Source organism: Anopheles merus, chromosome 3R (assembly GCF_017562075.2).
Source record: "Anopheles merus strain MAF chromosome 3R, AmerM5.1, whole genome shotgun sequence".
NCBI lineage: Eukaryota > Metazoa > Arthropoda > Insecta > Diptera > Culicidae > Anopheles > Anopheles merus.
The window spans coordinates 29363598-29435686 of record NC_054084.1 but is presented as its reverse complement, the minus strand read 5'-3'; the positions used below and the strand labels follow the sequence as shown (position 1 = coordinate 29435686).

General features: G+C 40.2%; 1 protein-coding gene across 5 annotated transcripts; it reads left to right on the top strand.

The window, feature by feature from the left end:
* Positions 1-25350: 25350 nt before the first annotated feature.
* On the top strand, positions 25351-65362 carry LOC121596171 (zwei Ig domain protein zig-8-like). Of its 5 annotated transcripts, none has more exons than XM_041920872.1 (9): positions 25351-25637; positions 27042-27387; positions 53412-53480; positions 61493-61830; positions 62077-62193; positions 62592-62685; positions 62869-62996; positions 64753-65032; positions 65118-65362. In XM_041920872.1, exons 3-9 carry the CDS (start codon positions 53414-53416, stop codon positions 65246-65248), a joined length of 1155 nt encoding a protein of 384 aa, XP_041776806.1. In that variant the 5' UTR covers positions 25351-25637; positions 27042-27387; positions 53412-53413; the 3' UTR covers positions 65249-65362. The 5 variants fall into 5 exon arrangements, with proteins under 5 accessions (XP_041776806.1, XP_041776805.1, XP_041776807.1 ...); XM_041920871.1 differs by having other exon boundaries at positions 25351-25645; XM_041920873.1 differs by having other exon boundaries at positions 25355-25421.
* The last annotated feature ends 6727 nt before the right edge of the window (positions 65363-72089 follow it).

Here is a 72089-nt window from a genome sequence, read left to right as displayed (position 1 = left end):
TGTATATGGCTGCTAAATCTACCTGTAGCAGCGCGGTCTTGTGGAATGTCTGAGGAGGATGGAAATGAGTGGGAGGTATGATGAGGAAAACAACAAAAAAGTAGAATAACCCATCGCTCACAGCATGGCAGGGTTCTTTCCGCAAAGGGATTTCATGCAGAGTGGACGAGAAAATGCTTTTAAACAGTCCGACCTCCTGGGGAGGGTGATAGCTAGGTGTGTGTTTGTAACCTGATTATTCAGTTACAGCAATGTGCCAATTTTGTGTTCTGTTTATTATGAGGCCAGTCACCTGTAGCTCACTACCCTGCTGCACGTTGGACATGGGGTTGTGAAAATGAGATGACTCTATGACTTTAACAGTGTGGAAGTGTGGGAGAATTTAACAATGAATGTAACCATAAAAGTCAGGCTTAATTCTGATTGATAATGGGTCAAGTGTGTTACCAGAAAAGTTTTAGCTCAATCATTATAATCTTTATAATAAAAAGCACTTGCATTATTTTTTGCAACGCACGTCCAACGTAATTTTACGATTGACTCTTCTTGAACATGCTGATTTTAATTGGACAGAAATAGTATCCTTTTGATGTAGATTTTAAATAAATGAAACATATAAGTGGTCACATCAATGAAAGATATTAGCTTGCTAAGCAGTTTACTTACGCAGAGGCTTATAGATTTTCTCAGTACACTATCTAGTAGCTCTCTGCCTTACTACCAATCACTGTAGATCCACCGTGACAATTTCGCTCATTCATTGAACTACCGCGACCCATCGAAAGATTAATTTTAATATCGTCTACGACTTAATAATTCAAGCTTGCCATGATAGTGCCGGTAAGAAGATAGCGTGGAGAACTTGTCATGTGTATGTTAGTCGTTCTCATTGTATTTCTTGGTGACTAAACTCGCCCTACCCTATACCGGTCTATCATCAGTTGGAGATTAGCACACAATCTCAAGACATTTCAAAGAGATTATGTTGACGTGATATTACCAAATTTAATTAGCTACACTGCAGTCTAAGCCGTTCTCAGAGAAGCTAGCGTATCGTTGCTTTGACGGATCGTGCTCCGCATAACATTGCCGGGAACGTCGATGGCCTAGGCGCATACTATCGAACTGGATTAGTGTGCCAGTGAGGGAATTATTATGTGGCAAAGCAGTCCTCTGTTGGTTTCGAAGGTGGGTCAGAAAATCGGCTCGAAAGTTTGTTTGGTGTGAGGTAGAGTTGATGGGTTACAATATTGTATTGTTGGCTTGGTGTTTGAAATTTATCGGAGAATATGATGCATACGAACAATTAGTGTATCTAGCAAACTAATGAACATATTTCAACAGAGCTGTATTATCCTAAATCCCACCATAATCAATGAAGTTGTCAGTACATTAGGCGTCCAAGTATGGGTGTGACTTTGGCATTCTATGATTATATTTCAACACAACTCCGTCGTTATTTTGTCGTTATTTTGTCGCTATTTAGTCGTTTGTGCACACCTCTTCCGCTACTAAAAATCTACTACTACGCTACTACTCCGCTGAAATGTGTGGTTGAAAAATTGTTAGCCAACCTTTCACAGTTTCAATAGCGTTTGACCATCACGGTCATGTCGATGTGAAATTCAACGAAAATGAACTCCAGCTATGGGGAACTGTCAGTAGGTGGCAGCGAGCGTGAATGTTTGGCTCTCAGTTAACTTTTCGGAAGTGTCGATGCAGATGTTTGTGTGCCTAAAGCATAGAAATTGACCGTTACCCACTAATGAGTTTCCGGTGTGAATGTAAAATTCAATGACCACGGGTCACGCACAAGTGAAAAGGGCGTGTGTGTGGAGATTTCGTTTATGTATGCAACGGAGGTAGAGCGAGTGAGATTGAAATTCAACGGGAAAATTCTGTTCTGACACTGGCACTGAGTGAAACGAGAACATGTTGGACAGCCGCAGTTGCCATCGATTGCGTTGATGAAACATGAAAAATATAATAAACCCATCACAGGATTGCTTTGAGGGGATATCAGGGAAAACTGTGAGGTAAGGTTATTTCGCTCTTTGGTACACTGCAAAAACACTCAGCTAGTATCGGGCTAGTTGTTGGGCTGTTCAACCTTTTTCACTTCGCTTTCGCGTTTCTGCTGTACATGATGCATGATATTCTATTTCCTGCTCGAACGTTGAGCGAATGTTGTCAGCGGCGTGACAGATTCCGAGGTGTGGGATCCCTGCTGCATGTTGCGTGTGATATTAGCTAGTTGCACCATCAGCACCATGTGTGTCTACGGGGCGTGAGTGTACTGCCATCCTGCCATCGGACATGCTGATGCAATAAATCATTCAAATGTGGCGCATCGACAGACCCTGCAGGAGGCATCTGGTGACAGTTGGATAACGTTTCGAATAAGCGCAAGGGTTGTAGTGTCGGTTTTGATAAATTTTGCTTTCGTTTTTTGCGAATGGTTGTGATTATCCGTGAGTGGATTGGTTGTGTAGAGCGTGTGTTACGAAATTGAATGTTTGCGCGTTTTAAGCTGTGATTGACAGGAGAAAGGTACTTTGTTATTCAACGTATTGCATTTGCCTGAGTGTTTTAATTTTGTTGCGAAAGAGAAATATGTTGATTGCATGGAAATTCGATTTAATAATTTAGGTCGTGTTTATCGTTTCATTGTGTGCAAATTAAGTTTTAATCATGTTAAATGTACCAATAAGATAGGAAACACATGGGAACGTTTATTCGATGAAATGAGGTGCAAGCTCAATAAGATGGCTTTATTTTTACAAAATATCGATCGAAATGGTTATTCAACTACTCTAATATAAATGATCGGGGCGGTCCCATGGTCCAGTCGTCAACTCGAACGACTCAATGACATGCCCGCTATGGGTTCAAGCCTAAAATGGACCGTCCCCCCGTAGCAAGGATTGGCTATTTGGTTGCGTGGTATTGAATTAAGTCTCGAAAGCCTGTGTCCGCGTAGGACTTCGCGGCATGTCCGCGTAGGACGTTACGCCAAACAGAAAAACAATATAAATGATGTTTATGATGAAAACAGGTTTGCTATTATTTTAAGCATAATGGTGTGGATATTTGTGCGTGTTGGCGGCAAAATTCGTTCCAGAAATCCAATTTACCTTTCTGCTCAGCTACATTCATCACACTGATACCGTTTCGCTTTCGCTAATGAGTGCTTCCGTAAGCTTTGCCAATAATCAAAACAATTGGCATGGCAATGAGCGGCAGAAGGTGCGTAATTATTCTAAATACGATTCCGGTTTCTGGCCCACATCAGTGCAAAGGTCAGAAGGTCAGCAAGTAAATCATTTCAAAGATTCGTCAATGTCAATCAACGTACACTCGGTTGCGTTTGGAACGCGCTGGCATCGCTTTCATTCGCCATCAGCCGTTAGCGAAATTAGGCGGGGTATTTTTGCGAGGCGTTTGCCAGTATGCGCACGTTTGCGTCACGAATGACCGTACCGAGCCGGAAAGAACGTCCGAAGCAGTATAAGCTCGCGCTCGCATCAAAGCGGTCGGTCATTAGCAGAGCTCAGGCACACCAAAAAGGGATGATGATGGTGGGCGCTATCGATGGGCGCTTTTGAACGTAGCGCACGGTATACTTGACGAATCGAGGGTAAAGAATGGCCACCCTACTTTACAGGGCGGCTGTGCGTACGCAGCGAAATGCCGAAACGGAAACCATTACTTTCATTTGAATAATTTTGAATTCATCATTCATTGGAATACAAAATTTGTTGGAAAATTGAAGTGGTTAATTTTGTGGGTGCCGTACGGTGCCCGAACAAAGACTTCTTTTGAGGCTGACCAAGTTAAAAACTGCAAAAAACACTTACTCTTTAATGGTGTACTCGTGCTTTCGTCTATTTGGACCGAGTTGAAGGCGTTTTAATTGGTGAGGTAAGTTTTTCGGGAGGGCTCAGTTTGTGGAAATGATGCAAATCAGGAAAAGGTCCACAAGTTGAGGATAGTTTTTGTGTGACTTGCGTAAAAGGAGGCAACTTGGTAGAGGTATTTATAATATAATCCTCGTAGGAATTTGTTAAAGTTGTAATGATTTTGCAACGAAAAAAGGATCAAGAAGCAACCAGAATGAGAACGCTGTTTTAGGGTCCAAACATCAGCCAGCAATGTAAAATCCTACTCAACAAAAATGGAAAATATGTACACTGTCTAGGCACAGTATAAGCCTCATATGAAGACAACTTCCCAGAAGAGTTGAACGGTGAAAGAAAAAACGAACCACATCACGCACAAACAAACAAGCCTCCGGTTGATTGTGTTCCAATTTAATGGGCCTGGCCTGCGGAGAATGGATCCGAGGCAAATGAAAATGACAGTAAGCGATAAGAAGCAGACAAGGTTTTTTCCCGTTCTGCTCTGTTCGTTATCGTGCATGTTATGAGATGGAGGATGTGTGCGTGTATGTCTCCCAGTCTGCCCTCACTCTGATTGAAAGGGATGTTTTCGGAATAAAAGGAAGCGTCTGAATCGGCATGTATTTTTTGTGGGGATTTTTATCATTCCCTAGGGTGACATCAAGTATCTAAACGATATCTGGATGCAAAAACGATAATTTTAAACTTGTGTGCTGTATGCTTTAAACCAGTAACATATGAGTAGAAGAAGAACGCTTGGTTTATGTGCTCTTTTGAGCTCAAAAACTTTAAAAGAAGTAATATTACTGCACCTTGTCGCTTCATACCTGTTTTTGAAGAGCCTATTGTAGTACTGCATTCAATCGAAGCTACTAAAAGCTCGCCCATAAACGCTCTGTCACGAAAGCTTGCGATTTATTCACCAACATTGAAGGTTATCGCGTGTCTACACCATTAACCTGACAACATTGTGCCGTGTAACAACGGTTTGCTTCCGCCATTTTTCCACTCTTTGGCTCTTTCTCTTTCTCATACGTAACAATCGCACTAGCAGAAGCTTAAATGGTTCGCACCTTTCGATTGTAAGGGTTATCATTTGCAAACCTTTCACAGCTGCAACATTCATCAAATGATCTTTGTTCTACGTAGAAACTGGCACAAAAGGTGTAATTTAAATACATTAAAAAGCGATCGCTTCATCTATCTTTACGACCTTCGGGAACAGCACGTACGCAAAGGAAACATGTCAGTGCTAGTGTGAGCAGGAAACCTGGGAACAACAATCATTGGTTGAAGCTGACAGAGGAACACATAAAATGATCTGCAGCACATGTGTTATGTTTATTTGGTTTTCCAACACAATTACACAGCGGTCAAGGGTAAAGTGAGGAAGGATGTTGTGCGTTAAAAAATGTAATTAATTTTTTAAATCAATTTTGCGCTGCATGGTGGTTGATTGAGGCGTTTGTTTTTATTTGCTTTTGGTCCGGGGAATGTAATGTAATGTTTTAACATGCCCGGGGCGTGATCGTGCTGGGTTTCATTGTGCAGAAACGACTTTTATATATGAGTATAGCAAAGTGAGCGTTTAAAGGCATTTATGCGAATCGACACATGTGAAAGAGAAATAAATGAAAATAGGGATTTAAAATGTAGCTTCCAGTCCAAACAAATCAAGAAACAAGTACGAAACATGTGATAAGCTATGCATATTTACATGACCAATGGTTGTTTGCTTGATTGAAATCTAGTTGACGCTGATAATCTATTTAATGTCATGATAGAACCGATCAAAAATATTTGATCAAAACTCATTTCGAGACATGCAATGAACAGCTCTTTGCAATTACTGACAGCCTTAAATGAGAGATAGATAGCAAAGATATATACTGATTTAATCACTGTTATCGATTCAGTTGAATGAATAACATTATATCTATTATTTCCATTTGTGGTTGAAAAAAACATAGATAAAGATTGCAATTTGCACTGAAGCAGTTGTGTTTAATCAAAACGATATGAATCACCCCTTCGATTAATAATAAGGATTTGATTACATTTTTCCCTTTCATTGAAATGGTTTGAAATATTATACATCCAAATTAAAACAAATCCCACGGCTTGATCGTCATTTGTAATCTGAGCTTACTTATTGTGCATACAAATGGATTTACGCATTAACTCCGGGCCTTTCGGCATTGTTCCTTGGTACAATCCATATCCATCCCGCTTTACAATAAAGAACACAATAGACAGAACAATATAAAGACCAAAGCTTCTAGTTGTATCAATATTCAAGCCATTCCGACAGCTTCAAGCTCCTTTGAGCACAAATTGGGCTCTTTTGGGGTTGTGATGGGATGTGGTGCGCTTTCATCCTCGATGCTCGATACCCCTTGTGTTCCTGCTTGATTCACTCGCTCGTTATTCCAGGAAAAGCCCTGCCGTGGCAGAAAACATAAAATATCAATTTAAAATCGACTCAATTGGATTGGAAATGAGCCAGGCAATGTGCGATTAGGTATGTCATGATTTTGAACGGCTTTTTCACAGTTCACAGTTATGTGTGTTTCTTGGGAGCATTTTTTGTCTTTCTTTTGCAAGATTCTCGTGTATTCATTCACACGCACAAACGTAAATTCGTGTTAAAGCTGAATGAAGCAATGATTTTAGTTTTGGATACGACTTGGTGGAATATAATAATTTTTAAGTAAATTGGATTGCGATTGTTTTGTTTGTTTGGTTGATTTTGATTATATTTTGAGAGATATGTTAGCATATTTACGAGAACTCGACGTTTACAGGGCTTTTTGTGAATTATTTTCGAATTTTTTCACAATCTCTAAGTTTGGTTGTTTTTCTCTTGAAATCAACACCATAAAAATAAAAAAAAATCCATCCAGCTGGTTATTCACAGGACAGGCTTTCCAGATTCCCCTTTAGTGCATCGATCTGTCAATCAGGATCATTACTTCAAAGCACCCCTACAGGCAGCATGTAAATGGGGACAAAAATATTCCCCTTGGTACAAATTGCTTGGTGAAATACCTTGTCCTCTTATGAAAAATGAATTAAACAAGTTATCATGATTTCAAATTAGATTAAACTTAATCAAACAAACCACAAACTTGCATCCCGATGCAACACAGAACTGGGTGCGTAAGTATTGAAACAAATTCACTAGTTCTCCGCAACACTTCACGCCAATCGTGACACCTCTCGAATTGGTCCACCGACAGTGTTGATTTATGCTTCACAGCTGCGATAAGCTCACCTCACACCTTTCCGCCTCCGAGGTGTCGCTTTCCATTGACTTTTTTTCTGTTTGTTTTCATGAACAGAGGACAGAATGGGGTAATAGAACTGAGCACCGAACGACCGCAGCATGAAAGCAGTCACTGGAAGGAAGATTGATATCAACAATAAATTATTGCTCGCTCACTCAGCGCTAATACATCCCGAGACCAAAGCACCAGGACACAGGCCAGCACAACGAATGAAAGTAAATTAAATGTCTGCTTTAATTCGAGTTCGCTCTCAGATCTTTCACGTTGCCAAAAGGTTAGCTCACTCGCTCTAGCTTGAGGGGGACGTTAGGGTGTTGTTGTCACATTTTTGCTTGAGGGTTTGAGGATAGTAATGAATACCGAAAAGGTTGATCTACTGTGTGCTGGCGGTTGTGTGTAGCGTTCATGGGCAATGTGCTTTTCTGTTTGTCCCGAAAATTAAAGCCAGAAGATTAAACAAAATGAATAACAAATTGTACTAGAGAGCACAAGATTAGGTGCATTCTTTAGATCTTCAGTGAGAGGGAGTCCAGCGACGAATCAAATAGAGCAACAAACACGTTGATGAAACCTAGCAAACGGCAAAGTCAGCTTTGGAAATGACACTGTTTTTTATAACCTTCATCAACATATCAATGAAAGCGAAAGTGTCTCATTTATAAAATGACTTTTTCAGAGTTCCGAGTACCTGCTATCGACAGATTCCAATTGTAATTTGTATCGTTTTGCTTTCTCGTGTCGTAACGTCATCAGTTGAAAGTCCCAGTCCTTTCACTACACCCGCCCATAACAAGGTTAGAGTGGACCTTGTTGGAAGTGTACAGTACTTCGGTGATGGTGGTAGCATTCCCGGTCCACACCAAGCCACCGGAAGCGAGCGAGAATAAAATTTACGACACGGATGGAAGTAATCTGTTCCACGATTCTCGATCAACCGTGGGCTTGATTCTTTGATTTTTCCACTTAGTACGATGTTGCTGCGTAAGAAATGGGAAGGTATGCCTTTTGCAAACTGCGAAAGGTCAAGAACATCGGTAACAAAACGGTAAATTTCAATTATGGTGGTGGAGCACTTTCTGCCAAGCATTACAACGTCTGGTGAACTCACTATATCGTTGTGTTTTCTGAGTTTGAATCAAGCCTTTCCGATCTTCAAACACTGATCGAGCTTATCAACAAACCAAATCAACATGTTTTGTCGTTCTACCCAACAGATTATCAAGCCTGAGGGAGCAAAAAAGCATGTTGATTTTGTTGCTTGGGAAGCTCGTTCGATAAATTCTTGTTTCTTGTGTCCTTAGTTATGACCATTTGTTGAAACGGTGACATCGTTGGTCTACGAACATTTATTTTCACAGGGCCATTTAGTCGCAACCTCAAGCACCCTTGTTGTAAGTTCTAGCAATTGAAGTTGTGCCCTGTGCTCGTCCATTGCGTTCAGATTCTTATTAGATCTGCGCCTATCGTTACCCAAGGCCCAGAACAATCAACCTTTATGTTGTTTCAGTTTTACTTTGATTCGTCAAACCTTGTTGCTTCATTCGTTTGGATTTTATCTAGCTATTGTGTCAGTTTTTGGTTTGTTTTGGCCGGACTGTGCAATTTGTGTTCACTTCTTCATAGTCTTTGGATGTCTATTTTCTTCTCATTTCCATAAAAAAATCATTTTCATGTAATGTCTTCTCAACACCTACTGACGCGCTTCACCTGTATGCAGTTTGCATATTACTTGTTACAAAATAATAGATTCTCTCGTGCTTGAGATTCCACATACATGTTTCACACCGTGTAGTGCAAATAAACTTGATTACGTCGCATGGTTCACTCAATTCGATCTACAAAGCTTGAATCCATCGGGATGATTCAATTACCGTTTCCGGAATGCATTTCCGCCCCAAACGAAAGGTAGGAATGGTGATAATGGAAATAATGGCCAAGGTTGTATATATCACCTACTTCTTGTTTCGGCTATCTCACACATTCGCTCTGCTGATGCTGTTTCATTTGTGGCATATGACACAACAAGAACAGTAGTATTCTGCAAAGCAGAAATTGTGCGCAAGTTATAATGTAGCTATACAAAAAAGAAACATAATGAAAAGCCCATTATTAAAACAAATCCTTTTAAAGCTACAGTAGACATTCCACGAATCGGTCTGAAAAGGATGCATAGCAATCGAATAAAAACGTCATTCAGGATTGATGCTGCACGGTAAGAGTAAACGATTTCCATCGCACGAAGGCAATGTGGAGAACGAGAGTTCAAAATGTTCAATATCAAAGTGATTTTAATACCATTTTTTTCAGGTGCTTCAATCACACATTCTGTTTATGTTCTCAGAAAGGCGACATAAGCTTTTCGTATGCCTTGTTGCATCGTATCAATTTTGCAGGATAAAGTTCGATACGGTAATGGTCGTTTCTTTTGTTTTACATTCAGTAAAGAGTCAAGTGCATTGGTCAAATACGTGCGTGAATAAGGTGAAATGTGCTTTTACAGGGCTTATGTCGAGGTCGTTTGCGGAGCAATCATTCACAGGATTAATTTGAGTGGTTGAATTTTCAAGGGTGACATGATTTATCAGTGTTTGTCCAGCGTGTTTATCAGTGTCGAAATTGGATTAAGTTCGCTTAACATGGCGTCGACAACGCATCAATTGAATTAAGGCACTGATGATTTTTAGTCTGTATTGTCGTTTCATTAAAAAAGGAATTGATACTTGATGATAGCGGTTTGGAGTTTTGCTGCTTTAATAGTGTATCGTGTTTAATGCGCAATTTACACGCGAAATGAATTTTTCGTTTGTACTTCCTAAATTTTACAGCTGTTTGAGATACGCTGGATGATAACGCGTGTTCTCTTAGTTATAGTTGATTTCATTATTCTACATCGACTCAGCCATTTTAACACAAACTCAGACAGAAATAAGCTAATTGTTTGTTTTGGTGGCAATGCAGTTGAGTCCGAATTATCATTATATCTGTTATTTAGGCACAATTTATTCTTAGAATTGTTTGGAAGAAATTCACTGGCTTCAAACAATTTTCCAACAAGCCTTCCGAAAGAGTGTCGTGTACGAAGAGAGCCTGAATGATGAGACGCTGTGGCAACATGAACCTGTGCCTAATCACATCCGCGCCATCAAAGACACATCTTTGAATTTAAATTTCGTTAAAAAAAAGCAAACATTTACAAGCTTAACGCTCATTTTTCAATGTCACTCAGCGCCCTCAAGAGTCGAAGTGAGAAAATGTTATAAATCAGCTTCAACTAGGTAATAATATAATAATGAGGATATTCTTGTTAATTTATGCTTTCACATTCTCCACATAAGACCAAAAATTTGTTCCATATAGAGGAAAATAATCTCCCTCCTACAGCAAATGAAACGATTAAGCAATTTGTTAAAAGTTTCTGCTGCGATTAAAACCATCCACAATCCACCATCACCCCACAGTGTCCCACAGTGCAGTGCAATTAGCTTATCCGGATTTTGTTTGTACGACTGTTTCCATTGAAAGCCACACAGGAAGAGAAACGTTTTGATGGCCCCAAAAACTTCTTTCACTAAGTCCTTTCCCTTCCACGGGGAGCTTAATGTTAACATTTTGTGAGCTTTAGCTAGCTTGACCAAACTATTCGGTGGTTCTTGTTGTTTGCCGTAACGTGAAGAAATGGTCATCTTGGCGGCAGTTGAGGCACAGTTTTGTGCAACGTTCTGTGGAGCTTCTTTTGAATAGGATTATACAACGAAACAATTCAAAAATAAAGCCCATACTCTCCCAAGCATACAAAAACGGCAAAAGAAAAACGAATGAGTGAGTGTGTGCGTTTTAAAGCAGTCAAATGTAAACGATACTGTGAAGCTTTTTGTTCATATGCAACTATAAACAACAGACTTCATGATAGTAGTAAAATTCTTTTCTAAGAAATGAGAATTAACAAACAACTGATTTTAATCCTATCCGTTTCAGTAGTTGGTACAAATATTTCTGCGTAAAATAATAACTTTGCCACACAAAATCAGGTGATGAGTCAAACCCATGTAATGGCTATTCATCAACACTAGGCTACACTAACCACACCACAATACTGCCAGGATGACACTTTTCCATCGAACTTGTTGCTATTGTCGGCATGCGAATCCAGCGGAACGAGTTGGGAGAATGGCATTATCCCACAAATTCCACCATTGGAATAAAAGTGAACAAGCTCCAATGTTCTCCTGCTCACTACACGGTCGTAATAAAAGCAAATGAATTGGAAAGAATGCTTTCCGCAAAATGGCTAAAGCGTAGCGGATGGAAGCCACTCTCATTGCACACCATCACCATCAAGGGCTGGTGCATACATGAGTGTGTTTCTGCTTCCGTTTTACTATATCCCGCCTAGAAGCTTACCTGAGAAAATGCATCGCAAACGCAATGATTTATTCCTTACCGAAAAGCGTTACCGAGCGTCGTCGTTGGGTGGAAAATGTGATCCGGAAGCGGTTTCGATGCCGAGCAAGTGGTGCGTGTTTCCGAACTTTTCTCCATTCTTTCGTTGGGGAGCAGATCGGGTAGATGGGTTCGATCGATTGTGCATTTCTTGTGCTTCCGGGAGGTCTTAAGGAAGCAACTTATGTATTGGAGGTTGAAGGTAGAGTAGCGTCCTTTCTTATTCTCTTTTACGCACATGCACACGCTGACACTATCACTCGTGCCAGAAGTAAAGCATTGGAACGGAAATGAAAAATTGCTATCGTCAGCTGAGCAAAGTGGCAAGCACGCCGTCTGCCTGTTAAGATAATGTATGCCTTGGTGGAAAAGGGTAGGTTGCTCACTCGATGCATCGGAAAGAGGTTTTCGCCTTCTGCAAAAGTGTCACCAAGCGAAGAAGCGATGGTTGCGACAATGTGTTCGTGTAGCTTAAGATGCGATTTGTTTTAATTTGGAGAGCGAAGTGGGAAACTCTCCGCATGATTTGCTGCGGTTTCGTGGGCAGTATAACAACGCAGTTTGCGAAGGCAAGCCTTTATTTTCGGCAAGGTGAAATTACTGAATAAATGTTACTGCTACAGCTCTGGGATGAGATCTTTGGTATATGCATTTGTAATTGAAACATTCTTGTCAATAACTGTTTAATACGTTAAAGTGAGGAGTATTTTATGATTTATAACGATTTTTATAACATTCAGAACTTTCTTTACTCTTTACTTTCAACTTTCGAATGAAACTCTTTGGCGTTCATTGTAATTTTTTAAACTGAAACTCATAAAAACAAGCGATATTTCAATGTTTTTTTTTAAATTAAAAAGTCATGTTCGTTGACATCATTTCCACACTCCCAATCTAATAAGCTACATGGTATAACTCTATTGCCCGGATGTGTTGGAAAGATCGGTCGAGTTGATGTATAAAAGTTACGAGTATCCATTCCAACCCTCAAACATCAAGAGATCTATTCCCACAAGATATCGGAACGGGATGCTCACTTGCTAATGTTGCCTTCCAAAACATCGAAACATTCACCCCGCTTCCATGATTCCCCATGATGATACGCTATCGATGAAGTATGGTTTTCAACATCGCATCAAAGTGTAAAAAAAGCAATACATTTTTGTGCTCTAACATCACCATTCCTACCGGACTAGTTTATATAAAGGTTCATCTGGTACCGAGTGTTGCCGAAATTTCGAATAAGTCAATCGTATACGACACTGTTGAGCCTTCTTGTTTCCTGGGGCTTTTTGGGTCGTCACGGTTTGTGTAAACCGGAACATTCGATGAGCACCAAACGTGTTCCATGATGCTGAGATCGCTTAGAATGTGTGCGTGTTTCAAGCAATCATCTTGGTTGCAAAGTTTGCTGGATGATGACAGTCTCAGTTTGATGGAAGTGGAGAACTATTCGACCGGAAGTTTGTTGTACCTAGTTTCAGCTTAATTTTTGCGTACCAAATTATTGACGCGTTAAGAAGGAAAGCGTTTGTTTGGAAGCACTTTGTTGCTATGTTACACGGAGAATAAAGCCACTGGTATGACAAGGATTCGTATGGATATGTGAAAATAGGCAAGGAAAGCTGTGGAAATTACAGACGGAACGGCGGAGCTTTCTCATGTCATTGTTGAGGCATTCTGTGGTACATTCTGTCAACGACAAAGTGTGTGTTGGAAGCCCAAGTTATGCCATTGGTTTCCGATTTTGATCCTGATGATAAAGAAAAAGTCAGTGGGTATGAGGTTGTTTGAAAGCATGCGTTGTTTGAGGCTTTGTGATTTGAAATCGATCGGACGGTATTGGGGAAAATTTTCGAATAGGGTAGTGAGAATGTAGAAAGTGTTTCTGGTTTTGAGATGTTGTATCCTGGTTTCTATGATTCCTATGATTTGAATCCTTGTGGAGAAACTGTTTTATTTCGATCATATTCAATTGTGTCATCATCAAACATGCCAAAACCGTTAGCCAACAGCAAAGAGGCTATTTTTCTACTAGGAAGTTTTCGATCTTGGCCGAATTCGGAAATTAAAATCATAAGATAAGTCATGTGTGAGCTTACTTTGAGATCCGCTCAGTATGGTATCATCGATGGGTTATCGACGGGCGAACGCTGGAACGTTGGCTTCAGGCAATTTTCCACGCCAAACACATATGTAATGCTGAGTTGGCAAAAGCTGGTCGTCTTCCGATGGCAGGAAGGAATGATGAAAAGCTCAAAAGTCAATCCGCCTACCAATTTAGTCAAACTAGCTTTCGGTAAATAGGGTGAGAGTTATAGACAAGTTTGTTAGCGAAATATGTGTCCTAATTGGATTATAAACTGTGTTCAACTTGATCGCTTCAGCTGGAAGTTTATGTTTGACTTGGAACTGTATGGTCACTCTTTATCTCAAAGAGTGCATTCGTTACTGCAAGTGTAGCTGGAAACTTTTCGAACATGCTCAACTGCAAAACTACTGTTTGGCAGCATTTTGCGTAACGAAAAAGAATATTTGCCCGAGCTTAATAGTCATAGACGCTTCCTTAGCCATATATTTCTGTATCAAAACAAGTCATTTTCAATAGTTCAGAATTCTATGGAAGAATAAATTCTCGAGTTTTGCTTAATTTGTGTTCAACGTTATTTGATATGTTCCATAAAAAAGACTGTAAGCTCAATAACATCGGATCCGTTTCCATGTAAAACAAATCATGTGAAAGGAAAACACGCTTCACAGAAAGTGTTTAACACAGCAAAGGTAAGCTCTTCGCGCAACTGTTATTTACTGATGGTTTGTATTTGGTGTTTGGATGAATAATTAAATTAAATGTTGTTTGCATGGTGTGTTTGCCGATTGATGCCATCTGTTGATTGCTGCGATGAGTATTTACACTGGAAGGTGTAAATAAGCGATTCAGGATTTCCATACATTGAGCCGAATTATTGATTGCATTACGTTTCGTGTCATTCGTTGCTGCTGCGTGTTGGCATTCGTCGCAGTGCTTCTTATTGTATCTCTTTTGTTAATATATCAATTCCAATGATCATGATCTCTTGTTGACCTTAGGTTAACAACTCCACCAACAAAAACCCATGCAAGTGACCTTTTTCATTCTAGCCGAGCCATCAAGATGTACTCAGAAACAGTGTCTGACCATGAAAGGAAATGATTTTATGAATTCTATTTTTATACACTGAATGTCCTGACCATTTCCGGCTTCTGGGAAATGTCTATTCCAAGTCTGTGTGCACAAGTCAAGACCATAGTCTGCGGTACAATGTGTCAAGTTTCTACCACGAATGCTAAAATTAGATTCAAGCACTAAGGCCAATTGGGAGGCGTCGGCGTGAGACCGACCGCAAAAAAGGCACAGCAAAAAAGAGGGCAGTTTCTAGAGAGGTAACAGCACGCCATTCATACGGTGCGCATATCCGTACGGACTCTCGTGTGGTCGAAGGATTAAAAGGCCCCAGGGCGGACTGTGATGCCAACCGCAGCCACCATCAGCAGCTGCGATGATTGTCGATGTTAATTGTTTTGTTTATTAAATTTGGAAAGTTTGGTCCATTTTATGACTGTTGCTGGTAAGGCACGGGGTTCTGCAGGTGAGTGGAGATAAGTTGTTTTTTTCGCATACAGGTATATGCTCTCGACAGCTCGTTGTGCCGGTAGCGTACAAGAGCAGTAGAACGACACACCAAGCTCATGTTGTGTTCGGATGGGGAATATTCCATGTTTCCCACCATGGTAATGTGTGTCTGTGTTGTATGCGGTCGTTTGATAGAAGCTCGAATAGAGAGAGATAGATGAAGAATGCAAGGGATAGACTTAGAAAGAAGTATGAAGAACAGTAGAGGAATAGTAGAGGTTTGATGAGAGGAGCGTGTTTCTAATTATTATTTCATACCTTACCAATTGGTCATGTCGTGACCAGAGAGAGTAAGAGTATGTTGTTACTTTTGCTGTCATGCTGGTTTGGGGTGACGAAGATTTTATGCAAAATTGAAGCAATGAAGTGAACTGAATTGAGATGTGAACTAATAATAAAGCCGTTTGTGTGCTATTTTTCCAGCACAAAGTCAAAGGGTTCACAGAGTTTTGGAATTACGTTGAGCTTAATAATAACAGGTTGATAGGAGCTCAAAAAATGCAGCCATGTTTAAATTATATTTTAATTAAATAATGATCAACATATTGATAACTAGAGTAGAAAAAAGTGCGATAATTTTGTATTTCTTGTTTCTTTAACTATATGAAACAGACCTGATGGAGGAAATTCCTTAGGTAGTCAATTTCAACATAAAACTGTGAAGATGATGAAGATAAAATGGGATGCTTGCATACAACAGCATTTTTTAAAAGTATGTTTTATGCCGCACGAAAACAAATGTAAAGCCCAGGATTGTCTAGGATTTGGTAACTTTTATTTGTTAGACATTCTTTAATCATAGTTAATGACACCACTACTTCGGATAATTTTTAAGGATAATGAAAAGTTTTTTTAAAGAGGGCCTTCTAACCCTACTAACGAAAGTTAATTGTACTTCAAACATTTGAGCAAATAACTGTGCAAAGTTGAAGTGCTATTAAAACACCTTCATAAAAACCAATCGTCCATCGAAATATCAACCAACCTTGTTCACCTACATACTTGATTACATTAGAGAGTTTAAGTTCGGTTATGAACGATGGATGGACAGAATCGTAGTCAATCAAAGAAAAACAAACCATTATGAACTACTTCCAATCCATTCGTCTACAGGGCGTTCGAAACATTTCAAAGTATGGTACAAAGTCAAACACACTCCCCAGGGCAACCAACGAAAGCCAAGACACGGTAAGCGAATGTATAGTTTTAATTAGAATCTTTCGTCCAAATGAACCTCATAGTGTGTGGGGAATTGTTTCGAAAATGGTAAAATTCCCACAACTGCTTTACACTTGCCAAGGAATTTGGGTCTTATGGGAATGCGAAGCGGTGGTGTAAAACCGTGTTAAATCGTGTAAAGGTGGGTCTTGCCTTTGGTTTGGATGAAGTGAGATACAAATTGGCATCGACTGCTTCAACACACACGCTGTAACGACCGTTATTCAAGGCCCGAAACTGACTTGTGTTAGTCATTTGTGCAAATTAATTGCTCAATTCGCAACACTATTTATGAAACGGGCCCGTCAGGCTAGGATGTTCGCTTGTCAGCCTGGTTTTGGAAACGGTTGTTGAAATTAATTTGTATTTGCACTTTCATTAGTGTACCGTACACGTAAGTGTGTGGATTTTGAACATGTGATTGGGACAAGCGTTTATCACTGTTCGGTATGGCTTAAGTTTCTTGCCTGGAAAGTGACTAGAGTTCTGCGTAGATGAAATGTTTCATGTGATAGAAATGTTCAAGACACAGGCGAGGATTGTGCGATGAGGAATCAATTTAGAGGTCATTGGCAATCTTTCTTAGGTTGACGGTAGGGCTTTGCCACCAGATGGTTAGAATCTTCCAAGGTTTTCAAACTTAAAAAGCGCAACACGATGCACCGACGAAACCCTTCCTGAAACCATATGATCTTCGATGAAAAAGCAATTATACTAAAAGGGCTCACAAGACATCACCTTTCCTTTCCAGCAGAGACATGCAACAAACACAAGAATTGGAACAACTTGTGATAGTCAGTGGGAGTGAAAGAGCCAGAGAAAGAGAAAACAACCAAAACCCGGCTTTCGTGGGCTAAAGCACAGTCCAACGAATTGACTACATTAATATTCCACGTGCAGACGCTTTCATCCTTCACCCGGGAGATACCGAAAATCACTTTCCCTTGTTCATCAATAGCCACCGGGATGGGAAGGCCTCAAACGCGTTACGTTGATGGGTGGGTCGATTGTGAGCCATTTGTTAGTTGCTTCACCAACACTCCGTTACTTCACTCCGCGTTACTTCTGAATGCAAGGATGGCAAAGGGAAGTCTCAAGGGATTCAAGCGAAAAGTTGTTTTGGTTTTGAGCACGCAAAAACAACATGCTTCCAGCGATCCAGGGGGACTATCAAACAGTGTTTCCAGTCCATCTGTGAGCTGAATTGAGCTATGGGAATTGCCATGGGATTGTGGGGAAGGTGTGGGCCGTGCATGCTGACGAAAGGGATGTGCTAATCAAATACTAAGTGATACGATTGATGCTTCCAAAAATTGATCGTATGTTTGTGCCTTCTTCTGAAGGCGTCATTATCGGAAGAGCAACTGCCTCATTACTAGAGAAAGAAAGATAAACCAATAAACCAATCCAAACCATCAACCAAACTGACTGTAACTGTTAATTTGAGATGGGAATTTTTAGGAGGAAGATTTATGAATTTAAGGAATATGGAAAGCATTTGTAAATCAAGCATGTTGTTCTGTCCTAGTTAGATACTGCACTAGCCATTATCTATGGTTTATGTCCCTGCTATCTACTGCGTAAGGTATAAATTCAAAAGAATAGAAGTTAGAATAGAAGTCTGGAGAATGTCTGCATACACAGGAAATGGTACTATTTTCATCATCACTTAACTATATTTAGTTCGCCATCGACTGTGGAGGAATTTACATCCGCAGTAGCTAAACTTAATTATCTCTTCTGAAATGGAATGGTCGTTTCTGTACCGGTAGGCACACGTTTTGCTCGTGATCGAGCTGGCAAATATTCTACGACAATGTTCAATGCTCTCGTCCTTTCTGTCTTAATTACTGCCTGTAAGAGAAACGTTTGAGACGGAGAAAAGGGATTGGCTCATGCAGTGAACTGTCTGGTTTTCAGTTGAAGCGTGGACGGTCAAGTAAGATGAGTGGTTATAAATTTTGACGTGACGTGACTAATGACGTGACATTCGCCCAACCGGTAAATGGTCATCGGTAATGTTATGCCAGATGTAATACTCAAACTGGGCACTCATTGATGAAAAATATGGTAGGTAGAAGATCCACGATTCAAGTCAGGTTTACATGGGAATAACTTCAAAATGAATGGATAAAAATCATTGATAAGGAAGCAGCAAATGTTGCTGAGCGTGGAGAAACTTTTTAAACTATGCATCTAACATATACGAGATAATTGTAAAATTTCTCAACCTTCAATGATTAAAGGTCTGATGGTTAAATTATAAAGGATGGGAAAAATTATCCATTTGAATTTTTACAAAGCAAATTTACAATCATTAAATATTAACAGATACATTTTTGAGCTTATTTATCTTTAACCTGAATATACTGATGCTTTAATAAACTATGGAGTATACTAGTTAGAAAGTGATAGCGGCTTATTGAACTAAATGAAAAACAAAACACCACCTGCCATCGAAAAGAAAGGCTTTCTTTACAAGACTTAAATATCAAAAGCTCTACAGTAAGCTTCAATAACTTCTCATGTTTTGCCATTTTAATGTTCTCCCACAGTAAGATATGACATAATTATCAACTGTATTGTGATACCGTGGCCTGGTTGGAACTGTGTTTGGTAAAATTGATTATTTGCTATTCTTATTTTTATGTTATTTCTTCCTGGCTCGATTGTGTGTTAGTTTTTAATGCCGGGGAACAGGGAAGTAGTTTGGTAGAGTTTGGAATGTAGCGTGCATTGGAATGTATTTATTTCTCGGATAAAATAGTCACTATAACAACCGTTAAAGTAATCTTTTATGATAATATAAGAGCATTGTACTTTTGCTACAGATCACAAGTTTTTTTTTTAAAGCAAACAAATGACCTTACTCTTTTCGCTTTGTTTTAGTATCTAATTTCCTTTCCAATTTTCATCGCTGTTGCTAACTTCACCAGAACGATGAAACAAACACAGCTTTTCCTCTTTTTCTGCTGCTTTTTATGTGCTCAAACCTTTCATGGCTCGGTAATCATTTTGTGGCCTAAATATGCCCGAACTGCGGGGAAAATCGCGGCCAAAGAACCAACTTGTAACCCATGCATACGCGACACGGTACGCGCGGAAATTAATGCTGGCAAATGTGTGTTATGGTGTTACTGCCATTGCTGCTGCTGCTGCTTTCGCTCGACAGATGACGGAAGTTGTGCTGCCTCGTTTTGTAATGGTGCGCAGGAAGCGACCGACAATTCGGAAACAGGTTGCCGCAGAGCCGCAGCAGCAGCAAACGGGAAGTTTTGCGTCACCGTTGGATGACGTCTGATGAACGGCGACAAAATTGCGCGTGTAAAGCGAAAACCGCAACATCCCCGAGCACTGTTTCGGAGCTGGAAGTGCTGCGAAGCGAAATTAGATAAACCAACAATCTCCTACCGGCTGTTTGGTGTGTGTGATGTGGTACTTGGATTGTGCCAGAAAAGAGGGCATAGGGTCGTTTTCGAAGGCATAAAACAGGAGCGTTTGCATCATACGTCAAGCGATAGGAAGCATTTGAGGATTGGCCTGGAGTAAAATAGTTTGATGGAAAAACAGTTGCTCAATCTACATTTCTGTTCAGATTCCCAATACTTAATGCGCACAGCATCGAAGATTCTTCAATTTGCTCGGCATGATTCCAAATGCCACTTGAACTGATCGAAACATTCGCTATGATGATTCAATGTTTTCTAATGATTGCTCGAACGGAATTGAAATACCATCCCGTTTATTGTTTGTCGAAGTTACGTTCCAAGGTTCCAAGGAAGAAGGCTAAGCTCCGTTTGTAATCGTCTAGGCAAGCGCATTTTCTGAACGATTAAGCGAAATTTGCCATTTTCAAAACGGCTACATTTACTCGGCTGCGTCTCGAGTGTCTTTGATGTGGGTGTGATTGCTTTCGAGAACAAGGAGGCCTTGCATTTTGGGAGGAATAGACCGTTTTTTGTTGTTGCTACGTGTTGGTATGGGAAACGTTCAACCAAATACAAAAGCGAAACATGTGTTGAGGTTTGGAATTCAATAGAAACCAAAGTTGCGCTCTGTTGAGCTTTATCCAGATTTTATTGTGTTTGTAAATAGTTTTTATTTTAAAATTTTATATTAATACACAGATTTAACAACATTAATCAATAAAGATAGTATACCAACCAAAAATCAATAAAACAAGGAATTACTTATGGTTTAATTCTACCAAAAAAACTCAATACCATTCATCGTATTTTTCCATATTTTACCAATCTGATTTTCACAAAGTTGTAAAATTTAATATTTATTGAACTTTTCCCTTGTAAATCAATCACTTGACTCACTAACTTTTTTCAACGGCTTTGCTTTGAATCTTTTCCCATGTATAAATAGTTTTTTTAATCCCATAGATCCCATTTCCCATGCCTGCGTTGTTTTTAAGTTGTTTTAGCTGTTACTTTTTGTCTAAATATTTTTAATTTTTTTTGTTAACCTAATCTCATTCCCTAGGCCTATTTCGTAATAAATTCGTCAATTAGAACGATTTAACAACATGCCGGTCATAGGTTCAAGCCCCGAATAGACCGTGCCCCCATACGTAGGACTGACTATCCTGCTATGGTAACAATAAGTCACTGAAAGCCAAGCCCAATTCACTAGTGGGTACAGGGCAGGCCGTGACCGACAACGGTTGTTGTGGCAAAGAAGAAGAAGAAGAATCTCATTCCCTACACCATTCTGATCAATGAAAAGATAAAACGATTTCGGCTAAGCAATATCTCCTTAAGAGTCTTTTATTGTTCATAATAAAATAAACTGATTTGGGAAAAGTGTGACATTACATTGTATTTGTTAAAACTAAAGATAAAATTCCCCAAAGTAAGGAGAAAGATCTAAGAAAAGATTAAATATACTTTTCATTTCATTCCCACACTGAGTCTGAATTTCGATTTCGAATCATTTTGGAAGACTCTTTTTATGTTTTGAGATTACACATTATGTGTGTTATGTTTAAATCCCTAATGAATTAAAATTATTGTTGGATGCACAATACAATGCCGATGACGTGATTGAAAATATTCACGAGAAAGTAATTCATTCATTAAAGCTCGTTGAAAATCAGCAATTCTGAAAGGTTATTGAACGATGTTCATTATTTAATCATGTTTTTCTTGCGCTTTTGAGTATTTTTAAATACCATTTCGAAATATGTTGGGAGTTCAGAAAATCTTTACCTAATAATTTTTGAAAGTCTTGAATGAAGGAAATCGTACGGTACAAAGATCATACCAATAGAGAGTAAATTTGATGATCACGCGGAAACGTTAAACAGCAACCAACGGAGTCTAGACAGTAATCGAACCATACAAAAATCTTCTTCTCTGGTTTGTTTTTCGCACACGCCACCAATATTTGCAGTTAAATTGATACGTTTTTGCTTCACAGCATTGTTGGAATGCACGTGGTAAAAGAAAATAAATTGAATAATCAAGCCACTCCTGGCGACCAAACAAATAAATCACGTTACTGGTGGTGACCGTATGCATCCAACCAAACCGTAGGAAGAAGCTAGGTGGTCTGGAAATGTGAATATGACACTTGTCTTGTTCCACGGCACGGGAGATTAATGCGGAAAATTTGTGTCACCAATGACAATGGGATAAAGTAAAAGTACGTTTGAGAGCGTGAAATTGTCACATTGTGCGTTCATCCGTGCATGATGGTAGTTTTTTGCATTGGTTATTGCCAGAGTGAAATTTATAACGGAAAAGCGACGATTGTTGCGGATGATTTCGTGTCAGAAGTTGAAAAAAAGTAATCCACAGACATCGTTCTGTTTCTTTGAACTAGATTTTATATTCTTCTTCTCCAAACTTTCCGTGTTTCCGCGTAACTCATCATGCATCAATGATCACCGATAAGTGTGCCGATATTGTGCAAATTCTCCTTTCAATCACCTTTCACCCCAAGTTGGGGTTGTTATTTGAATAATTAATTGAAAGCCGCCTGGTGGCCACGCTACTCTCTACGCTTAATGCAGCCACCGTTTTGCAGAACGAAGCACCAGTGAAATTTAATTATTCGACGGCACATCATTTATGCATCACCAGTCCTCACCCTTGTCGTGGTTTACAATGAAGTGCTTGTAAACTTCTTCAACACCGAGCGGTTTTGAATGAAAATCAATTCTCGGGCACGGCGCGGGACATCGTTTGAACGCAAGTTGTTGAGAGAAGTTATAGCGAGAAGCTTTCAATTTTCCTCTGAAACCGTCATTTGACATTCAAACCCATGATGTTATTGCCTTCTTATTCTTGCAGCCTATTACGAAACCAATAACCATGGAATGAGGTTGTTGGGTGTCCTTACATCTTTCCCGTTGACAAGAATGAAATCAAAGTGAATCGCCCTGCATGTTGTTGTGGTTTTACGACTCAAGTCGGTTCAAGTCGTTGAAGTAGGTGTTCGAGATAGACAGAGAAAAGTAAAACGACCTGTACAACGCAGTGGCGATGATTGCCGACATCCTTTGGCCAACGTTGTGTATCTCCTTATGAAATGTTTGCTTCTAGGGTTCGGTTTGTGGGTGGTTTGCACATTGCAATGCCGTTGACGTGATCGAAAATATTAATAAGGAAAAAATTTACCCATAAAAATCTAAAAACAAACATCACATCCGAATAGTTATTGATCGTTGTTCTAATAATCATGTTTTTCTTGAATTGTGAGCGTTTTTCAATACCATTGCGAAGTGTGTTGGAAGTTCAGAAAATCTTTTCTGGATAACATTTGGCGAAAATCATCCAAAATAACGAATAAAGACTTTTCTATGCTTCAGAGTGTTGTTCATGAATTTTTAAGCCTTTTTCACAAAAAAAGCTCTCAGCATTACAGTTCGATGCATTTATATGTATGTATTTTTTCTGTTGAAGTTAAGATCATAAAGCAACATCAAACAGTCATCTTTCGCTCTAATGCATATCTGACCGGTGGCATTTGGAATTTGTTACCAACGTCATTCATTTTCACGAACTGAGCGTTGTACATCTCCGTGGGGGATCTACTGCCACCTACGAAACAATGGTTGCAATGGTATAAACAAGCTTAAGGTGCGCTCTAGGCACTTGTTGGGGAAGATGAAAGAATGAAGGATGAAATGAATAGATAAGCTGGCCTGCTGGGGGGAAAAAAACTTTCCCTATCCTAGGGGTTCAGTCACATGAAAATGATTCCGCTGTAAGCTGTTGGGCGAGGCAAGCACCATCGTTGGAAGGATAAATGTCCGCGAAGACATGAAAGTAGTGTGCGAGCTGTGGCTACAGAGTTTAAACCAGCGGATGCCACTGTTCCCCGCTCACTCCACGGGGTGCATGTAGAGCGTTGCTGAACTGGTTGGTAAAGTTATTGGATAGGCATTATGCGTCAGCGTGTAGGAGGAGAATTTATTTCATGCTTATCGTACTCAGTGGCACAACATAATCTGTATGTTTGGTGGGATATAATGTGCCACACTGGTGAGGGCTTTGTTGGACGTTGATGGTATTTTGCGCCGATGGCTTTTGGCCAATATGCATACGAGTTCATGATGCTGTTGGTACTTTTTCATGACACTATCGCTTATTTAATACGACCTCATGCAGGGAGACCATTACGAAGCGAGGGGAGATTGAATGACAGTTAGAAAGATCGCATCAGTAGTGGATTGGGAAAGTTTAACCGTAAGCCTTACTGTCCTCCAAACATTATTTGCTCGATACATGACATGTTAGCAGAAGGATAAAAGCTCGTTATCGAACAGGAATGATAATAGGGCGACTGATACGTTGAAGTTTTAATAGTATTGGAAGTTGTTTTGCTTATTATTCTAAGCATGGAAGAGGTTTTGTTATTCATTTTCTAACGAGCTTTCTTTTTCATTTTCTATTTCATTTTCATTTTCTAACTTATTCAATTAAACGACAATGAAAATCCTTGAAATAATGCTTTACTCAAATCGTTTGAATTATATATAATTTTTAGGGGTAAAATCAATTCATGCAAAGAATTAATACACACATATTCAGTTAAATATTTGGTGTAACCACTTGGAATTTCTAAGCAACATGGCCGAACCGTGTCAAAGACTATCCTAAGGCAGCCTGCAGGCACAATCTGAGCTGTTGTCAAGATATTTCCCATATGGTGAAATAATAGCATACCCAGCGTTATTATCATAGCTTGAGATTTCATTCGTCTTATTTTCGCCTCATTTATCTTGTTTGTTTTAGATTATTTGAACTAAACAGCTTTTACCTGTCAAACAAATATCCATTTTCTCAATAAGATTATTTAGTTTAGTTTTCTCAAATTAATTCAAATAAATATTGATCAAGTGTCGCTTATTAAAAAAGATTCTTCTTTTAGTTTTCTGTCGATCATCCTTTCCCACAACGTACGTAACACTCAATTATTAAACTTATTAAAAAAGATTCTTCTTTTAGTTTTCTGTCGATCATCCTTTCCCACAACGTACGTAACACTCAATTAAACTAATCAAAACTCATCAGCTGATAATAGCCTGGGACATGACAGAGAGACTAGAACAGGAAAAAGATCTACTCACACACAAAGAACAAAACAAAAAATCAAAGCAAAACACCCTAACCTCGAAACGTAAACATGTATTGTCCGTTTTGCTAGTTTTTCAATGAACCGTACGGTTGTGTTGGTGCAACTGTGAAAACTCTCCCCTCCAGATGGCTCAGTGAGTGCCCCGAAAGCTTCTTCGTTCGGTTAGGGGAAGTCACTCAGCTCAGCTTGAATCAACGAAGTCAACCCCATGGGCGAATGAAACGAAACAGCAACTCAGTAGCTTGGTGACTGGCGTTGACGGTAGTTGACAGGAACCGGCTGTCCGTGCGTGCGTGCTAGCGTGTAGTAGCGGTGGGAGATAATAAGAAAACGATTTTTCTCGTAGCGTCGAAAACCGTATCGAAGAGAGATACACAATCAGTGCTTTCTTCTTCATCAGTCGGCGGAAAGATCATTGCAATCGTTGTTGGTGGATGGTGTAGTCTTCGTCGCTTGAATATTGGATTATTATTCCTTGGCCGGTGCGCTTATGACCATCCCATGCAGACGTGTTTTAACGGCTCGAAGGTAGAAATGTACGTGTTTGTTGAGAAAAAAGGCTCTCCAATACTCTCGTGTTGCTTGCAGAGTGTCATAATGTATGTCGTAAGGGTTCTTCTTTGGCTGCCGGCGAAGCGGACGGAGTGAACCAACACGTGATGCAATATTAAACAGTCGTCGTGCTTTTTATTTTTAAGTTGCTCTCAACTAACGTATGAAAAAGGATGTTTCATACATGAAGAAAGGCAAGATGAAATTAAAATAAAAACATTTAAAAATGAAGTGCCATTAAAAGCAACCATACGACAGTGATGCTGTTGGATGGCAGAAGTATTTGTTCACACCTGTACAAAGGCATTCCGAAAGGTCGCTCGGTAAAGCCTTAGTTGGTGAAACATACATTACTTACACACAAGTGACACCATTCCGCCATCGGGTTGACGGAGGCACTAATCGTTAATTGCTCGGAATGAAGTGCAGTGCATCAAGCCATGTGGGTTTGGCGCAAAAGGTTGTTGCGCTTGGAATGTTTGGTAAAGCGATTTGAAATTCTTCACGACCCACCCATGATGATAATGTATATGATGATGATGATGATGATGATGATGGTGATGATGATATACGCAACGCAGTGGAATAAAACGCATGCAGATCTGTACTTACGTTGACCCGGGTATGTGTGTTAGTGTGATCGTTGAGAGATGCCATTGGAATGTGGAATGTGTGAGACCGGTTTAATGGGATTAGAAAGCAATTTTCCGAGCAGTTCCGTTGTACTGCAGTGTTTGGTAAGCGGGGTTGTAGTGGTTGCCTGACGCATACGGTGTTGAGGTGCCTTGTGGATGGGGGCAAGTCCGGTCTGCTGTGATTTCTTTTCCCCGAGTGCTGTACGCTGAAGCTTTCGTAAAACGTGACCCGTGCGTGGAGGGAATCAAATGTGTCTGTGAAGTATAGAGTGTGGAAGAGTGTGTCGTTTTATTTCAGAATAAGTGTCTCGTTTGAGCTTTCTGCTGAACAGATAGGATCCGACGCATAAAACCCGCATCTCCGGATACCTAGAATGTAATGGAAAAAATCCCGTTTCCGATTATATGGTTCATGCAGTCTGGCAACTCAAATGCAGTCCAGAAATGAAAAAAGATATGAGATTTAAAATAAAACGAAGCGATAAATAAATAAACAAGTGTACTCTGGAAATCCTTGCCAACTCGGGTGGAGAACATCCGTGTGTTGAAAATCGGTTTTCAGCTTATCGATGGATTTAAGAATACTGAGTATGTTTTTGTGTGAAAGTATGTGTACACCGGAAAATGTTTGCATGAGCCGCCGTCGTGCCATGCTTCTGCCAGGGAGGCGTAAAATTGTACCAACACTCTCTTCTCCATGTCTCGTTTGTATGCTCATACCATTTCCTTCCCTTTCGTTTTACAGTGTTTTTCGCTACGTGGTGGTTTGGAGGAGATTGTGCTTTTGTGTTTCTTGTTGGTGTTAAACCTCGGAGCTTTGGATGTATCAGTGTGTGGTGGCGTCTCACCGACAGTGTCTATGGTACGGTAATTGACAAATTGTGTTGCGGTCAGCAGAAGCAGCGCCTGTGAATTGCGATCGCAAAAATCACGCAAAGGAACAAGCGTAAACAGCAGGTGGTTTTGGTGAAATAACGTCAATGGCTTTGCGTTTTAATGGATACATTTTTTGAAAATAAATGTTTAATAAAGCGGCCGACCCAAACACTGCCAATTCTGGATAAAAAGCAAACAGAAAAGATTTACTACAGGTACGTAGATGAAGTACGAACCATAGAGTGCATGGTAAGGTTCACCATGGATTGCATGTTCATTCTTGTTAACGTTTATCATTGAAAAAAAATAAACCGACAAGCTATTCTATGCTTTGTTATAAGTATTTTTGCATTTATTATAACGTTTGAGCTGTAATTTTATTCAATACATTAACCTATGCTTCTCCACTTAACAAAATAATCCAATACAGCTTTTGTTGCACTATCTGTGCATATAAATGCAACCTTTTCATGTGAATAATTGTGTCAATAGGTTGAACAGATTGAAAAGAAAACAGGACTTTTGCATCGCTTGGTATGCTGTGTTTATTTTAATTGATAGTATCAATAATACAGAATACGAATGAGTGTGGCTTCCATTTTCCGGAGCAGTCGTTTCGCCCTATTTATAATAATAATTTTCATGTGTGGAAAACAATTCATTCGTAAAAAAAGCCTCACATCAGCAAAGGAGGTATTGTTGCTTCAACCAACCAGCTTAACATTTTTTCTTGTTTCCTGCTTTCCATAACAACCCGCACAAGCTTCGGGACCTGTCCTAGGGGCAGTTTATGCACGAAATTATTTTTCTCTTGCCACCATTTCAGGCGAAGCGTTATAACCGCATTTTCACCTCCGGTTTTCCGGTGATCTTTTGGGAGTATGCTTTTCCGGCTCACGGCTTTGCAGGTTAACCTCGGCCGGGTTGCGCACGGTTTCATAAATATTTATCGAAATGCTCATACCTGTACGCGGTAGTGCTGTGGCGTACGGTGCAGTGTGAAACCATAAAACAGCGTAAAAATGGTGAAATCGTAGAGCATCTCGTGGGACAGCAGCTTGAAACGGTAAAGTTATGAGCAGCTTAATTTTTGGTTATTTTTAGGGTGAGAAAGTGGCAGAGTTTTAACATGAGGGTACGTGTAGGGATTAGTTGATGAGTTTTAGAAGCACTCAAAGGATTGTTTTTAATAATCAAAGATGCATATATAGATTCATTGAAAATTAACGGACCAAAATTGGTTTGGTGTTTGTTTGGTAGTGCTTGAGGAGTTTGGTTTTTCGTTACGGAGAGTTTTGGATATTTAACTGCAAATAAGCTTCTCTAAACAGGATGAGATACGTTCAAATATTCAACAAATTGATTTATAACGTTTAAGTGTTCAATTATTGCATTCTTTGAAATACAATTTGATTGTAAGCGACTTGTTAAAAAAGCATAATTTCCCATTCAAAAATGATCCTTTGAAGGATCATTCACAAACCAAGCATTCGAAGGATTGACTGGCACAAAATATGTTAAGTTTATAATACTTTTTTATCCAGTTTTCCTTACATGATTTATACAAGTATGTTTAAACGATTGTTTGAGAAAATTGATGCGTTGCTTGCTTCTAATTGTGCTGGATAAGAACAGATTCAACATCCGGGGACGAATGTTGACTAAGCAGATGTGTCAGATATCATTTTCTTCTTGATGGTGAGATGAGCCGGGTCTGATGTGCGTCTGCTTGTGTTAGCCATGCGTGTGATTGTATTCACATTAAACGAGAGAAAAAAATGAAATCCTTTATAATGCAGTGAGATTGTTCGCTCGGGGAGTGAATGTAAGTAACATGTCGGGGGAATTGTTTGCGACTTTGATTTTAAAAGCAACCAGGCGTCTCCATTAAATGAGCTTTTCACACAAACAACTGGGCGGCTCCATTAGCAGAGTAAAATTTAATCTTGTGTACCGCTTTAGGACATAAAAAAGTAGGACCAATATGAAGATTTTTGTACAATTTTCAAATTGGTATCTCAATAATATTCTACACGTTCTACACTTTATAAAACTACTCCATGCCAGTCTGAAAAGAGAAAAGGTGAGGTCCACCTTCACAAACACTGTTTCTATTGAAACCCCGTTTCGTTCGTATTCGTGGAAAATGCTTACAAGCAAACACCATTTTCACACCACCAAGAGCATTTGAGCATATCAATATGCGTCACCACCATGGTTCAGTTTGCTTACTCGAAGCTATATTATTATTTCCCGTAACGGTGTTATTCGGAACTAGAGCCCGAAACCTTTCGGACTCTCAATTCTCTCGCCCCGAAACAGACCGGCAATGGAAAAGGAAAGCGATAATACCATGAAATAACAAAATGAAATTTGCCAATATCATTGCGTACCAAGCACCAAGGACCAGTGGCAGAAAGCTTTTAGGGTGTATTTTTATCATCTCGCTCTTTCTCTCCCCTTTCATTCATTTGCACTGATGCTGGACAACTTTTAGCGTTATACTCTCCGGACATGGCTTCCTCCATTGAGTTCATGGCAGAATAAAGAAGTAGCAAACAAACCATCGGTGGTTTAGCGTACTACGGCATCCGTATCCTGTTATCGCACACCGTGGCACACCTTTTTCGGCACGCTCTCACGATCGTGTTAATATTAATATCGCGTCCAAAAATTGAGTTAAGCAAAAAAGCGTCAAATTTCGTGCCTTGACCAAATTGCAAAAGATCGCAAAGAGAATGAAAGACCAAAACGGAAATAAAAGGCTGCAGAAAAATGCTGTAAGCCTGCTGATGGATGAAACGAGTGCTCGTGCCTTCCCGATACGTTTCCGTGACCGGACGCATAAACTGTGGTCGTTACGTTTTGACGAGTCTATTCGTCGTGCTAACGGTGCACATAGTTGGTGACATATTTTCGAACCCTCTGTTGATGAATGACATTCCGAACAGGCTCAAAACGATACCGGCAAACACGTTGTGTGAATGAGATTAGCGGTTGGCTTAATGGTTTCGACTGGTGTTGATCAAATTTTGTGCCTTTTTTTTTTGGGTTGGGTTCATTTCTTTCCAGTTTTAGAGCTACAAAAATGTGTCACTAACGAACGGCAACCGGATCTGCAGCTGTTTCGATCATACTAGGTATGCAGGTATGAAGAATGGAAAAAACCGACTCAAGCTAAAGGCTCACGTAAAATGAGTCGTAGGACATCTGTGAATGAGAGGCTTTTTATGCAAAACGGTGAGCGTAAGTGTCGAGTGAAAATTCGAGATCTGACCACAAACTTGTGTTGTGTTTGTGTTGGCGTGCATGTAGGCTTACGGAAAACAGAGGAGTAGCGGAGAAAAAAACACCAAAAAGACGCTCTGTGAAAATCGATAAAAAAGGATTTCCTCGTTTTGGGTCCGCTTTTTGGAAGCTTGTTTCGCCAACGTGTCGACATGGGTTTGCCGCTTGTGACGAGGTCTGGTTGTAGCTAGAGAGTGTACAATCACATCCTGCATGAGAATGTCAAGATCTGGAAGGGGGTTTTGTCGTTGTTGCTGCTCAAGGCAGGGAAATTGATTTTGGAGAGTCTGTGTTCCTGAATGCGCACATTTCCCACTAATGGGGATGTATGACATACTTTTTCTACTCTTTTGTCTGTTTTTTGTTTCTTAAAAGCCTTTGCTCGTATTGGTGTTTTAATCAAAGCTGTCAAGGACTTTGCTCAGTTCCAAACAGACAAGAGATTTAAAACATTTTGAGTATGTAGTCTCGTCAAATCATTTTGTGGTAATTCAAATCCCTTTTAAATATTGAGTAAACCATTGAATCTCAAAATCATAGCCAAATAATTGAAAATGGGGGAAAGGAACAGTGTTGATTGTTACCAATCTCAACCATCAAAGAACGACCATCACCCCATCAGCGGTAACAAGTTGTTTCGCCTTTATTGGCCAGTTAATTATTTATTAGAGCTGTTCATTAATCAGATTGCTCAACCGATTGTTGTGCAGATTTATGGCTTCTTCAAAGTGTTGAACCGATCCATAATGCAGGTGGCTGGGACAAAAGTTGAAAGAAACTGAGATAAATAGGGTTGTTATGTCTCAAGCCAACGCTTTATCCAATCGGTGCAAAGTGTTCATTAATTTGAGGCGATGAGAGATTAGGATAAGTAAGAAGGATTAACACCTGCTACCGCAGCTGGGATTGATATCATGACTGGATGATAATTTTCTAATGAAGCAACGGTAATTAACGAGTTGAAACGGCTGTTTAAATTATTCACTTTCTACTTGTACTGCTTTACTCTGATTTAAGCTTATTTTTAAGTGACTGTTTTACTCAATTTACCTTGTTGAATAAACGAATGCTTGGATTAAAAAAAACACTTTACAACTTCTACCAATGCTTTATCAGTCACAAAAACCACAGTCCATTAAACTGTATTAAACTACCGCCAATTTACAAAGCGATTTAAAAGCAAATGAACAAAAGGTTGGTTCGTCGGCAAAAAAAAACCCGTTCAGTTTGTTTGATTGTTTAGTTTGCCTAAGTGGTCATAATTGCAAAAACAAATTTTCAGAGCTCAACGAAAAGCGAACCATGCAACAAATTAATCGCACGAGAAAGGTTCGGTGAATAAAAGTACAGCCGAAAACGCAAATGAGTTCTGCAGCGTTTTTATTTTTCGCTCCGATTGCAATTGAGTAGTTTTTCGGTGGTAGTATTCGTTTTTTTTTGGTTACTATGCCTTTCTCTGTGTTTGTGCCCCAAACCTCCAAAACTGCATGATTTTAGTAGGGCCAGAAGTTTAACTTGAGCGATCAACTTTTAGTGTCGGGAGTTTATGTTTGTTTGTTTTTAAAACGATGTTGAGTAAAGCATATTGCAGTGGAATTAATTAGGCAAGCAGAAACAAGTGAACAATTAACTACCCCTGTGGGAAGTGTGTGCGCAATGGAGGAAACTTGGCGAGCTGTGTGTGTTTTACAACGCCATAAACGCCATTCATGTTAAGGTTTGATAAAGCTTAATATGAGACTGGTTGTAGAACTTATAACCAAAAAGGTTTTCAAATGCTACCGTTGCTCAACTGAAATAACGAACCATGCATAGTGAATGTAAAGCTAGACAAACTCCTATAAAATATTGCAATTGTTTAGTATTATCTACATCATCGAAAAGCACAAAACTTTGTAAATTTGTTCTTAATCGTACCGACTGCGGCGCCTCATAACTTTTTCACTATCTAAGCACTGCTGAATCTCATATCTGAAATTGCTCCCGCTTTGCGCCACTGGGCATCAGCAATTTAGTTTCGTTCCAAGCGACGGCAAATTGACCAACCACAAACTTCCACAGACTTGTCCATCGTAGGCGCTATAGAACAAAATACATGCCGTGAAATGCAGCCTTTTCATAGAGCATTTTAAGTACTTAAAAACGAGTAAGGCTGCAACTCCAGCAATCGTTTTGAAGTGGTCGCTCGATATTGTACGCGTGTTATTTTTGAGCTTTGTGAGCCAGCTCAAAAGCTTTTTGAGCTTTTGAGCTTTGTGTGAGCCAGCACACACATGCAGCGCAAAATTGGTTTGATACGACCCGGACAAAACGACAATGAATGAGTTTTTCGTAGTGGTGGTATGCATTATGCTCTGTAAACTGGAACAACACGCATCTCAAATATCATGCAACGCAAGGCAGGAGAGTGGAGTGTAGAAACAATTGGAACCACTTTCTGGTTGAGGCAGCAAGTTTTGTTGGCACTGAAAATGCGTTATGCAGTTGTAAAACAAAAGACCGAAACGAGGAATAACTGCATTCATAATAATGTTCATTTCATATTGAATGGCGAGAATAAAACATGGTTGTGTAATTTAGATTGATTTGTAGCGCAGAACGTTGTTAGTGGAATTTTTGGATCGATGCTCAAACCATTAACATTATTAATTTGTTTATTTGTTTATTTGTAAATGTTAAGTGATTGGCCATCATTGGCCTTATCACTGATCTTATAAACTAAACTTATAATAACATAAAGCATCACGGTACAATGTAACATCAGCACAAAATAAATAACACAGAGTATCACAGCAAGAAAAACAGGTTAACTTAGGGAATTCCAGTCAAAAGAGTCATAATGTGCATTAAATCTAAAAGCCATCGCAGTCAAAGGTTCATTATCGCTATATGCACGTCTAGTTTGGTCAACTCTTAGTAGCCTAAAGTTGAGCAGGTACGTGGAAATTAACTCTAGCTAAAAGGTCCGGTGAATCTATCTCTCCTAGGATGATTTTTTTCATAAACAAGATTTGCGCCGTTTCGCGACGAGTAGCGAGAGACTCGAGTCCAAAAATTAAACACCGGGCATGATAACTAGGTCTTGCTGCTACGTTACGCCAGGGTGTGAACCGTAAGACCAAACGGGTGAATTTTTTCTGCACTGACTCAATCTTATTCGACCATAACGACGACGATGGGCACCAAACTACTGAGGAGTATTCTAAGATGGATCTGACTAGTGATTTGTAGAGTGCGACAAGACAATGTGGGTCGGAGAATTCTCTCGACTGCCTGCGTATAAATCCTAGCATTCTGTTCGCTCTATCAATAATTTCGTTATGGTGCACATGAAAGTCAAGTTTACGGTCAAGGGTAACTCCTAAGTCTTTTACTGCACTGTGTCGTTGTAATTGTGTACCGGAGATGCAGTAGTTAAACACTATTGGACAATTAGAACGGTGAAACGACATGGACAAACATTTATCAACAGAAATTTGTAGGTCGTTGTTCAGACACCAGTCAGAAAAAGAGTCGATCGATGCTTGCAGGACAAGACAATCACCAAAACACCTCACAGGAAAAAAAAGTCTAAGATCGTCCGCATACAATAAACATTCAGATTCCCTTACTACAGTAGTAACGTCATTGAAAAATAGAGAAAACAGCAAAGGTCCAAGGTTACTACCCTGTGGCACGCCTGAACAACTCACGAATTCCCTAGATGTCATACATTCAACTTTCACGCGATATCGACGATTGGTGAGATAAGATTCGAACCACTCAACTAAAGGGGTAGAGAATCCAAGACGAGCAAGCTTCGCCAACAGCAAGCGATGATTCACCCGATCAAAGGCAGCCTTAAGGTCGGTATAGATGACATCCATCTGGGCTCCCGAAGCGAATGCAGCATGGCAGTGAGATACAAACTCCACCAAATTAGTGGTCACACTGCGGCGAGGGAAGAACCCGTGTTGGCGTGTTGATATCAGCGAGCGGCAACAGTTCAAGAGCGAGTTCTGGACGACGACTTCAAAAACCTTAGCACCTGCAGGCAAAGTAGTAATACCACGGTAGTTTTCCACTAAGCTCTTATCCCCCTTTTTATGCACAGGAAACATGTAGGACGATTTCCATGCTCCTCCATTAATGCTTGCAATTAATCAAAATCGTGGCTACATATTTTCCAGTACAAAAATAAACCCTGTCTGGCCTAACTACTGTGAATTTCATGGTAAATCATTTTGGGAAAAACAATATTTGTTTTTTTTTAGATATTCATTTTAAAATTATGAAATCGCTTGGGAAATGTGCATGCTCTCGAATAATGTTTGTCCTTTTTTGGGGTTGAAGCCTTTTTTATTCTCGTGAATGAGTCTCTTGACTTGGTAGTAGCAAGAGCATAAATCACTTGACCTGTGGAAAATCTGTCCAATTAACTCCTTTAAGCTCCAATCTACTCTAGACTCTATCTTTAAAATGAGTGCAATGGCCTTCAAAAAAGAAAAACTTTTTGAGCTGCTTTTTTTAATCGATTTAATAGAAAAAAGAATAAAAAGTAAAACTACTAAACGTAAAGTACTTGGATGAGAAGAATTTTATCAATACCCATTCTCCATTGTCTGCTGCGTACAGATGAGTACCATTTCCGATGAAATTTCTTCTTGCCCGTAAAAGCGAGACAACAGCGAGAGAGATGAATAAGATAAGAAGAATGGCCAGAAAAAAAAATATTTTCGTTGTCTAGCATACTGTTGCTTGCCTTTCAGCGCCCACTCTTGCAACCATCAGCATTTCAATTTCAGAGTTGTCTGCTGATGAGAAAACCATTCTCAACACAACGTCTGAGATCAACAAGAAGTAGAAATGCAATTTTAGAATTCGGCTTTAGATTGAAGTTTGGTGTACGAAAAAGGCCGCTACGATAGAAATGGAAGCCGAACTTTGAGAGCAAAAGAATGAAATATGAAACACTTGACGTTTGTTTTGTAAGTTTGTAAATAATGCTCTGGTACACGATGAGATACATAGCAGAATTCGGAACAGACAGGATGGACGCTGGGAGTCAGCTGTCGTGGTGGGATAAAGTATCGGGAAAGCTAATTTACTCATCGTGGGCGTTGATATTAATGGATTTAAGACACAACCAAGACTTCCCAGTAGCAGTGTTTGCGGAATCAAAGCACGCAGTAATGAATGCAAAAGTTTTCTTGGTAGTTGTTTGTTGCCAAGACTGACTGTCAGCGCAAAATAATGGATAATGGATTATGAGCAGTAGCAGGAAATGAATATCATCGAAAATGGTAATCTAAGCTACTTTGTGGCTGGGCCAATTATGAATGAGTGTTTAATACTAATGATGGTATTAGTTAATTTTTTTTTGAACTGAATTCTATGTTCAATCCTCTCTTTAAAAAGTACAAATTTTATTTTAAACGGAGGGTAATGAAAACAATTCAACATCAAAGTAATTCCTTGCTTGATTTATACTTAGCTGTAGTCTGAAACCTTTAGTTATTGTGATCGGTTGACAATCGAGAAACGTTTACAACCCACTGCCCACCTTTTGACCCGATGCAATCCCACAGAGAAGGTCAATCTGTTGCACGATTCGTTCCTTAATCTCATCTCAACTACCGCAACGTGTACATTCAGCAAACAAAGCTCAAGGCATCCAGAGGAACGAGGACTTACTTTTGCTCTAGGAAAATTCAAACACCAAACACGCCATCTTCTTGAATCATCTTCTTTCAGTTTCGGGTTGAATTCGTTCTCATGAAATGTGTTGCTACAACCCACTCCCATGCTCCCAGTGGTTCGTAAAATGCAAAGTTTTATAATATAATGCGCCGGTGCGTGTGGGTACGAAGTTCCCAGTGCTGTTGTACTGAAGCCTTTGGTAGAAACTTTGCAGGCTGTCGTTGTTGCTGCTCCAATTGGGTGAGAACTAGAAGTGTGGTTTGAAACTTGAAACAGTTTACCACCGCATAAAGCCTGCGGGTTGAAGTACAATTTGCCAAACAATAAACTATCATGTCATGTTGCTTCATTGCTTCGCTCTTGTTCTGCGGTTGTTGCGGTGAACACAAGTCACTGTTGTTTACGATCGGATTCTTTGGGGAAAGTCGAGAGGTTGGCATGGAATTTTGAAATGGTCGTAAAAAATATGAATTTAAAGCCTAAACAAAACATAATTAATCAACAAATTACCAAAGCTTCCTTTCTTCTTATAACGTATGTGTTACATCCTTAGTGTGGTGGAAGAATACACCGCTGGTTTGCAGGTTCTACCACAAAAACTGCACAAAACATTGACCCAGCTTAAAAGTCTCTCTTAATGAACCTCCATGAAGGAAGGAAGGATTTCCGTGCAGTGTGGTAACCTTCCATTGGGGTAACAACAGTAAAAAAGAGGTACTGTTAAATACTTGCAAGCGCATTGTCTCGGGGGACGTGTCCCTACCGTTGTCGCTTCAAAGACAAGGAAACGATTAAAGGTTTTCCCAAGAAATTATTCCAACCCTGCACGCTTGACTCAGTTTCATTCTTTGTTCCAGAGCCGGGTTCTCTCGTCTCTTCTCTCGCCACTCTGGATCTCCGGGAAGGGGGATTCCACCCAATGGAAACGGAAGAACAAAAGCACCTCGTTCCTGAGAAGTTTTCAATTGACGTTGGGTGGTGCTGCGGAATGGAATGTTTTATCTGAGATAAATTAAAGCTAATGTATGCCTGTCTGCTCAGTTTACTGCGGATTTCCTCCTTTCATATGCATTTTCGTTGTCAGGCTCAAAGCTTTCTAGAATGCTTTTGTCATATTTTTGTTTTCGGATCGAAAGTTTCCCATCTATTTGACTAACTTTCAGATCACTTCAACCCTACATCAGTCTCTGTGGCAGATTTTGATGAGTAGGTGTTGGTTTTCGGTGTCTGCTACCCATCTCCTGGTGAATTTAACTCAAAAAAGGATGGTCCTGATGAATGTAAAAGCACGACGTAGCCATAAAACTAAAGCCAGCATATGTGGGAAAGAAAATAGAAAGTTTCAACATGTTGTGGCTCTTTTTGTTAGGCTCGTTCGGTGTTGCCTTCGACCACAACCAGCCATTGCTTTGGTTACATCAATAGAGTGCTGACAGCAATGGCAAAAAGCTGTTCAGCCAATAAACACACACACACGCACGAACTCAAAACAGGGAAAGCAAAACAAAACAATCTCATCGAAAACCTCATCCAACGACACCCCCAGGAAACATAATGTTTGAATGTTGGTGGTGGCATGTGAATGTGTGTGTGGGTAAGAGAAAAATTTGCATGCCACACACTTTGGTGTACATAAACCATGAACACAAGCAGTTTACGTGCGGGGGTCATTCGAGTTTGTTTTGTCTCGCGCGAGAAAAGAAGGTGTCAAATTTACGATACCGATCTGCCCCAACAAGTCCCCACGTGCGTCTTACGACTCTGGGGCAAAGCAGTGGTCTTTTCCTTCCTTACAGTTTAGTTTTGGCAAACGGCTGGCACGAGCAATGCGCTGGGATCATAAAGCATCCGGCAGCTTTCGCACAGTGCGTACATTTCGCATTTAGCTCGGGGACAGGATTAGCCCGAAGGTAGTAACAAAATTCTACGCACGAGCCCGAACAATGAACCACGGGCCGGTGTGAGTCGCTAGAGAGCACTTGGTTTCCGTTTTGTGTCGACGGGCAAGTATTGCGGCAAGGACACGCAAATGCCATTGAAACGGTAGAATAAAACCAACAGGCGTGTGGAATGTCTCATAAAATGGTGTTATGATACGCGTTGTTGCTTTCGTTTTCTACTTTTCTCCAGGTGAGAGCCATCTTTCCCATGGTGGTTTTGCAGTTTACCGACCGCTCCTTGGGGGGAAATGTGATGGGTTTTGTTCAATGGAGGATGTGCAATAGAAAACAGCCATACGATGCGTTCCTTGAATGTGGCTTATTGTTTGTACGGAAACGGTTTTATGAGCAACGGAAAGGAAATTGCATGACAGTTTTTTGAAGCGAAAAGATGAAGCCTTGTAGAAAATCGGAGAAAAGCCTTTGTTATGACTATGATATTAGTTTCGTTTCAAAAGATGTGCTATGCTTGGAGAACATTTAAATCCATGATAAAAATACTTTTAGTCCTGCAGTTTAGACGAAAAAAACTGTTTTACAACATTCAAAACGAAAAAAGAATGATCTAAAATCAACGCTGAGCATAAGAGTGTTAAGCCAACGTTTAAGCCCTATCGACCCATCAATGACTTTCATGTGACGTTCACATCTTCAAGTAATCCTGCTCATTAAGAAATGCTCTAGGATTTGTAAGTTCTTCCAATTTTTTTAAATCATTTAGACAGATGCTTTCGCTTGACTTCAAATTTCTGGATTGCAAGAACGGAATTAGTTCTACGGTATGAAAAAGCCTTTATGACCGTTCATGTCATACATTTCAATGGTAAACAAAAAAGGCATGTAGCACCAATTTCTTTCACAATCCTGTTAGCCTCAAATAAGAGTTAGGTTCTCAGAAGGACCCTTTATCCGAGTGGAAGAGCAAAAGAGGTTTCCATAGCACTATTCTCTGTCAAGAGTGTTTGATTCCAGTGATCCAGAATGCATCATACGTATTGCATCAGACCGGCGCGATAAGTAGAGTTGGTAAGGGTGTCCACTTGGACAAAGGTTGTTAGTTGTCTCCTAGGCGATAGAGGATATTCATAGCTTTCCGGGAAAAACACCAGAAGGCTCAATATTTGTATCAATAAATTGCAATGTAGACTATCCTTTTCTTGTGTAAGTAGCTTATGCCCTGTACCACACACTGAACCACGTGCATAATTCAAACAAGAGTTTTAGTGTCTGAATATATGTTCAAGACGTGTACCGGTCATCTCCAACCAAGTAACAGTTCGGATTCGGTTTGTATTGGTCCGTGTCACCGACATTCTTCTTCTGGACAGCAATTCGGGTCACCAGTATCGACATAAATCAGCTCACTCGATGGTACCTGCAAATACGCGGCAACCCGTATCGATCGCGGGACACATTTTTTATGCCTTCAGGATTTGTTCCGGTGCAACAGAACACGGTGAGCTTCAAACACGATCACGACGGTCAAGAAGAGCAATTACTTTACTACTGGCCACTAGCGTAATGAATGCAAACACGAGCTCGCCTCAGCGAAGAAGAACTAGAACGAGAACGCCATTAAATCACGTCTCACCATGGCGGAAAGGCTTCTGAAGTCGAAACACGCCACCAACTATACCAACTTACACCTTCTGTTTCATTCATTGCCTTCATTGTTATCCGGATGCAGTTTAGTTGCTGCTGGCTGGTTTTTTCTTTCATTGTCGTAGTGTTTTTATTGCACTTCATTGCAACGTTCGACTGGTAAAACGTACGAGGTGGTAATGGTTGACCTGAACTGTAATAATTCTCCCTGTGTGTGCCTCGTGTGCTGTTGCTGTCCTCCGAGGCTGATAAATAGCCGTACATTATTCATTCGATACCTCGTGAAAACAACACGCTTCGTGACGACGGTGGGTGCAAGGTTCAGTGGTCTAGTTTCGACTCCAGTTTACCACGTGTAGCATGTTCCGGCTTTATGAATACATTTTTTTTGCAATTCTCATTCACTTTTCATGAGAAGGGGAATAAACACGACAGAGGAAGGTGTTGAGAACTCGATACTTCTGACTTGCATATCGTCGTCTAATGTACGGCGTGAATAGGAGGACCCTCGATACTTCCATTTTTATTTCCCCTGTCATGGTTAGGCGAATCGTTGGCATCCGATTACTTATTGCAGCCGGTGTGTAAGGGAATATTGTTGATCCAATTGCAACTCGCTGTTGTATCCATATATTGCTTGCATGTTCACTCGGCGCAGTTGGAGCGAAAAGAGTGTTCGATGACTGTTCTTTTTATGTTGTGTGAGGATGCATTGGAGTATGCGAGAGAGCGTGGAACAAGATTTATCATTCAGACGTGTTGCTCTAGTGAAAATGTGAAACTTTTTGTTCTAGTTATAAGTTAACCATACATAAACATTACCAAGTTATACCCATTTTCGATCCGCATATCGGTGTTTTTTTGTATGATCAGCTACGGATGCAATTCCACGCAGGTTCGCTCCGAATAGAAGATAAACATACTGCCTCTAGCACGTTTGTATTTCATATACGGTAGTGATGGTTGAACAGGAAACTGATACTTGATACTAAACCATCATTTTCCCTTCCGCCTAGTGGTGCTTGAATGCAATGCGGCATACGCCAAATATTTTCCTCTGTGCTGAAGAAATATAATGAGAATGTTTCGCCTACCGAATGACGTCAACGAATGCCACTACCTCGTCATCTCTTTCTTTCCCTTTGATCTCGTTCTCTCTGTCACTAAAAGTATCTCTAGTGCGCTCCACATGGAGTAGAGCCTGCATAAACATTCTGGTAGCAAGGCAAAGCTCGCGTAATCGTATCCCTCGGTAGATGAAAGCAGCAAAACTCCGCACCCTCAAACATATAAAAAGCAAAACAAAAATAAAAACAAAAGAAAACTAAACGACCTGAAATGAAAATTAAACAGGACAGCTTAGACAAGCCGGCTCCAGTCGTTTGACATTCACCTTGATCCCAGAACACGCCAGAGAGACTGCCTCACCAGGGACCGGAGCCATTAGAGATGAGCTAATGTGTACTTTGCTCCCGTGTGCTTTCAAGAGTTTGCTTTTGTTTTATATCCTTAGATGTGTTTGTTGTGTTTAAGTTTGTTTTTTTTTTAATGCAAAAAAATATCGCTGAATACTTTTCTATGATTATATATGGACAAATTACTCGATCTTAAGGTAAAAACTCCAAAATAGAATGTAATAAAAGTTTTATAATATTCGCTCACCTTGGCTATAAACGATCTCTAACACACGACTGCGCTCGAAAAAAAGGCGAAAAAAGGGAACAAAACAATTAATTCTGCCCCAAATTTGCCCGTCAGCGACCATTAGCGGCTCTCTTAAGGCATCTTCCACTTATTATTCCACACGCACCATTTTGTGAGCATTTCCGTCAGATAAACACAATAGCTAACGATGCTGGTAACGATTATAAGTATTCCGTTTATTGCACCTCAAACGATTACCATTTCGCGTGCCTACCGTTGTGTAGGATGTATCTTAAAGGGCAAGTCGTTTTATATTTGAAATTCATACTTTTGTTAGAATATTTAACAAATTTGTGATAACATAAGGAGAACCTTTTCTAGCATTTTGGGAATTTTTAAGAGTAAAAGTATCATATTCCTGAGCTGTTTCCATGCCGGCTTTCTACCTTTGCTCGGCTTTGAAAAATGCTAAACTGCGCATATTATTCAAATTACCAACTCGTTCCATTCTTTCCCACCCATTTCTATAATCACCCTCTGTGGTGCTTTTCTGCAAGTCTCAAATAAAAAGGAAAAATGTAGCATAAGAATTGAAAATTGAAATTTATTCCAGTTGCTGACCGTTACTGGCTCGATGTGCTCCTTTTGTCCCGGTTGCGTGATGTAACAGCGCGATCGCTTGCATTAGGAGTGCCCAAAGCACATACACACATACACACTATTACATAAGGATTACGTTTAAAGAAAAATTAAACTGAAAAAAATATGATCTAAACTGATTGTGTTTGGAGCATAAGGAGCAGCACTGAGGGACAAGCTTTTCTATTCTATCCATGAAAAGATCTGGCTAGAAGAGGTACACCAACAATAGCACAGGGTTTAAGGCGAAGAAATGCACTCACACTGAGCAACGACGCAAAACGGTCCAGATGTAATGGTGGAAAACTAGGAGGACAAAAGAAGGGAGTGCCGTGTAGAAGGAGATTATTAATGACCGGTGAGCAGCAGATGCACCCGGGCGCGGTAACGTTTTCCACTTCCGGCTTACAGCATACAGCGAGTCCTTCTATGACTCGACTGACGCTCGACGCAACCCTGCTGAGCCCACTTCAACTGTATTCCACTTCAACCGGAAATATAAACAACGGGTGGAATTGTTGAGAAAATGTACATATCGAACCACAAAATCTCAAAATTACAACGGGTAAACATAGCGTGATTGGATTTTCTATGCCAAACATGCTTCTTTACATCCGGCCGTTATGATTATCGGTGTGTAACAGGGCTAACGGAATACGACTTTCGAACGATTGTAGTGTAGATGATAACCCCTAAAGGCTTTCAACGTTCAGTTATAAATTCTCTGACAGCCGTTTATGATTTGCACCTTGTACAGGCGCTAATAAGAAAAGCATTGATAATGGAATAGCAAACCGTTCCAAAAATAGGAAACTGCTGTTCACAAAATGGTGCAACCCTATTCACTGGAGGCCATATTTCAGCGAAAAGCAATCTGTGTACCTCCGGGATGTTTTACTGAGCTTCTTCGTTCCTCCAACTGCTCCAGATTGCGCAGCGTATAGATTTACAAGACCCACTGGAATGGACCGTAAGTGGCTGAAAGTTTCAAGAGCCGCAGCAGACATCATGCTGCTTGTGGATATTAATCGTGTTCGGAAGGTAGAAATATCATCGGCATTGATAATATTTCACCGTGTTCACCGATCTCGTGACTGCGTTGGTTCGTTAAGCTGTGCTGAGAAGCAATTCGAATTGGAAAGAGGACCTTTTCCCGTTTGCCTGTTTACTGGTGCATCTCGTAAATCTCACCTTGCTTGCGACTATCAACACTTGAAATACGACTGTGGTTCGCTGCAGAGAGAGGCCAAGTGAAGCGAAGGGGAACTAGTTGACTCTGGAAGTGGAGCACGCAATGCGATTGGATTGCATTTAGTCGAGAGAAAATCGATCTTCTCGAAGTAACCGAACATGGCTGTCTGCTGGGCTGTATCATGCCTTATTTCGTGAGATGTTTTGCCAGCTTATTTAGAGAAACTTTTCTGAAGCCGAGAGTGTTGCGTGCGAGATAATGATTTTCCAAGCTTTATTGAAGCTGTTTGATGATTTTATATTATTACAACCAAATCTAGAAATATATTCGATATTGACGTGTCTGGTTTCTGCAAATAGTGAAAGTCTCAAATGTCTCTATCGAGAAGGAACATACGAATGAAATTGATACAGAGCTGTTTGATTGAGCTGTTTCGGTTGGGATGTTGTGATCCACAAATGGCGCTATGGGAACTTGAGACGGAGTTTTATTCGGAGACACAGGCAGTAGAACATTTGTGCATTGTGCAACAAAGAACATTTGTGCATTGGTGTAGTTTTATATGAGTGAAATTATATTGGACTGTTTGAAGGATGGAATAGACTGATCTGCATTCTTGTAGATTATTGATTTGTATTATCCTCTCATTTCATTGCTTTTGTGATTGATTTAAACAAAAGTCACAAAAATTCTTTGTTTAAAATTGTTTAAAAGCCGATAAAATGTTTCTTACACTGCAAGAGTATGGTTTGTTTACTTGAAGTAAAATGTCATTTCACTTTCTATCAATGGTGTATAGCAGCGCTCAACGACAGCAGTGCTTTTAAGGGTTGGACTTATGCCAATGATGTTACTCTTACAAACAATGTCAGCTGCAATCAACTGTGCTCATGTTGTTGATGCCAGCTCGACTATCTTGTAAGAGATTTATGGCATTGGGATTCGACCATAGCGCAACCAATGCATCGAGAGACACAGAGAGTATGATTTAGACTTCGCATGAAAACCTTCGGTCGTTTTCTGTCTAGATGGGGTTTGCGCTGAATGGAAATAATTGCAACAAACAGCCTTTTCTACTTTTGCTATCGTTAAACAATATTGCCACTGCTGGAAATGATGCTCATTAGAGCATTTGATAGCTTGTGGTGTGTAGTTTCGCTTATATTGAATCCAATCAGGATTAGAATATCCTGGAAGTCGAAAATGGTTTCAATGTTGCTGTGAGCTATCAATTTGAAATGCATTTGAATTGAAGTCGAAGATGTGAAATGGCTTATCGCAAACCAAATGTAGCAACACATGTGTGAGGACGTCCTCGAATATTGTGTTCAAACACGAACAATGTGTTCTATCTCTTGTGACTTTTGATTGTGTCTCTCGCATTAAATACTTATTTTCTCCTAAAATGTTATAAGTAAGACAGTAAAAGTAGAATCTGTATAAAGACTTATGCAAGCAAAGAGCATGCTTAAAGCTGCAGCTTCAGGTATCATACAAAATTTCAATCAAACAACAAAATATAGCGTAGAGAAGATCATAAAGGGTGTTAAAATGTGGTTTAATTGATAAAAGCATTGCAGATGTTCAATTAAAATGCAAAGTGTATATAATGTAACTGTTTCGATTCAATTGATTCATTGCATCGAATATAACACACATATTTGCCCTCGCTAGCTGTCAAAAGGACTTTTCAGTAAAATTTGCCACAATCACTTGACGGAATTAAAAAGAATAGTTTGATTTTAATTTGTTTACATTATTTCATCAATAACATTCCCAGAATCCTAAATCAATTAACTGATTAACGATTAGGTATTTTCTATTTCAGAATCAGTTTTTGTGGTATTTTGATCATTGATAGGATAAAGAATTGCGGTTATATTATCAAGAATCCTGAAAGTTTACCGACATTCCTTTGAAACCCTTTCGCCGCATTACTTTGCAATCTTCATCTGCAAAACTACGCCTGATAAACGTATTTCTAAATTAAGCATTATTTAAAGCAATTCTGACATCGCCATTCTTCCAAATAGTGCCTATGTGAGCAAAACTGTTCCCAAAGTTTGTTCTCTGGGGTGAGTAATTTATTCATATTCCTAGATTATTTCATATATGTTAAACGAAATCCTGAAATACACATATACTTATGCTCGAAAACATCACGCTTAATTTTCTAACAGCGTTGAAGCACACTCAGAATCGTTGATGTTTCTCGATTCAATCGTTTCCTGCTACTTTTCATAGTGGTCTGCATGTTCACGAGCGTATGCTACGTGAATGGTAAATTATGCAACGTGTGTCGGGTAAAACTCATTAAAGCTAATTTGTTGCCGAATCGCTTCTTCCCAACTTCTAGTTCCAAACTGGCCCAACCACAGGACTGAAGTGTGTGTAGTTTTGTGCTCTTGTTCAAGTGGATGATGAACGCGTTTGGTGCACGAATCGTGCCTGAGGAGCACGTGGGTGTGTGTTATTGAGAATTTTATTTTCATACTAGCACCTACGATGCTTTTTGCATGATATAGGCCAAATGGGTGAGTAAAGTATTGAATTTGGTTGGAATAAGGGTCACAGCGGGTGAAAAATATTCTCAGGAAAGGGGCTGCTTCCCAGAAATTGCTCCCAAAAAGTTGCTACTTCCCAGAAACACCGTACCTTGTTTATGTGAGTGTGCTCAATGATATCATGAACCAATAAGAATAATGTTCTGCTGGCTCTTTCTTGTGCCTACCAAAATCTGTTCTCAAACCATACACGTGCACAAACTCATGCTTTCTCTTCTGACAGATAGCTCACACATTACGTTACCAGGTTGAAGGACTTATTGGTTGGTCCAGTGTATGGCGCTGTATGCAGTTTTATGACCGCATAAAGTACATTAATAGTTCACTGGAAACAGATAATTCATTTTTGAGCCTCTTTTTTCTCATATCGCCCTGGACGACCTGGGTTGGTGAAAGTCCAGGCCAGATGTCCAAGCCCGTGTTCGAGGACCGAAAACTGAATGTAAGGCTAGTGAAAAGGCAAACCAGGAAACATGAAGTCTGTTACAATAAGCCTAGAATTTATGAGCTAACGTAAAACGGACGGCCTTCTTGGTAATGGAGCGAGTTTTATGGGAAGTTTCATATTCAAGAAGAAAATTTTAACTTGAAATGTTTCACAAATATAAGTTCAGATCATTTTCCAGGTATAGTGAACAGTCTAATCTTTTACTACCTAATAAAACCTTCTTCAACATTCTTGAGTAGAGCGTTAAAAACTCAACTTTAAACCTGTCCTTGAAGTGGATTGATCAGATTGGTCAAACAAGCCCAGTACTCGCTCAGCAATTCTTTTGACGGTTGGAAAACTTATCAGACAGTGTTTTTCAAAACGCCAACGATAAGAGCAATTTCTAGACGAGAAATGCCATCATTGCAATAGCGTCGGCTTGGAACGGTTTTCAGGGTATTATTCTTTGCGATTGATCTTCACCATCACAGAAACATAGCAAACAAACTTCCAAGTGTTCTCTGCACTCTCGGCTGACGCTGCTGGAACGTTTTTCTTCCCTCTATTTGCTTTGCTCGTTCGTTCGTCCTTTCCATTCGTAATCACTCACTTCAAGCTCAACTTTCATGGTGACGGCGTTTCCTGTCGTGCGCCATTACGTTGATCAATATTGTTGGTGATAAAGTAGCGTCGGCCGGCACATAACTTTGTCATTTCTAACGGTACATAAATCATGGTCGAGAGTATCAGCAGAAAAGGTCGACGAGTACTTACCACGGATGCGTTTCTCGCGGATGGTCATTCGATTGTTAGAGGCTGTGTGAAGCGAGTAAAGCGATTTGACAGTGACCTTCACCCGTACGCGATACACTATCACCCCGGAACGATTGGAGCCTATCGGCGGGTGGTTTATGGTGCCATCCTTTGCTGCTGTCGGAGGTCATTTATCCAATTGCGCTCGCAGTGGGGGTGAAATTTATGATCACGCACTGGTTAGTACCACACCGAGTGAAAAGGGTTTTGTGCTGCCGAGCTGGTGAGTAAAATGTGATTTTACATGATTGAACATAGTCTGTTCTCAGCTCTTTGCGATCCAATCCTCCGGCTTATCGACCATATCTGTGGGTTCATGCAAGGAGATTGTGAGCGTCGAGCGTCATGATTGGGTCTTTGAGGTGATATATTCAGGGGAAATACCACGCTAAACGTGCGTTACTTTGAAAAAGTGAACACCGTGAGGACAGAGCTACATTTGCCAAATTCTTGTCACACCTTTCTGCACTGCGATTTAAATGCTTACCTTCAAGACACCTACGATTTCCTTTTATTCATGGGGAAAATTGATTACATATCTCTTGTATTTGCAACGGAGGCTACATTCGGACAATCACCTTCAATCATTCCCATACGCAGTGAAAACAATCGCTGTAGGAGGAGTCTACTAAATTCCGTCGAACGCAAACACAAAGCAAAGGATTCGATTTATCTAAGCTACATTTCAAGTGTCAATATTGTACCGGTGTACCCAATGCCGTTTTGTTTGATATGTTCCGTTTCGATTGAACTGTGTCATCGGCAGGATTTTCTTGACACCATCACGGACGGAAAAAGATTCGAAAACAGTCAAATCAATATTCGAGACAAGATAATCTGTATCTTGGAAGGTGTGCCATCATCGGATTACAATTGAAGCATTCTGTGGAAATTGGATTTTGGGGATGACACGATGTTCTTTTTCACGAAAAACCTTTGAAACGTGGGGAGAATGTTTAGTTTTGATCTGTTTCTACAGTACGAAAACTTATTCGTTTCATAGCATTTTTCAGTCGCAAAATGGCAATATTCTGAGATTATCAGAGCCGTTGCAGCTTTCAATAGTTTGATTTGAATAATAGCACTGATACAGAACCAAAAGGTTAAGGTTTATTAGATTTAACTGAATATGATTCTTTGAAGAAAGATATTCTAGGATGCCTTATCATGCTGCTGTGTGCATGGCGTTGACAAGATCGAGCAATGGTATAATTGGAGTTATAATGTGGATGAATTCCAAAATTTATTCTTCAGATAAGAGCTAAAAATAACCTTTTCAATCCCATTGATGTATTAGTTTTTATGTAACAATACACGGAAACATCACTACCCGTCAGAAGTTGTAGGTACAATGGTGTACAGATTATGAAGCTATATATCTACTCTGGAAGCGATAACAATAGTTAGGGAAATGTAGGTAATGTTCCAAAGCTGATATTGGGGGCCTTCACGATTCTAGTTTGTTTTTTGTATGGAGTTTGACAATTGGAGGCTGAAATCATGTAAACAAGCCATACAAAATCACACAAAAAACTAGCCTGCAATTTTCAGTCTAGATTATTCTAGCCTCCAAGCTAGAATTAGATTCGAGTACCTGCTCGAAAACACGGTGTTGTATACATTTATCCCAAGGTGCATTAAAGAGATCACGTGGTGGAATCTAGAATCAAAGTGTATGTAGTCCATGTGGTCTCATAGCATTTTTTTATAACCAATTTTGAACATCACTTTTTGACGGAACGAGTGAACTTTTTTGCTAAAACGAGCTTTCTTGAGGCTTGACGAATACTCAAAACACTCTTAAAATCTCCATTCAGAAACAGAGGTGATAAAAATCAGCCTTCTAAATTCGTACACCTTGGGAATAGCAACCCTGTACATTATACCCACTATGATAGCTGCTCGAAAACTGCTATACAATGCAAACAGCTGACAGGCTGAAATTTCAGCCTACGAACTTCAAACGGAAAGGGCCCCATTCTTTTCTCAGAATAAGATGTTGCTTTATCCCTTATCCCGTGACAAAATTCCTGGTGCACAAACGTGGTCCACAAAACTCTACTATAACAACTCAAGCTCTTCATTCCAGGCAGATTTATTATCATTACATTATTAACATTCAAGTGAAATCCTCAAGTATGATTCGGAAGACCAACACTTCCTGGAAGGTACAAGCATTCAAACTGCAATCATACCAAATTGGTAAGTCAAGCGTAATGAAATGAATGGGCTTTCAAATCATGATTCAGTACTACATTTTCATAACTAAAGCTAATGTCGATGAGCCTCAAAAAAATAGCGAAATGGGAAGACACTGTCACTTACCTTATATTGGTAGGGAAATAGGTACAGGTAATGTGAATACAATCAGCTGTTAACTGAATAATGTCAATCATTTACTGCAACAAGGCAAAATTTCCCCTAGAAGATACTGTATCGTAAAGCCTTTGTTTTTTTAGTATTTCTTGTTTCATATCAACTTCATGCGACGAATGTTTAGCAGGTGTTGGAAAACGAAAATTTGTGCCTTCTTGCAACTACTCCCAACAATTTGGAAGACAAAGTTATAAATAGATGACACTTTTCAAAGCGTTTATTGTAGGTAGATGACATACAGTTACTCCCGTACCCTGACAATATGCTTAAAATATTCATGAAAATTGAACCGAATACAGTCTTTGCTAATCTTAGTGATACGGCAGAACTAATTAACATTCCACCTGATGCATTCCATTGCTGGTTCTGCCCTGGTAATTTCGAATCATCTCCGTCGCTTTCCTCTGCATTTCTCCCCAACGTCAGCAGCTTACTTGCGTGACAACCTTGCTGGAATGAAAATGCTTGAAGCATTATTTGGTTCTCTGTGGAAGTAAATATTTAAACACAGATGATGACACGCATCCCTTTGTACATGCATGGCTGCTATAAGCATACGATCAACAATGCTGCCCGAATAGTGTATGCCAGTTCTGCTTGCGCTTGCTTTAATTCAATTAACAACCGCCTTCAACACATTTCACTCACCAAAACAGTGCTTCTGCTCCCCTTTGATCGGTGCGTACTGTGCTTGGCTTTCGGCCCGGAGGCAGTCCATACCGGTGCGGCAGAGATTCTTGACGAGAGCATATTGTGCTGTGAATCAGGCTATGATAATCATCCTTCTATTTGATCCTGCATCAACAGCACACAGGCAATCCAACACAATGAAGAACTTTTTTATTGTTGCTCCTCTCTACTCTTTCAAACGACCCGTTGGTTTTGGGATAGCAACAAACACCGAATACGAAAGAACCAGCAAAAAAGTGCACGTGAAAGTGCTGAAAGTAGAAGAATAACAAGTGAACCGGTGGTAGCACTCCTTTTTTGTTCGCTTCGATGTTTAATAGCAGATCAAAGGATTCTCGCAGCTGTACGCTTATTTAATCGCAAGATCCGGTCAATTGCAAGAATAACGTCAAACAGCAGCAGATGGGCAGCAAAACCGAGTTTCAAAGACGATCATGGGAATTGTTATACTTGCAAAGAAAATTAAACAAAAAAACCAATAAACCCAAAGTCAGAAAAGTAACTACCCTTACGCTATACACGAGACTTGCTCTGTTGCTAGAATACTTGCTACGCAATAAAAAAAGAAGGAATAGTGGAAAAGTTCGACTCAGAATGAAGGCTTGATTCAATTTGCATTTTTTCAAAGTGTCCTCATGCTCAAATCAATTATTCAAGGTAATGCGGCTGAGTAAAAGCTTTTTTTGTCGTAGTTTTTATCAAAAATGAAAGTCATTTTAACAGACACGGGAACAGAGAGAGAACAGAGCGAGAAAGAGAGAGAGAGAGAGAGAGAGAGCGAGAGAGAGAGAGAGAGAGAGAGAGAATAGCAGGAATATTTGAAGTAATTTTAAGTATTTTAGCTATCCATAAAATGTATCAAACACTGATTATGAGACCCTTTGGAATTTTAGAATTTCAAATTACAAACTCTATAAACCATGCAAGGTAAACCAAGGCGATTAATGACCTCTCTGAATAGCGCCCACATTGCATCAAGGGTCTTTCTGAAATATAGAACGATGATCTAAATGGACTTATGCTTTTATGGCTGCATGACTGAAATTGGTGGTTGACATTAGGCCCGATTATTAAACACAAATTGTAAAGACGAGTTGTCAAAATCGGAAGATTTGTATTATGACATCCGTTTGTGTTGTGTGTTGGAAAAAAAAAATTGACGAAACACAAACTCACAAGCATACTGCCAAGATATGTATTATGAAACACAAACGGAAATCCATAATTGTCAAACTGCTTTCCGTCAGCTTTTTGTCACGGAAAGGCGCCAATCTCAGATTGTTTGACCGACAAAACACAACAACAGAGTTTTTGCTGTTGCTTTCACGACAAAATATAAGTATTTTATTTCAGAAATAATCAATTTTATCATTTTAAATAAAAATATGTGTACTGCCATATCCATCAAATGGCGATAAGCTGGAGATACTGGTAACGTGATGCTGTTTTGGGTTAAGAAGCTGCTGTTATTTCCTTCCTCTGTTGTGCTTCGATGGTAGTCGAAAGATGAAGGGCTCACGCACCTGGTGTGTGTTCAACAGCATTGGATTCCAGCAACTTCTTCAGTGAGTGACTGCTTCAACAACCAACAGCATACGCACATGAATTTATCACATCTAATACTGCATACACTTTTAGTAATAACAAATACTCGGAGGGCTCGATCTCCGCCAGAATGTCAAGGAAAATTTCCTTCGACGCACGAATTTTTTTCTTAAATCTGAAATTAACAACCACGAAATGAAACATGTATAACACGGTTTGCACAAATGATCCGTATGCTTAACTCACGCTTGGTTATAAAGCTGTAACGGGTCGAAAACACTTCGAAGCAGTCGGCGCTGTTTTGCCAGATCTACCGTTGTTTCTTCTTCACTGCCGCTATCGTCACTTACGAAGTGGGATAAAATCATTTCGATGTTTTAAACAAGGATTGTTAGCTTGATAAACGATCGTGTCTTAAATAAACTTGTTTACGTTTTTTTGTTTTGATTTTGAACATTTTGACACATCGACACAGCTTTAACGAAAGAAAAAAATTAACGAAACTTGTCTGTCACAAGAACGGTTTCAAAATGCATACCTATTTTCCGTTTGTCTTGACGCACTTGTCTTGTGTCATTTCCGTTTGTGTTTAATAATCGGGCCTATTATGTTCGACGAAAAAATCTTTCCCATTTGCTGAAGGAAGATGCACCTACCGTGGCCTGGTAAAATGTGCCAAAGAACCTCAACCGCGCGAGTGCAGCTGCGATGGGAGAGTTTGTGGTTCCAAACGGTGGCCCCTAGTGTGAGCTGAAGCGTGTTTGTATGTGCATGAGAGAGAAGGACGTTAGTAGGTCAACCTTCAACCACTAATGAGTTTCCGGAGTGAATGTAAAATTCGATGAAAAACGACAGGTTGCATCGGATCGCAAAGCGCCGAAGCCTCCAAAGCAAGTGAATTTACTCCGAACGACCCCTGGCATGCACCGGACGACCTGCAGCTCCCAAAATGGCAGTAGATTGAAAAACTAAAACAAAAAACCCACCATGGTGGCTTACTTTCATGCTAACACAGTGTACCTAGCGCCGCAATAGCCGACGCATCGGGTAAATGTGAAAATTTGAATATAGCCTATCACGGTATCGCTTCCGGAAACGGTGCAACGGTAGGCCGCTGTGAGGTTGAGTTCACAAGGTACGCTCGCCATAAATGATCACCTAGTTAGGTTTGGATTTTTTGCCAGAATTCACCACGGTATGGTGTTCAACCAGTACGACCCCGTGTGTGCATGATGTATGGTATTCTATTTCCCCGCGCGAAACATGGAGACGCCTGGTGGCTGTTTCACTCTTGACAGTTGCTGAGGGCGAATACTGCACACTACTGCACGAGGTGCGTGTGACATTAGCCAGTTGCACAATCAGCGAAATGTGTATACTGCAAGGAAGAGAGGATGCTTGGTGTTGTATTCACTGTGCCAGCCGTTGGACATCCTGGTGCAATAAATCATTCAAATGTTGCGCCTCGGGCCTCGAAGGTTTTTGCCGAGGTGATGGAGACATGTGCTGTCATTCAGTGTCGTTTTCAACCCATTTTCATACGTTTCCTTATGTGAAATATATGGTAAAGGGGCTAAAAGCTGGTAGGAAAACTCACAACAGCGCAGGCCTTGGTCGTTTGTTCTCTTTTATTATGAAACGTATCCAATTTGCAGAATTGTTGCTTGCTGGTGTTGTGTATTGGTTATAGTGGATTTTCTTAGTATTATTCATTCTACTGTCAGCAATATTTTCGATTGAAAAACTTCAAGTTTAAGCAATACGGCCTTTTTGGACCGTTTCTCTTGAATAAAAGAAAAACTTAAAGATGATTTTTTTGCTTCCTTTTCTTTTTCAGTAATGGCCTTACTGCGCTCTCAGTATGGAATAAATATATTTTTCCTTTTCATCGTACACTTAAACCACGGTAAGTTAAACAAACAGTAACAATTTATGAACCTCATACTTAATTCAAACGATATTTAAATTATTTGCATGAAAGGGATAATATGCGTAAGATTTCAGTTCATAACTTCGTAGGTTAATATGAAACAAACATTTAAAAAAAATTCGATGCAATAAAAACAAGGAACATAGAAAATTGAATATGAAGAATTTGTTCATCAATGTCTGTGTTTCTGTCATTGGCTTTAACACTCTGAGCTATACCGATAATTGTGAGTGGTGCAATACATTCTCTTCTAAACTTCGTTTATGAATTATTGCATATTTACTAATAATTTTGGTAGGCTGTTTAGGTGGCAGCTGTAGCGCTTTTGTGCAGGCAATATTACAATTTAGCCTTCTAACTCCTCTGTGATGGGAAGAGTTATTCAATGTACCTTACATGTTAGCTCAATGAGTTGCATAATGTTCAGTTTTTTTTTATTTTTGTTCAAGTAAAATATTCGTTCAACAAAAACTTCATACCCAGTTGATGAATCATAAATGTAAAGGTTTGTTAAAGTACAATAAAGAATCATCATTACACTGATTATCCTCGCCTCACATTCATTCGCGCACAATGAGGCTCACACAAGTATTTCTAAGAGCTCAATACACATTCTTCAACATATGAAACATGTCAAATAAAAAAAAAACTGTTAAGTAGAGTCTGCTTTGTATTTTGTTCTCTCCAGCAGTTTTGTTTCACAATCCCATCCTTAGAGAGCACGTGAACGACACAGTCGATCTTTCCCAACCCGAATGTACCGCATTTTGATTTATTAGCTCTGATTGCCCTTCAGTACACCGGCCGGCTCCCGGCACTGTTTCGGGACCACACTGGGCTGATGATGCATTCGCTTTCCATCGAGCTATTGAAATGAAGCAAACATGAATAAAAAAAGTACACGGCAAACATACACATACATACACTTGCCCAAAGGGTCGTTTGGAGCGTATCATTGGCATATCTTTGTACAATTTAAATCGAAACAACTCAGAAATAGCATTGTGTTTGCTCGTGTACACGCTTTAGGACGCGGAAAGCATCATCAAGACGAAGGAAAGTGGCAAACAAACTCGGAGGAAATGATCCATTGCATAAGCAAAGCATTGAAACGAGGCATGAAGCAATACTGTAATCTGCTCGCTACCATCAGGCCAGGTCAACCGAGTGGGGGAAGGAACCGAAAACCCGACCTCTCCTGTGTACTGCTGAAAAAATTGAGCCTTTTTTGCTCTTTGTCTTTTATTTAAGTAAGGTAAGCGGAGCTATTGTGAGCGTTTTTATGTGAGTACGTTTGCAATGTTTTGTATTTGGCTTAGTGTCCCGTCCTAAGGGACATTTATTCATCAGTTGAAGTGCTGCAAGAAGCGTTGATTTTTCATCATTTCCACGGTCATTGCTTAGCGTGCTGGTGTGAGCCGTTGTCTAGGGAGATTGGAATACATTTTATTTGTTTAATTTGCGGAATTATTCATTTCCCAAGTCTGCAAGTATAATTACCCAAAGTGACCGGGAGAAAGATCTCAAAATGCATGGATCGTTGGAAGGTAATCTACAGATAACAAGAAGTATAATTATTCAAATTGAGTTTGATTTCTATCTCGCAGGAACCTTGTTTGATTTGTACCACTGTGAGTCAATGTGAGGAACTATCGTATGGCTTTTGAATGCTTTATTGTTAGTTATCATTTTGTGAAACGCCATTGTAGCATTTGCTGTTGCTGTTGGCTTCTTATGAGTTCATATTCAGATTGTTAAAACCCGAAGGTTTGAAAGCTTTTTAAAAGACATATGAAAAAGACTTTGTCATCTTCAAAATAAATGTAGAACCTATAAAAAATATCAAAACTCAACGAAAATTTTTACTAAAACAAGCAAACTAAAACTGTATCTTCATCCAGACAAACCTCTTCGCATCGATCATTCCAAACAATGGAGGAACAAATGAACAAAATTCCACGAAACCCCTTTCTCATACATCAACTTGCCTTCGAAAGAGTTTTGGGGAATGAATCCCTTAAACACACAAGCAGAAGCTCCATGCCGAGAGCTAGAATGGTAAATGGCTATCGTATTGAAGGGCCGAGCTTTTTTGTGCTGTTTCTACTGGCATGCACAGAACTGACAGGAAGTGATAACGCCCGATAGTTGGAATCAGATTTTGATGTTCTGGGAGGAGCATCTAGCACAAGAACGGCTCGGTTGGCTTTTCGTCATGTCTGTTTCCTTGATTCTCGTTGAGATTTGGCCGGGAGAAAAGTTGTAGAACAGTGTCGTTTGTTTCAGCAGTGCAGGGTTTCTCGGTACGGTATCGATTATTTGATGAAAGCTTAGTATGTCAAGTGGGATGAAAGCGAATACTCTTGTTCCATGGATAAAAAGTAACGATAAAATATAGTGAACAACGAGTCACAAAAACTGATTTGGTTGTTTATCAAAGTTTACAACGTGTTAGAACAATGTGATTATTTTGAAGAAACGAAGAAACATACCCTTTCATGAAAATTCACCAATACTAGATTTCAGGTCTCCAAGCATGTGGCTTCCATGTATCTTTTACAAATTCCGAAGCATATTTTCCTTTTAGTCTCGTTCTGGTACAGCAAGCAAAAAGGTATTTGCACAAAAAAGGCCCAAAAACTCCCTTGCCCTTGCTTCACTATCCTCGATCGCTCACTTATCGTTCGTTTGCCCCTATCAGAATATCGCACCGTCCAGCAAAATCCCATCATACCGGTGCCGGCGGCCACCAGAACAGGCTTGCGTTTTCTATCCGGCCTGCCTGGTGTCAAATTTGAATTTGATCGCAAACATACACACATAACAGCAGCACCACGGTACGGCTTTTACTGCCAGCCGTTAGCGTGGACGAGTGTTGAGTGATTTTTGTGTGTGTTGAAGCTCCGTTTTTTCTGCCCACTCTGCTCGTGCACAAGAAAGTGGGACAAGATTTCTGAACGCTCACTGTAATCTGCGTTTCGCACAAACTGAAATCATTTTTCCATTTAACTAAATGTGTCCAAGTTTTGAGAGAGATGAAATGAACGCAAAAAAGCAGCATAAAAACAAATTGAAAACACGTCAAAACATCGTCAAATGTCTTGAAACGCTCGAGAGGTGGTTTTACGCTGAGCTCGGGGATTACTTTATCTCTTTTGTTCCCCATCCACCAGAGCAGGCGGCGAAAGCAAAAGGAGACAAAAAAACACGCAAAGCGAAAGCTTAAAATTACCCAAACGACTGTGTGAAGCGATCAGGCGGAAATTCTCACACACGCACGCAAAAACAAAAAAGACGTTATCAATCCGTGCGAAACGCCTCAGAATGATTTATTAATAGCCATTTACGCTTAACAACAGCCCGGGCTGGTTGGTCTCGTTTGTGCCGGAATGGATTTGCATTTTTCGGCAACAGCAGTTTGTGTACAGAGGGAGTGGTGGGAGGGAAGGACAGAGTAATTCGCACCAGTCGATTGACTCGTTTCGCTTTCCAACGACACACATCACATCCGCGAACGCCCATCATATCAATCGTCGAACGCACACAGCGATCCGAAATGATGTAATTTAAATAATAATGGTTCATTTCGCTGCCGCTTAAGCAAGAGCTTGTTGTGCATTCTGTGAAGAGTTGGGCGGTCCTGCTTTGTTCCCTAAATCGTTCCGGTTTTTGTATCGTTTTTGTAAAGTGGTTACGGTTGTGTTAAAACTGATATTTCACAAAAACGCCCTCAAGGACACGTGCGTGAGGTGTTTGATATTGTTGTCGTTGACAATGATGGACGCGATGAAAAGTTGTAATTAATTTCGGTGTTGCATTGTATCTATGATTAAAGTATCAGAAAGAGAGCGTACTTGTGTATAATTTAATGTGTAAGGTAGTTTATTCTTGCAGTTTCAGCAATAGCATTGGAATGCGCTGGTAAATGATTGCATCTCATCCTTTCCAATCAAATTATAAAGAGTAACTGGGGCTTCTTGCTAGCGGATAAATCCCATTATAATGGAGCCTATAAATTGTGAATTAATGAGATAAAACACATTACACGCGCATTTAATGCATGCGAACGAGATGCTGTATAAGCGAGAATGCCGATCGAAATTAAGAACAGCAAAAAACGGAAGCTTACTCCTTATTATCCCTTTTTCTTCGGTGCGGTACAGGATCGTGAAACCATTTGTCTTGTTTTTAACGAACATTGTGCAGAGATATCCGGTGTATTTGAGAACAAAAAATAACACTCCTCGCCAGGGCAACGATGGCACAAGGAATATTCATGATCTTGGAACCAGTAAGAAAATTTAAGAAATTGTGACCCTTTTGAGCAGTATCCTACCGTAGAGCCGCTCTAGGAAGGTTGGTGCGTACATATTTCGCCTCGCAGTGACCTTTCCGGGGTCGAATGCGGGCTGCACCGTGGGTTTTTGGTTTGGTGGACTCACGCTCGAAATATTGTGGTAAGATTAGGCGAGTGTAGGAAGTCAAAATAACGAAAAAAGAAAGAAACTTTCAAGCAGAAAGGATCACCGGAGATGGAATACCAACACGCTAGCCGGAACCGGAGTCCCTTTGGCTGGAAAGCCAGAATAACAGGCCTTTACGGGTTCGAAGGAGGTTATTTAAGGTCGAGACAGTACTTTATGGAGTCCCAATTGTAATCCTTTTATCTGTTATCTGCTTTGTTCGTGTTCAAGTGTGGCAAGGAGGGTCTGTTTATGATAAAGCTCAACAGTTCTAGTAGAGGTAGAGGGCAGCTTTCAATGGCTCGTAAGCATGCACGGTAGATGCAAGATGTTTCGCGTAAAAATGCCGGAGAGCTAACTTTTTCCTACAATAGAATCAGTATGAGAGAACTCTTTTTTATTTTGTGAAACTGAAATATTAATCTACGGTTTTGTTGGGGCCTCGTGTTGAGGTCGATTTGATTGAACAATGGTTTGGTGTGCATACCAGCACAATGGCATAACTGTACAACATCTGGTTCACATTTGCAATATGTAAACACGGCAAAATAATAACCAAGAAGATAAAGAAGCTTTCAAAACAATTTGACAAACTTAAGTAATGTGTTTTATTTTGCTAACCCTTATCAGTAATTTCGGTAGAGTTATGAACCTGAATGTACGAAATCTGCATTTAGAAATTCATTTTTATAGCAATCTCGTTTATTTCAAAGCATTTTCCACTTTTTATGTTTGCAAGTTAGACAAGGACTTCTGATACTATGTCGGAACTTCAACCGCAACCCAAAAATACATCACTCCTGCATCATCACTCATCACTCAGAAGTCTGAATCCCGTTTAAATGACTGTTACTTACTGGGAATAGCCCACTGCCGCACGTCGCAAAAATCGATCCACCCCAATCCTCGACTTGTTCTGTTTTCCCTTTATTTATAATCAGCACACATACCGCATAAATAAATCTACCCAACAATCGATTGCTATGAGTCGCAGCTGCATGATACTCCGTCACTTTCGTTCTCCTGACGTGCCTTGCGGTGAGAGTGTTTTCTGTTAATTAACTGTGTGCGTTTCCTTGACAGATTCCAATCACGTTGCTCAGTTACCGTCCTGTGAAGCTTCCAGTCTCTATGTGTACCAGCTGCGTATCCACTGGGGAGGTGTGCCAGATTTAAGATCAACAATCCCCACTACCATGCCCTCTGCACACTTCAGCAGCATGGAGTGGCGATAGCAGGATTGACTGTTTTTCATTTGGGACCGATTTCACATTACCAGATGGGAATCGGCTATTTCCGGAATTAATAATCGATAGGAAAATATGTCTGTGTGCCTGTTCGAGTGTTTGTACCAAGCCACAGGACACAATCACGCTGCCAAATCACAGGCAAAAAGGGCTTAATTATACGCTTATAATCGTTACCAATCAATTTAGAAAGTTTGGCGTTCTGGTGGCGTTCCGACCGAGCCGTGGGCATCCCAGGTGGAGATTATACCATTAGTGGAGTTGCAGGTGCCCTGCAGGAAAGATTCAATTTGGAGTTCATTTAGCATTTACACAATTAACAACCGAATTCCGATGATTGTAGCAGTCCATCGGAATTGAATTAAAGTAATGGGCTGGGATTATGAAACGGGTGAGAAGAGTTTGTTACAAAGTAAAAACAAAACGCAGATAGGCCTTTGCTAATCAGTTCAATTGAGATGAATTTTAATGTTTTACTTGATAATGAAGATGTTTACTTTTCAAGCAGCTCTTTAGCTCTTTCCTCCTGAAGGCTTAAACAGTTTGGCGTATCACACTGACTGTCCTGAGTTATGACTTCGAAGTCTCTTTTTCTACAACAACTGCAAATCAACACAAATTTCAATTAAAACTTTACCCGTAAATAGCTTCACTTAATCATCGGAATCTGCTTTGCAGTATCTCTAAGCATAATTCCGTTTGATGTTTGGATTAAACCAATCGGACCAATGCCATCACTTGCCCACGAGCTATAATTGTACATCAAACGTCTACAAAAGCCCATCTACATGACTGCCAGTAGCGTTTCGTTAAACATTCACACTAATCTGCCCTCCTCTACGAACGGCATCCAGCTGCACTTCAACGCAATCGCATCACAATCGCTAATATCACTGAAAGATTATGTGGCGACAGTTGATTTATGTATCTTTAAACATGTGATAACATCTCACACCTGCCTAGCAGAGCTGTCACTTTTGATTGGCTTTGCTGGTGTTTGCTTTTTTGCTGTATTTGTGTGCCCAAGGAAGCTTATCGAGCTAGAAGCGATAGAGCCGCATTAAACCGCAACGGCTACGAGTGTGAGAGCAAGATTGATAACAACGATAAATTAATTTACGCTCCAGGGCGATGAACCTAGAGCTTCACAGTGCCTGGATGCAGCTCAAACCAAGGAAAAGGAAAGGCTTTTCCTTTGACTGTAAGGGTCAATTTAAGTGACTTTCTTGCATGTGGAAAGCATAGAACATTGATATTCTCCCTCACGGGCAAGACAGTCACATTCGATCTTATGAAGAGAGAGATACTTTAGCGAAGATTATGTATATTAATGCTTGTTTATAAATTCAACATGCAGGAAGACCATGAAGTACGTATGTTGTCTCACTAAAGATGATGGTTGTGATTGTTTGAGATAACGATCGTTCCAGCAATTATTGATATTGTTGGGATATTTGACCTTTAAATCCAACAATATATTTGATAAGGGAGAGTACGTGCTTTATTATTTGTCAATAAGAACGACTAATAGAAAGTGAAATTCCAATAATAATGTTAGCGCCTAGATGTATGCAGAAAAGTTAATACCATACAAGTAGCCATAATATAAGGAACGATTTAAGTAAGTGTTAGTGAGAACGCGTACGTGTATTGAAATGCATGAACAATAAATGTTAGAGTCTAAGTTGAACCACCGTGCAGAACACATGGTTTTTTTGTTTGAGCTATTGAACAAATAATTTACATCAAAGCCAAACGATTTTTACCGTTTTGTTTTTACTTGGAAAACATATTAACTGAACTCCTGCTAAGATGAACATCATTATACCTGTTAATGAATGAAGCTTGTTATAAAATTTTCTATTTTTCTCATATTTTAATCTATTTTTAACTAAATATTGACCTTGAAGGATATTTGTTATGTTAAAATTAAAATTCTCCTGCAGTACTTGAACTTACTTCAATTTCTAGTGAGCTTTTTACACTTGAAGCGCTCTGCAAAGCTGTAAAATGTCTTCCTTCATAAGAAAGTGTGTAAAAACTTCATGAATGAAAGCAACAAAGTATACAAATTTCAATTATATTCATCCCAACGTGGCCATCATGAAGGAAACAGTATTTCTCATTTATCATCCCGACCTTCTGACGTTCCGATTTCCTGTGTTCGACAGCTTCCAACTGCCACCTCTAATTTGTATCTTTTCTCTACTTTCTCTCATTGCCACCGGATCTGTGGTCATCGATTGAAAATTCCCATCCCACAACACCAACCCGGAAGGCATTACAAAGTCACTGCAGACCTTTTCGGAGGAACAGTTCCTGCTGGAGCTGAGCGAAGATCGCAGCAGTTCACCGGTAACGCGCCCTCCAATACGCAACCGCACACCACCGTACCTTGGCAATCTGCACCTTGGCTTTCACCAGCACCAGCACCATCACCATCAGCACTCAGAGACGAGTGAGAACGAAATTTACGACTCGGACGAGAGTAATCTGCTCCGGACGCCGCTCGACCGTGGGCCACACTTTGATTTGTCCGCCTCGAAGAACATTACAGCGCTGGTCGGGAAGACGGCCTATCTCAACTGCCGGGTGAAAAACATCGGCAACAAAACGGTAAATTTCAATTCCAATTGTGCTGTGTATTGCTTCCATGCTCGTTTTTTTCCTACACACAACAACGCGTTGTGTATTGACAGTGTCCTTTTTTTTGCTTTCGGGATCGAGTTGCTTCCGTCCCGATAAATTCTAACCATGTGTTTTTATTTGTTTCTCTTTTTCCTCTGTCTGTGTGCTTCACCTGTTCATATATCACAACAAAACGTGCAACGTCCCCCTGTGCGGATCGTTCGTCCTCGGCAGGTGTCCTGGGTGCGGCATCGTGACATTCATCTGTTAACCGTAGGTAGATTCACCTATACATCTGACCAACGATTCCAGGCTGTACATAATCCCCAGACAGACGACTGGTCCCTACAAGTAAGCCCCCTTATTCCTCTGTTGCCCCATTGCGTCACTCGATGTGTGTTTTTGTTTTTATTTAGTGCAACCTCTATCACTCTGTCCCTCCTTCTCGATGAGCCTTTTGAGAGCTTGGGGAAAAGCACAAACGATGAGTCAGCAAACTATATGAAGTAAGAAAAAATGAACCCTCTCTGCCTCTATTGACACTCTATATGGCCTATTCGAGCCATCGATCATGTGCTGGTGGGCGTTGGCAGTAGATCCATGTGCACACGCACGAACACGCAAGCTCTCAGGAGATTCCGTCCGTGGAGTGTTGAACTCTCTTTTTTGTCCACTTTATTTCCCCACTTCTTTTGCGTTTGTCTGTTTCCCACAAGCAGCTAATACCCGTTGGTACGTTGTTCTTTCAGATTAGATACCCCCAGAAGCGGGACACGGGCGTGTACGAGTGCCAGATCTCCACTACGCCACCGGTCGGGCACTCAATGTTCCTCGCTGTCGTAGGTAAGTGTCGCACAGCCGCACTAAATGCACGGAGCTGATACTGGTTTAATACACGTTTAGGATACATATTGCTCGTTCGCTCTCTCTGAAAGGCCTTTGAGTGTTTCGTTTTTTTGGAGTATAAGTTTATTTCCATTTTAACAGACACTTGTCTATAACCTATAACTCCATCTCCATCTGCAGAGCCAATCACCACGATCGTTGGTGTGCCGGATCTGTACATCAACACGGGCTCAACTGTAAATTTAACCTGCATAGTGCGGAACTCACCCGAGCCTCCTTCAACCATTTTTTGGACCCACAACAATCAGGTAAGCGGAGAACGGGTTTGTTAGTGTTTCTGGGGTTGAAGTTTTCCTTCTTTATGGTGCGTTGGATTATGGCTTGAATTTATGTGGGAACATGTTCGAAAGCTTAGGGTTGAAATGTTATACATTTTGATGTCTCGTTAGGAAAGGGGGATGTATTTGGAAACGTTAGACGTTAATACGTTAGGAAAGGGGGATGTATTACATATGTTAAATGACAGTGTGTTTTGTGCCCTGAATTAAACTTTGTTAGGCAAGGTGAATAATAAATAACAGTTTTTGAAGCGTTTTAAAAAGGGTCCAAAAAGACGTTGTTTTTTGGGCTAGGGAGTAAGAGTGCCACTCGTATGGGGCCAGACGGCCACCTGGTTAAAATAACCGTATTTCTTTGATAATTGGAAATTATTACGTTTGTACCACTAGTGTATGTATTCCTACATGTATTTAGTCACCAATGAACCCTTTTTGACCAACAACTGTACCACAATATGGTTTGTTATTGTTCTGTTTTTCTGGCGTGGAATCCGCTCACAATAGCGCACCATTCCGCATCACGCTACAACAATGTTTACATTTTTGACAGCTCGCGCCTATGAAAGATAGTGGCACACTTGCCCCAAATAGAGATGGCTCTTTTGCCCCAAAAGTTGTAACTTTTTTGAAATTGAATTTTTCAGTGATAAAAAGAAAGTTTTTTTCAACTAAACCCACAAAAAATTTCACGTTTTCTCAGCTATACGGTGATGTAAATATTTTCTCGGTTGATTGTTCGCATGATTTTTGAGAGCTTATTTGGTTGGATTAAAAAATTATAATATTCTGCTCAATTTTAAAACTCAATATACATCAGTTTAAAACAATGGGAAATATCAATTGGTCTATATGAAATTAGGCTCAGAATACCTAGTCATTGGAAAGCAACCAACTGTATACACAATTGATCATTAAACTAAAGTTTTTAAAGAAAAATGCTTGGTGGCACTCTTGCCCCGTATGGCACACTTGCCCCAAATTCCGCTACATGCACATATGCATGTGTTCGTTCTTCATGCATTTTTTCTCCTAATTTCTGTCTGCCTACCGGATGCACTAACTCTAAAATATTTTTATTACCCTACACGTTGTTCAAGTGGCTTATGCTTATCGATGAACTCAAGAAACGGGTCGTTCCCAAAAGAAAAGGTGTGTTTATTTAGGCCAACGATCTTGTTCTCATACGATAAATTACAATAATTTCAATTTCTACCCAAACTTAACCGTTGAAATTGAAACATTTCGATGCAATTTAAAAATCCTCAACACAGCCATTGCACTTTAAAAAATTGCCTTAAAACTACCCGTTGCTACCGCAACAGAGGCATTTACGAATATATTGACCAACATAAAAATTGAGGCAAATTTCAAGTCCTCAATACCTCGTCAAAGCCAAATGAAAAAGCGTGAGATCCTACTTTCGAACAAATAACTCAAATACAAAATGATCTGGCTTGCTTTACTGATTTTTTGATCCATTTTCTATTTCCGATTTAAAATGGAAATTGCCAGTTGGTCACGTTCCCGTTAAAACTGTGCTTCAAAGCAAATAGCTCACCGCTTTCGCTGCTTCGTTCTTAAAAATCGATAAAAAAGGATGGATCCAATGAAGAGTGTCAATGTCAATTGGTTGTGACATTTTTCTTGGTTCGAGAGCATATTCTATTTATTCCATTTCGAGTGATTTTTCCTCATTTCCCGCGTCACATTCTTTGATTGTTTGCAGGAGATCAACTACGATTCACCCCGGGGCGGTGTGTCGGTCATAACGGAGAAGGGTGAAACGACGACATCGTACCTCCTAATACAGCGCGCCCGTACCACCGACAGCGGGAAGTACGTCTGCTCCCCATCGAACGCCGATCCTTCCACGATCAACGTGCACATCCTGAATGGTACCGTTCGACCGCCCTACTCGCTAACCGCGTCCAGGGCAATGACAAATACGACATTGTTTGCCCGATACTGGAAACATTTTAGACAGTATTTGTCGGGGCTACCATTGAGTGAGTGTTTTTTATAATGGTTTTTGTGTAATGTGTTAAATATGTAAAAGGTTTCATGGATATTTTTAAACTTTCCTTTTTACAGTGGGCTCCCCGCTCAAGCGGTTAGCATTGCCGCCCAGCCAGTGGAGTTTGCCGCTAGGCTTAATGGGGCCCAGTATTGCATCAACAGCATTTTTCCTGCAAATCCACGCGTGGACCAACAACTGTCGGTGAAGAAATTCATCGTAGAACGCTTCCCTAACTAACAAGACAAGGCAGGAAAGAATGAACGGAGAAAAGAACTTTGTTAAAACTCTTGTGCATCCAAGGCGGCGAAATAAAATAATTTCGAAGTAAAGTCAATTGTATTTTAATAACTTACGTATCACAAGAAACGAGCAAATTTTAGCGTAAGGTAAGTAAACCTCTTGACCATAAGCTGCAAAAAGCAAACGTATTCGAATGTTCTCCCTCCATGATCTTAAGATAAAAGTTTAATTACAAAACAGTGCCCATTTCCCCTTCAAATGGTTTTCTTTTCAGGTGGATTTGTCCGTACCCATTCGTCCATTTTACTACTTAATCCTAAGCAGCTTTCTCTTCTGCTCTGCAAATGAAAAATCGCTTAATCCGTTGTATGGACGATAGTTTAATATGTCTCTTTACTTCCTATCCTGCTCGAGGAAACCCCTCATTGCCGTTAGCCGGTATGAGTTCAGTGTAGCTTTTTTTACTACCGTTTAGCGCTTTTCCACAATTCTGATAAATCAGATTATCAAGCAGAGTGTACATAAAAAGCGAATGAGAAGCGTGGTAAATGGAAGATACATTAGAAAACTATTAAAAACATTAACCAACCACTAACCAGTTGTAGTTGGTAATGCTTTGAGGGCGAAACACCATCGTTTGTGTGTAGCTTAGCTTTCTTGGTGTTGAAAAGAGCTTTACATTCATTATGCGAATAGAGCGAGAAATGGTTGGTAATTGCATAAATTGCATTATGTGTTGTTGGCTATAAAGGTTTGCTTTGGTTGAGTTGAGAAAAGCAGGACGAAACGATGCTCCTTTTGTGCTTTATCAAAATGCATTCCGGTGGTTCGTTTTCATTTGCGCCTGTTTGAAGGTTATTATTGTTAGCCATACAAAATAGTGGTAAATCTGTGGTCGGTTTTCTTCCTCCTTATGGTCAACTTGTGTGTTAATGTTGGATGAAAATCCCTCAACCAGAATGCAAACCACATTCGTGCCAGTTGTCTGATTTGGTTGTACTTTCACACATTAACCAGACACAGGTAGACAAACACAAACAAATGGGGATAATTATTTCCGTAACCGATACGCGTTCATATGCCTGTTTGAAGCATTGGCGCGACGAGGGCGTCAAAGAGAGAATTAATAAAAATGCAATTAATTCGAACCAGCGAAATAAAAACAGGATGAGACTGTTTAAATTTTGCCATTTGTGTGTGTATGGTTTCGTGTTTCATTTAATCACACTTTCAATTTGAGTGCATGTTTGCCGAATGGGAAAGTATTGCACTTCGTTCCTTGTACCAATTGGCTTTTGGCTGCTAATTCTAGGTTTTCATTTTGATAAAGTTGTTCAAGCGTGAAAACGAATGCAATGGATAATTAAAAGGCCTTTTCGTGTTGTTTGTAGCACACTTTAATTTTAATCTTCTTCTTCTTCTTTGGCACAACAACCGCTGTCGGTCAAGGCCTGCATATACGCATTAGCGAAGTGAGCTTGGCTTTCAGTGACTTATTATTACCATAGCAGGATTGTCAGTTCTACGTATGGGGGCACGGTCTATTCGGGACTTGAACCCATGACGGGCATGTCGTTAAGTTGTACGAGTTGACGACTGTACCACCAGACCGTAACCGTAATGTGATCCAATGCCGGAAAGAGTATTTCATTGTGCTAAACGATTAAAAAATATTAAATTGAATTAACCCAAAGTAGTACAAATTATAAATTACACATGGACACGATTACACTGAAAAAGTAACAATTAGATCAATTTGATTAAGTTTATTTGAACATTATACGTAATTATTGTACGGTTTGTAAGCCGATTCAAAGAAATGATTAAAAGCAGAAAATGATTAAATTACGCTGAAACTACTGCCAAAAAAGAGTAGGAATGCACAGGATGTACCATATACATCGAGATTGTTAAAAAATAGCGCTAATTGACACCTGCTGTACACGATCCATCCTAAAATTCAGCTAAGCAAAGTATTTTCCTCTCAAAACGACAAATGCTAATGTGAGAGAGAGAGAGAGAGAGAGAGAGAGAGAGAGAGAGCGAGAGAGAGAGAGAGAGAGAGAGAGAGAGAGAGAGAGAGAGAGAGAGAGAGAGTCCTGCCGAGCAACTCGAAAACAACAAAGCGATGAAAGTGAGGCATGAAATGCAGATCCGCTTCGTTAATTTGGGACTCCGACATCAGGGCGACCCTGCTGCAGGACATTTAAAAAGCGAATTAAGATAAACAGCAGCCTCTCCTTGCGGCCAGTTTTGTTCCATTTCGTTCCATTTTGTTAAGAATGGCTGCTTACAGTTTGCGTTTTATTACTGGTGATTATTACGATAATAGGCTTACAGTTTCAACGAGTGCTATATACTAAACTATGGTCGTATCTCTCTCTCTCTCTCTATCTCTCTCCCTCTCTCTCTCTCTCACACATCTTTCGAGCGTACGAGATTCACGCTATCCTATTCAGAAGGCAATGCCGGGCGATTGTTGTGTGAACCGGGTCGGTCGGTTAAATCTCATGGGTTGAATCAATAAATTGAAAATCATCCCGATTTTCCCATTTGCATCTCGGGCCAAAGGGAATCTCGGTGTCTCGGAAGGAGAGGGTCAAAACAATAAAAAAAAGGATTCTCTTATTCTACACCGTCACGTAACGGGCGCCACCCAAACGAACATTAAAACTTGTGTGTGCTTTTTCACTCCTTTCTTGCTTCTGTTTATTCCCAATGGGATTGTTGGTCGATACTTTTTCCATTATACCTTGTCTTTCTCGATATGGGTCTGTAAAAGAAGGTGAAGAGCTCCTCTAAATGCTAACCGTTGCCGCCATCATCTTGTGTGGAACAAGCGATCAGCTCTTCACAAAACCCCTTCTTTTGCAATATCTTGGACTACGATCGTCACGAAAACGCTTCCACCACACACGATGTGCTTAATTCATTTTTCCATCCGGCTGTTCCGCACAGGGCCACACCAGCTTAATACTGATTACAGTGGCAAGCCCTAATGATGGTGAACATTAATTCTTATTCCGCCGGTTGGGGTGTATCATCGCCGCCATCGCCGCCGGTAGTGGATGGTCCGGCCGCTGCACCCACTGCTGAATCCACCTGCGACGCCACGGTAAGTTCGTAGTCGAGCACGGCATGCTTGTACAGTGTCGCTATCGTTTTGGCCGCGGTCAGTTGGCAGGGGCAGCTAATCGAGGTGGAAAATTGATAAGTGTACCCTTTTACCACTGTTCACAAATAAGAAAAGATCATGAATTTAAACTCTTGATGCATTTTTAGCAGAGTTTTGCTGTAAAAACTCTATACTTAAACACTTAATGCATCCCTAAACCCATCCCCTTCATTGGAATTTGCTGAACTGTGTGCTAATCCCTCCTAATCACGTACAGCTATCTAAACCATTTCGATTTACATTACCCGCAACACCGCGTGCCATTTAATGTATGATTTTGCATTCAAAGAACGTTCGTTGATCCAATCAAATCATCATGATTGTCTCTGTTTGTGTGCTTTATATTAAACAAACATACAACCGGACCGGAAACAACGCGGAAGCACACCTCACGAACGAACAACATCAATCGGTCAATCAATTTAATTGGCAGTTTGTTTAACGGCTGCTCACAAAGTAGCAGGTAAACTCCGTGTCATTGCTGTTTTGATGGAATATTCGGACAGACCAGTGGACCAAACAGAATGGAAATGAAGCGTTTAATGAGTTCGCTTTGCTTCAACTGAGGGACAGGTACTGGAGCAACGATCGAGACGTTAAGTTTGATGGAAAACATTTCAAATCATTTTGATTGTTCGTTCAATTGACTGTAAAATGGGTTATCAAGCTGTATTGGATGTAATAGAAAGGAACACCCTTTGAAGCGATTTTTGTCGCGCAATCGAACCGAATCAATTATTATACTTTAAACTAAAACTTGAGTTTACAATTGTTAGTAATTTTAGATTTTTTTAGAAGTTTTCTTACTTCATTTCTAAATTCAATTACCCACGGATATTGTCCAGCAAAAAGTAAAATTTTCAATCTCGCTCTTTCACTCTATTTCAATTTAAAGCGAATCGTTTTATCGAGCTTTCCCACAACAACCAGCAAAGGTTTAGGCAAGCCTTTACATCCCTACACACTACAAATTACTGCAAACAACCGGAAGTAAACGAGAGAACAATTCCGCTCGAACGTTAGTTCCGGCATTCCCCCATAACCGGAACAATGACCCTTCGTCGTCCAGGGCAAGCATTGGATGCGACTAGTCACAACGATGGCAAATCGAAAAGGCTGCAACGTGGTGGAAGAATGGAAGAAAAACTACATCCGCTCGTACTGGCGCTTGTAACGCTTGCAGGCACTGCCTGAGCGATTTTCGACATCCGGTCAAACAGCACCAGCACCAGTCTCCTTCATTCGAATGGATGCCTCGGTGAAGGTAGATTGTGTTCGATAACTTTCAATTTGTGCGTCTGTGTAGTAACGTTCGAGCAGGTGATGCTGCAGCGCACAAAACGTGACCAAATGGAGCAGAATATTAGGACGTCATTCCATCCCATCGCTCTCTGCAATGACCAAGTTAACACGCCCTCATGTGAAAAATAGTTTATAATCCAATTTAGACACACACTTATATGTTTGTGGCAAACTGATCCATCTCCAGCAGTAAACTCTCTCCCCAAACGAGTGATCACCCTTCATCCGAGCCAATGTTTTACTGTCCATGCGCTTGGATCTGTTTATGACCGTTTTCCTAGAGCTAATCATCAACTGGACCTCCTGCCGCCGCAACAATTCATTTGCACTCTATCTTCGGTCTATCTGCTGCTGAAAACCATCAAAAGGCATCTAACCACAACGAGCAAACGGTCATTCCAAGCGAAAGATAGACAATCGATATGGATGGTGCGCAAATACCACAAACCGAGGGCCGTTTTTCATCCCGTTAGATATCGCATTGCTGGTTGCTTTTGATTTTTGTGCGATGAAACCGTGAGCCGAATTCTGCATAATCGGGTTCGGTGCAGTCGTATCCAGTTTCTGCATAATGTCCCAGGAGCTAAGCAGCTGCAACGACCACGGGCGCAAACATCCACCCGGAAGCGTGCACAAATCCCTGGCCAAACATCCTTGACCGTTTGCTCTCGGTTAATCCTTTTTTGAGAGTGGGATGAGAGAAGCCTTCAGGGTATCATCTTGTGCAACACCGGACGCGGTTGAAACATGGCACCAAAAGCTAACTCAAACATTAATGCAGCCAATCTCCGGACGAGGGATAGCAGCACTTTCCGTAGAAGATTAGTCACGAACTTTAGAATGGAAATTTAACGGGAAGGACACAAGCTGGTTAAGTTAGGACTGTATAGAGGAGCGGCAGGTTTTCCATTTAAAAACTTTCGCCGGTGAATGCAGTAATTCCGTACAGATTAAAGATGCGGATACACAACTTTGCAGACACTCGTTGTCGCTCTAACTCTCACTGTATGTATGTTTGTCTCCACTCTAGGGATTTAACAAAATTGCAATCATTACAAAAACGCATAATCTCATTACGTTCGGGGAATATCCGGGCCTTCCTTCCCCGTTTGGAGGAACGTAAGAGATTCCAAAACGAAACCCCACAAAACCAATAAGTAGCAGAGATACAATAAAATTTAATTAAAATCATCCCATTTCATTGAACGAGGCACAGTGACATTGAACGATAAAGGTCGGTATACCGAATGTCATTTTGCGGGATGATTTGATTTTTTTTATCTCTCGTCCACTAATTAAAACAAGCTTTTTCAGCCGACAAATTCCAAACGGTAGCCATGCGGAAAGATTTTTCCACTGGGGAATAATAAGCAGGAGAGTGGTTAGGATAGAAACGGATCTGAAATTCTGCGAAAAGAGGAACAAGTCCAATCATTTAGGTAATGTAATCATTTCAATCTTTTGTCGCTCAGTCTCGTTCCAGTGTAACTTGCTGCATAAATAATGTGCTAAGCATGATTGCATACTTTCAGGCGTTGCGTCTTTCGTTGCGTGTTGCATTGAAAGTGCAAAGTGGAAAGCTTCCCCAGGCTCTGGGAAATTCTTGTACTGTATTATACATGCACTTACAACTTCCCGAAGTGCCAAAGCTTATTATAATTCATAGAGTTAAGTTAAGTGTGGGGAAGGTAAGGGATATATTGCTTAATAATGTAAGTATGTCGTCAGATTGCATATCTTTAGGCGCCTATGTCGTGTTTTAAGCAGGAAGCTCCTTGTTCTTTACCTTTTGTTACATCTATGAAACGTTAAGCACACAACACAAGATAACCCTTGATCAATTTGAGATAAAAACGGTCAAATGTTCCCTTTTTACTTCATCATCTGTGAGTAAGGAAAGTGGAGGAAAATAGGAAAAATCAACCGAAAAGGTACCGAAGAACCCCAGAAGATATTTCACAAAATAGAGCCTTTATAGCGAACAACACCACAATGCTTTTGATAGATTGTAAGTCCATTTACACGACATTCCATCATCTCCTTGTAGAGCAAATTTCACGCTCCGTCTATGCGTAGGCTTATGGTTAAAGATACCATTTTACCCTAGAATACCCTTTTCCTTTCCTTTTCCGCTTTGATGCATTTTATCGTCGCACCAGAATCGACCAGCCAAACCCTATCCCACGATATACCTAGAAAGATGTCTCCCCAAAAAGGTAACACCTTCACAATATTGTGACCCAATCAACTGAAAATAACATCCGGCAGTGAGTGCCGCAACTCCAAGAAACTCCAAAAGGTGCTTGGGAATTCGTCCTTGTGCGTACGA

Coding starts and splice junctions, on each gene's coding strand:
- LOC121596171 (XM_041920872.1), top strand. CDS start 53,414: ATGGCCTTACTGCGCTCTCAGTATGGAATAAATATATTTTTCCTTTTC. Junction 53,481..61,492: donor CATCGTACACTTAAACCACG/GTAAGTTAAACA, acceptor CCAACCCGGAAG/GCATTACAAAGTCACTGCAG. Junction 62,194..62,591: donor CAGACGACTGGTCCCTACAA/GTAAGCCCCCTT, acceptor TTGTTCTTTCAG/ATTAGATACCCCCAGAAGCG.